Raw genomic sequence first — 55070 nt, 5'->3', positions numbered from 1 at the left:
CAGCAGGGGAGCCCCAGCTTCACCCAGGAGGAAACGTAGGCAAACCGGTCAGGTGATTTAACCGAGTCATATTGAGATGTGCTATTGGAATTCTTTGTTGTAAAGGAATTAAACAAAAATTATGTATTTTTACACCAAAATAGGGTATTAGATTATTTAATTTCCAACCTCCACAGTGTGATATAATGTATCTTTGTTTTAAGTTTTGGAATAATATAAAACTATATCACCAAGCATTTCCACTGCTGTTCTGTCTCAGAGCAGAGTTTGTCACCAGCTCTGTACATTTTGTGGTACCAGTAATTGCAATTAAATTTGTAGTACCTTAAAAAGGCCATTTTATATTGGCGTTAATAATATCTTGGGGCATACATTAATTTAAGTTAGATACCCAGTAAAGAAGAGCTTTAACCTCTAACATTAGTGACAAAACATATTTGACTATATCAGTTCTACTAGCTCTGTGATAAATCTTATTAAGGACTAGTTCATCTTAGTTAAACCTGAGGAAAATATTATAAAGTCTACTGAAGCACCTTGGCAAGTCTCAGACATTAAAACAGTGAATGGTGTTTAATGAATTGTTTTTAACATTTATACCATGTCTAATTTACGGTTGTGTGTAATTTATATAGAATAAAGCATACCTGTAGTGGTCATTGCTCCAATTAAGTTTATTAGTAGTTGCTCCTTTTGGCTCCTTTTTATAGATTCCTAGAACAGCCTTGCAGCTAACGTATCGTCTCCTGTGTGAACACAGTATATATTATAGAGTAAACAGAAAGAATGGTTGCCTTATTAATTTTTGGTATAGCAATGGTGTGTCTGTTGGCTCCTTAAAATTAATAAGGCAACCATTCAATGATGAAACCAGAGGAGGGAAGCAAATGCATTTTTTAAGAGAAAAAAAAAATCAAATCATGTAGCATGTAATTTATCTGTTACTTGCTGCAAGTTGTTGCTTGAAAAGTTCTACACAATGGTTTTATTTCTCTGAAAATGTGCATTTTGCACTTTCTTGCCATTACATGTTACAAGGTTTCAAATGGATTGATAAGTTATCTGTGTGCAATAATCATCATAATAATAATAAATCTGGCCAACACTGATTCTCTGTCGTTTTATATATTAATAAAACAAGGATGAGACAATGCTTTGAAATAAGTAATTTCATATAATCTAAATCACACCGGCTGTTCACCAATTCAGCCACCAGATGGGGTAAGTTCTAAATACTACAGTATTGTTGCCTTACATCTGAAATGAAAGCATTCTTTATATTTTCTGTAGTTATTAAAATGTTTATTACTATGCTTCCACTGTTCAAATACAAAATCCAATAATCAGGATATCATGTAAGACAATTGAGAGGATATAAAAAAAAAAGAGAGATTGGATCTTAAATGCAGAACAGTTCAAATGGTTTCTCACTTCTAAAACACTTCAGCTTCAATAATTCCATAGCTGTTTAAATACAGGTTTTACATCACATAACACATTCTTGACATCTCAAAACAGTGTTTTAAAGTACTGTATAAATTACCCCCCCTCCATTTTTTTTTTTAGAAAATCTAGTCAGACAATCAAATACTATTGTGGTGTCTAGCATTTCAGAAAGATAAAACTATGTCTATGTGCCTTTAAAGCAATGATTCTACAACTAACTAAAGCTTTGCATTCCAAACCCTTCCATGCAATCTTCCATGCCTGTACTTAGTATCTCCAAACATTTGTTTCCCTATGTAGTCTTTCACAATCTTAAATTCCCCTTTGGATTGTGGGGTATGCAATTATATTAATAATTGCATTGTTGGTTGGCTCAACAGTATAATATTCTTTAATGGCATACTGTACTACAACATTAGTCACAATGGAGATGCAGAAGCAGGCTACTGTATTCAAGAGCGCTCCTGGAAATCTTTCACATGGTACGCACAACTGAATAGCACCAACATCCCTTCTCATGCCGATAATGACTCTGCATCACCATGCTGTAAAGAGTTTCAGCCAATCAGAGTGCTGCATTTTCCGAGTTTCACAGCACCTACACTCTCACATTACAAAACTGCAATCGAATTGCATCACTGTTTTCCTTTCTAAAAATGAATAAACACAGAGTGCTCCCATCGAGATAAAACAGCAACTACGGTGACAGCCAAACAGTCCACGACAACAATAAAAGCTACAAATACACCTAGTTGAAATTCAGACTTAACACTAGGGTTAAAACTAGCTCACAAATCTTTTATGCTGGTTCCATTTCTAATCATTTTACTCACAATCAATGCAACTAATCATTACTCATCCCCTAAGCATGGGGTATAAACATGAACTTCTGTTTTTAATGTTACACATGACAAAACAGGCAGTTCAAAAAATAAAACATCAATAACAACAATAAGGAATTCACTCTCATTGAAAGATAAATGACGAGACTGAAGGTGGAGGATCCATGTCACCAGAAGCCCAAGATACAATTACCAGCTCCACCCCAGCAAGTATAGTTGTTATGGACAGTGTTACTTTTATCGATTTATCCAATCATACAGTAGTAACCCTCTCTTTGTCCATATGCACAGTGCATAACGTGTGTATGGGTGCTGCAGGAGCCAATGACTGTACCATGACTGTCTGCAAACTGGACAAAGAATGATGATATCCTTAATTGACTGGAGATTTGTATTGTTATTCACTTCTTTACAACTAAAAGTTATACAGGCACTGTAATGGAATGTATTAAATTCATTAATAATCTGCATGCCTTCTTTGTATGGTTTTAAACTAACTACATGTAGAGGCAAAGGATGTGCCAGATTATGAGTCTTATTTAAAATTATTTTATTCCAGGCAAACAATTAGTTTTTGTTACTAATATTCAGCAAGCATCTTTTAGCAATCTTGTCATAAGTGTCAATTATTTTTACAAACTTCTGGCAATTTTAAGAAAGCAATTTGGTAGAAAATAAGTTTGCAAGTGGATCAAATCCACTGATAGTGTTTTTGCCACTTCCATATGTTTTTTTATTAGAAAATGTAAATTTTGCAATAACAATAACTATACATCTGTTAACACCAGCTGACTCTTAAAGCAGTGAAGCACAAACTTGTGGTTTTAAATGAGTCAAAATTTGAAATATTTGGGTCCAACCGCTGAGTATTTGTAAGACGCAGAGAAGGTGAGCGCATGAGTTCTGCATGTGTGGTTCCCACTGTTATGTACTCACCTAGGTCGCAAATAGATTTTTGGAGATAAAATCTCAAGGCTTTGGCACAAGCAGCACCTCTTCCACAAGTAGACAGGGACCTGTGCTGAGTGAATGATGGCACTCTAGTTTGCTTCTGATTGGAGGAATTCAAGGTGTTACAACTGTCTCCGGTCTCCCCTACTATCAAATGATCCTCTGCAGTGTACTATGGCGCTCACTGCCGTGTCAAAATTCATTTTCAACTGAACACACTTTATAAAGTTAACAAAGTGATTTGCATTACAGATCAATTCGGACTAACAGAGTTAGTCTGCTGTAACTACTAGATAAAACAGAACCAAAAAGTAGCGCAGCACACAGTAAAAAAATCTAACAAAAATTGAACATAGAGATTGTAACTTTTGCACAGTATAACTAGAGCTCTTCATTTTTAACCATGTGATGTCCCTTTAAAGTTACACCGAGTCGTTTCTTAATTAAACTCTTGTAAAAACGTTGATTGTGAAACAAGATCACTTTAGTTTTTTCTCCGGTAACTTGAATAAAACTACTACCTTTCACACTGGCACTCCAACCCGGGTCCCAACCCGGTTTCTGGCTATCCGGGTCAAAATCCCGCAGGATGTAGGTCAATGGGCTTTGACCCGGGTCGAGTGAGACAAAGTACATGAAAGCCGTTCTTAAGTCATCGAAATAATAAACAGCAACACCTGTGTAAAGGTTTCACTTCCGTAAATAACTTTTCTGGGACATTATTAGCCAGATTGTCCAGCAGAGATGAAGAAACATTTGCTCTAATCAACATTTGGGTAGACAGTTCATTCCAAATAAGCTTGGTTGAAAGCGTCCGTAACAAGCTGCTTCCGGCATTGATACACATGTTGTGTATTTTCTTTGTCACCCAGGTTGACACCAAGTAGAGCATGCCACTGTGAAAGAGGCTTATGATTGAAGTAAAGTTAAATTCCTTTTCCTGGATTCAAAATATTAATGACTCGTTGCAAACATGTTATAACCTGTTTTGCAAATAATAGTTTCTTCTTAATTATGATTTTGTTACAATTTAACTTCACTCGCTGTTTGCATTCGGTTTGAATTAAAAATAAGGAGCTATCTATTACATTATCAATGAAACAGAAAGTCTCAATCAAGTCACAGGAGAAAAAACTAAAGTGAACTTGTATATTGTATTCTCAACTTGTTTTCTTTGGGTAAACTGTACTGTATACAAGTCCCTCTAACATTGGATGTTCTAACAAAGTAAAATGGAAGTGTTAAGGTATTCCAAATCCAATTAAATACTGTGTGTGTATTGTACATTACTCTTTATAGTGTCATTTAAAATGTACTAATACTACATCACAAAAATGAGTATTAAACTCCAATGGTAGCCTACTTGTTACTTTTTCATTATGAAGTCCCCATAATTAGAATCCTGATAGTATTACTGGGTTAAAAAAAAAAAAAAAAAGACTAAACGACTTAGCCATCTCCTTAAAAGTATCTGTAAAGATGTCTGACACCACTCTTGTCCAAACTGGTATTTTTTAACAGTAAAAATAACATAAAAACCAAGCCTCAGATAGCAATGTGCCATCATTGCATCAATAGCCTATAGACAGATGTACAATAGTGTTTCGTAACAGATTTAACCAAACAGCGAGCCATGGTGTCAGAACTGTGCGAGCTGTTGAATAATGGAAAGCTGTCCCCTCCAGTGTACATACATGTGCCTTTTGACCATTCCAAAGCAGCACTCAGCTGTCACAGTGCAATCCAACAAGCACATTGTTATGATGTAGCTTTTTATGACACATCTAGTAACACTTTAACACAATAGCCACAAATTAATACAAATTTTAAAAGCTTTATAGGACTGCATGAGAAACATCTGAAAAACAAAATACGTGTTATTTTGTACGATTCCTAGTTCTGACTAAAAAATGTTAAAAATGGCCAGAAATTCAAGAACACAAAGGAATAGCAGAGCATGTATTGGAATTCATAGGAATTTGTGTCCATTATAAGTGTACTCATCATATCAAAAGTAGATCTTCAATAATGAAAATAATTGATACACATATGAATCTGCAGCTGACTCCATCAATTAATATGATACTTCATATCAATTTCATTCAAATAGTCACATGCTTTTCTCAGTTTAAAATAAACATGGAACATTTATCATACAAACCCCCCCCCCCCCCCCCCAAAAGAAAGTAAATACAATTGTTTGATGTTATTTTATTTATAAAAGCTACAAAACAAATGTACAGCTTATAGATGGATGGGCTCTGTTGTGTGCGTTTTAACATCCTGCACAGTGGTTACATCTACAGCAATTATACATGTGTTAAGGGGACCTGATTTTGCAAACATATTCACAGCATGATCTGAATATGTTAAACTTGCAGTTCAGAGCCACTTCAGAAAAGCAGCGCTATGCATATAATTTCTACCAGTACAACAATCACTCCTCTCCCCCTCTCCAAAATATCTGCATCATTGAATGTTATCATACATGTAAAGATTTGGCAGTGAATGTTGGGAGTGACAGACATATATACACATACACACACACAGTGGCTCTCAAAGGTATTCACCCTCCCTTTGACTTTTCCACATTTTATTGTTACAACATGGAATCAAAATGGATTTAAATTAGGAGTTTTTGCTACTGATCAACACAAAAAAGTCCATAATGTCAAAGGGAAAAATAAAATCTAGAAATTGTTCTAAATTACAAATATTAAAAAGAAAATAATTGACCCCCTTCGCTATGACACACCTACAAATGCCCAATTGTCTTTAGAAGTCACATAATTCGTTGAAGGGAGTCCATCTGTGTGCAATTAAGGTGTTTCACATGATATCAGGTTAAATACACCTGTCTCTGGGAGGTCCCACAGTTGGTTAGTACATTTCCTAACAAAAACTACATCATGAAGACGAAGGAACATTCAAAGCAAATCTAGAATAAGGTTCTTCAAAAGCACCAATCAGGGGTAGGACAAGAACATTTCCAAGGCAACTGAATATCCCCCAGAGCACAGTAAAGTCCATTAAGAAATGGAGAGAATATGGCACAACTGTGAATCTGTCTAGAACAGGCCATCCTCAAACACTGAGTATCCGGTCAAGAAGGGCACTAGTCAGGGAGGCCACTAAGAGGCCTATGGCGACTATAAAGGAGTTAGTCTTCCACAGCTGTGCTGCGAGACACTGCATACGGCAACAATAACTCGGGTGCTTCACAAAACTGGCCTTTATGGTAGAGTGGCAAAAAGAAAGCCATTGTTGAACTCAGGTCTCAGCTAGAGTTTGCCAGAAGGCATGTGGGAAACTCCGAGACAAAGTGGAAGAAGATTCTATGGTTTGATGAAACCAAAATAGAGCTTTTTGGCCTCAACACTAAGCGTTACATTTGGCACAAGCCTAACACCACACATCATCCTGAGAACACCACCCCTACCATAAAGCATGGCAGTGGCAGCATCATGCTATGGGGATGCTTCTCTGTGTCAGGGCCTGGAAAGCTTGTGAAGACAGAGGGCAAAATAGATGCAGCAATGTATAGAGAAATCCTGGAGGAAAACCTGCTGAAGTCTGCAAGAGACCTGGGACTTGGGAGAAGATTCATTTTCCAGCAGGACAATGACCCCAAACAAACATACAGCCAAGGCAACACTCGAGTGGCTTAAAAAAAAAAAAAAAAGGAAGTCAAATGTCCTGGAGTGGCTTAGTCAAAGCCCAGACCTCAGTCCAATTGAGAATATGTGGAAAGAGTTGAAAATTGCTGTTCAAAAGGTCCCCGTCCAACAGAGGAGCAATTTTGCAAAGATGAATGAGCAAAAATTGCTGTGTCCACATGTGCAAAGCTGGTAAACTTATCCAAGTAGACGCATGGCTGTAATTGCTGCCCAAGGTGCCTCTACCAAATATTGGCACAAGGGGGTGAATACTTATGCAATCAATTATTTTCTGTCTTGCATTTGTAATTTAGAACAATTTGTAGATTTTATTTTTCATTTTGACATTATGGACTTTTGTGTTGATCAGTGGCAAAAACTCCTAATTAAATCCACTTTGATTCCATGTTGTAACACAATAAAAATGTGGAGAAGTCCAAGGGGGTGACTACTTTTGAGAGCCACTGTAATATACAGGAAAAGCAGGTCATAAAATATTCTGTTTTTCAATGGATACATCTAGACTTATGTACACAAGCATATCCCCTGGCTCAAGACATGACATTAGGAAGATTATAAATCTAAACGTTACATTAACCCCACCCCCCCAAAAAAGAGGGAAATAAATAAATCTTTGGGAAGTTTAAATAAAAATACTGTAGACATCAATATACCCTGCATGTATTTCTTCTGCATGTATTTCACAGTGTATTCCTAAATATATATATGGTGGCTGCCTTTCTTTTCACATGTGGTTTTAATACATTTTATTTGTCTTGTTTATGATATTTGCACCAGATGTACAGCTTAAAACAGACAATAAAACTTTGTTCTTTTTCTCCTTGTGATTCATTGTAGCCTCTAAATAATGCTAACTATTTTTGCATTAAAAATTTAACTGCATAAATTAAAAAAAAAAAAAAAATGTGTCACATTGGGAATCTGAATCTTGTTTTTCTTTCCCTTTATGTCAAGAATATACCATGTTTTCATATTGCATAAACATAAAAATCAAGATATTTGTACATCAAGTGTGTATAATATTACACACACACATTTATATAACACACACGATGTACATTAGGGCAGTCAAGCAATTTTAAAAAATGTATCTTGATTAATTTTGGTTTTAATTGGCTATTTCACTGATACAATTGCTGCATCCATTTCATTTAAGTTAGTTTTATTCCTAAAACTTATTATTCAGTTTTATATTTATTTCCAATCCAGGATTGTTGTTAAATTTTTTTGAAGCAACTGCTAATTCACAATGGAATCAGTTTATTACTCACCTTATCGTATTTACAATGATCAGTGTCCTTTACTGTACTTAAACTGATGTTTTTCATTGCCGTACAAACAATAATAATACTTTAATTCTCTTTTATTAATAACTTAAAATGGCCTAAATAAAAGAAAACATTCGCTGAACCAGTTATATCCTCCAGAATTGTAAATATAGTTTAAAATAAACGTGGTTATTGAAATTAAACAAAGCTACAATGTTAACGGGGCTGCAGTCGGTAGCTAACCAGCAGCACTGGTTATATTATCGGACTGAGCTTGATGCGTGAATTTCTAAAAGTACTCTGTCGAAACTGACGGGTTTCATGCGTTCTGGCTGTCTGTAGCCGAAAAACTGCTAGAGTGTATTTTGAGAAGTGAAAGCATGTTTGGCAGCATGCAGGTGGTACAGCAGACTAGATGCACTTCTGTGATACTGGAACTCACTTTGAGAGTAGATACAAGTAACCCTCTTTCTTTCCAATGAACCATCAGTAAGTTAAAAATAAAACTTCCTTCAGTTTGAGTGCTTTGCTATATAACGCGACTCGTTTTATATTCAAATGATAACTACTCTCAATTGAATCCTGGCAGGAACTAAAATAGTGCCACAGGAAATGAATTAAGGCATGCTAATGAGGAAAAAGACAGAGTATGATTAACGTGCATTAAAAAAAAAAAAAATCGACTAAAAAATGTATGCATTAAATCGCAGGAGTTACCTGTCATTGACAGTCTTAATTTACAGTCTTAAAAAAAAGAAACATGGGTGCAGCTTGCAGCACAAGTGATAGAATAGGACTATGGGCAGTTTAAAGCCCCACTTGACTAATGTAATTGAGAATGACTCCTATCCTTAAACACAGACAGACTGTACACACACAACTTTCAGCATCTTCATAGACATTCATTCTCAACAGGAAAAAACTGGGCACAATTTGCATTGTCGTACATTATACAGTAATCTGGATTTGGCATTACTGTTGGTTCATTTTTTATCTACTACCAGTTATTTGACCTCTGGCCTTTCAAATACATGGTTTTCAATCTACTGCTTGTCTGCTTGATTAAGTCGTGTCTTTTCTTCTATTTTGTACATCAGAACAGATGTTTTCAGAGTTGCAGCCATTGCCTTAGCGTGACTGAGACTTTATGACCCACTCTGCATTGGGATTCAACTGGTACAGATCCTTCATGTAGGTTTCATCATCCAGGCAGCGCTCTCCTGATAGCAGAGAGGGGGGAAAAAAAAAATTCTATTAGGACCACCAGACTGGCTTTGGCTGTAGCATCATTTTCTAGTCCAGCGATTTCCCCCGCCCCCCCCCCATTAATTGTGATGCTTACCAATCAATAAAGCCCTGTGTTTTTTTGCAAATACGAAAAAAACATAAAATGAAATACACATATAAAAAAGACATTTTTTAAAATTGGGAGGTTTATACAAAAAAATACTTTAAATAAATACTTCAATACAATCGTAGTTGTCAAGGCTCAGCCGTTACCATGGGCACGGTCTGAAGGGAAACGGAAACTCTGACTAGCACTTGCAGAGATGTATAAATTTGGAGCGAGTTGTTTGGGAATTAATTGTGATGGAAGAGAAGAGATGTTTGTTTCTAAAACCACACGACAATTAAACAAAGCTGCAAAGAATTTGAGCATGAGGGGATGTATGCAGCTGATTGTGACAAAATAATGATATGCAGATTTTGCAACTGCCAACTGGAAAGGGAGTGGAAAGATACCGTTGCTCAGTTGGTCACTTTGAAAAAGAAAAAAAAAAAAAAAAGTCAAGCAGCCCCTGGTACAAGCAAAAGAACCATCCAAGCTACAATCGGTGAAACACTCCATGCAACGAGCCATGAAAGCCAAAACAGACAAGCCTACATGCATTGAGGATACAGTTGAACATCCCATTGGAGAAGCTTGACATCCTTCAGTTAATGAGTATTTGAAACATTACATTCAGGGAGAGTTAATGTTACGGTATTTTTTTGTAATAAATTTGACTAATTAAAAATAATGTAAATTATTTTCAAACATTAGGGGACTCTCGAGTGGAGCACCCAGTAAAAAAATATGGAGTGCAGCATGCGCACTATAGTCTGGAAATCGCAGGTTCGAATCCAGGCTATGTCATTGCCAACTGTGACCGGGGGTTCCTAGGGGGCGGTGCACAATTGGCCGAGCGCTGCCTGGGTAGGGAGGGATTTGGTCAGCAGGGAAGTCCATGGTTCACCGTGCACTAGCAATCCCTGTAGCTGATAGGGCGCCTGCGGGTCTGGATCCGAAGTGCGAAAATGACGGATTGGTAGTTATACGTTTCAGAGGACGCTCATTTCAGCCTCCGTTTCCATTTCGCCGAGGGGCTGTGGCAAACTTGGATTTAAAAAAAAAAAAAAAAAAAACCCCAACACCACAATTGCGCATTCCAAATTGTGGAGAAAACCAGGGTAAAAACTATTGGCAACAACTACATTTATAACAAATATAAAAAAAGAAAAAAAATGCTTTCTTTTCATCATATTTTAGGAGCTGGTGATCTTCCAAGTGCTGACTGCTTCAGGTGGGAATATCTACCAAGAGTTGGACAGAAAGCAAAGGATGAGGTGCTGTCTGCTATCACAGGCAAGCACTTAGATGCGATTTGTGATGACAGACAGGGCTACAAGGTGCGTCTTTGCAGTTGTGTTTAAGACGCTGGATGCTACGGATGTAAACAAACATCTGACTCCAGGTCTTTCTTGAAACTGCTAATGCAAGGATATATTCACAGGCATTCATGGAGACATGGAAGAGCTACTGTACCACGTGCAGAATTTGGACGTGTTTACCATAGTGAGTGGTTGGCACCTTACATGATTAAGTGTTTCAGTGCTCTTCAAGTTTTTAAAAAGGAGGTAAATTCAGTGGTGGCAAATGTTAAGATAGTTTTTATTCTCAAGGAAGTCTGCTTATCTGCGCTTCATAAAGTTAAAACTACTCAGCCAGAGATAACCAGATGGAACTCCTAGTTCAGATCAGTGTTTTACCCACACAATTTGGACAGCCCTCCTAACGAGACACAAGCTTCTGCTGAATTGTGAAGTTTCAGTGTAGTTTCATTAAGGCAAATTGTACACAAATAGCATGATTCAGTACACCATTCGAAGAAACAAAAAATCAATTATTTTCTGTTTATATTTGTAATGAATTTAGAACAATTTGTAGATTTTATTTCACTTTGACTTTTTTTGTGTTGATCAGTGGCAAAAACTCAATTAAATCCATTTTGATTCCATGCTGTAACACAATAAAATGTGGAAAAGTTCAAGGTGGGGGGGGGAGGTGTGAATACTTTTGAGACCCACTGTATACTTTGTTTTTATTTATATACATCTATTAGGAGTTATTCTATTAATGTGTATCTGTAATAAAAATAAAACTTTTTGTCGATAAACAAAATTGTGAAAAATAAAACAAATTTCATGGGGCTTTACCAATTAATAATGTAACGGATGTACTATAACGAACCTTTATAATTAACATTTTAATAGAACAACATATTCAAAAGGGATGAAAGTTTCATAAGTGGAAACAAATGCTTCTGTGCAGTTTACAGTTGGAATGCTAGAGGAGTCGTCCTGGCTAAATCATTCCTAAATCCAGCGATAGAAAAAAAAAAAATAATAAAAAAAAGTATTTTGCACAACCCCCATTCTCTATTGTCTTTAACTGGGTTTCTCCTCTATTATTCTAATTAACCTGGAATGGCTCAAACTGCTATGCAATGGGAGTTTTGTTTCCATCCATAAAAACAATGTTGGAGTATTTGGCACAGCTCCTCATTATAAAATTACTGTATTTAAAAAGAGTCAACATTTTAATAAACAAAGTAACCAATTGCAACACTCAATATACCCACGTTAACTAAAATATAACCTACATATTTTTAAATATTGTACGTAGTCATTTGGTTCTTGAATCTCAGCACTTGACAATAGATTCCACTAGAAAATAAAATTACAAAATAGCAGACTTACCAATATTGCCTCCTATTTCATACAGGCACATGTCTTCTCTCTTGATGGCAACAGTACTGCATTAAATAAAATATATAAATGGAATATTAAATATATAAATTTTGGGTTTATTACACTTTGGTGCCGATTTTCAAAGTATTTTACTCCAAAGAGCAATTTTTTTTTTTTTTTTTTTTTTTTTTCCCCAAAAATGTAAAATAACCTTTGAGCCTTCCGTGTTCATTTTTATTTGTGACTAGCAGGTGCTTTTCTCCTTAGAATAAAATAAGTACATTTACTTTAATTGGACTAAAAGGTTTTGAAAACCAGACCATTTGTAATTTTAGTATTTTAAAGCATCCTGCTTTATTTTTAAAATTTCTCAAATTATGGTGGTATGGCTTTAGAGGACATAGTAAATGGTTTACTGTAAAATCTTACATAAAGTGATCTGACTTGTGCCACTGGTGAAATCATTCACTTTTAGCATCATGAAAAAAAATAGAATACCCCCATAATAATTAAAGCCATCAGTGTTATGAAAAAATAGATCACACAACCTACATCTACTGCATGTAAGTGTTATTTCTGCATAAACAGCAGACAGAAGAACAGCTTCTGACAGCTATCCACAGATTCCTGATACTCTCAATAATTTGTGGTAAAGATGGTTACTCATGGAATACCCTTCAGCCAAATTTACAAATAGTAATTTTCACAAACACTTGAAGCAAGGGGGATTGTAGAATAAACTGTACCTTTTATTAGAGACATTCAGATCATGTAGAACAGGAGAATATGTTCATGTGATGACACCATAACAGTGTTATAGACACTGTCAGAATACATACCATCATATTAAAAACCATCACAATTCCTCCAATAAAAAGATATAAGTAACACAACTAGTACATGTTTAAAAACATCTGGACTGGTCTTCCTTTTCATGTGGCAGAGAGCATATAATGGTTACTACTATGGCAATATAGACTCCAACAAAATAGTGTTGATAACAAATATAATTATGGTTTAAGGCATACTTTCTTTAAATAAAGAGTAAGGCCTCTTTAAAAGCAATTCCAACCTGATTTGGCCGAGAAGTCTGGCCAGTACATCACTAGCTTTTAAATCCTCAGTCAACTGTATCGCCATGGAAACCTTGAAGAACTGTGGTGCCTGCACCCATATGACTCCCTGAAGAGCATCAGTCTACAAAACACAGAAAGAAAACAAAACAGATCAATACACAGTACTGTACCAGCGATGCCTACGTTTAGAGTGAAGCTCATTTTTAAAAACACGTAACATTAAAGCTACTGAAGGTTCTGAGATTGTCAACTATAAGCATCAGATAATATGCTTATTTTGAATTTGAGAATGACAAGCAAGAAATGTTCTGCATAGTGCTAACCAGTGTTGGTGAACCCAACTGACTGACTGATTTATCCTCTTTTATATTTTGCTTATGGGAGCATTCCAAGTTTCTAAGTACAAGAAAGTATTTTTGTAATTTCTAGCAATACCAACATCTGATTGTCAAAAAATATTCATTTGAATACTCAGATATTTGTCCCAGCACTAACACATACATACAGGAAAACCCTTCAGCTGTGTAAAAAAAAAAAAAAGAGTATTAAAAGGAAAGTGTACCGATCTGCATTTCTTTCTACACCGCTGAAAAGATGCTTCTGGCCGAAAGGTAAGTAGCCAGCTAAGCATACTCGCTACCTTGACATTTTTATTAATTAGTTATTAGCCTGACAAATCAAGCCTCATTTAAATGTGTGGAGCAGGTAACACGGAGGTGGCTGCTGCAACAAAGCTTGTTATTGCTGTGGTGAACTGTAGCTCAGACAAACTGAGGAAAGTGCTTTTTGTTTCCGTGATCTGGGGATCTGGCGGGTTTCCTTTAGATTGTTTTTATCCAGCGAGAAGGAGGCACTATTTTTGTCACTTGAGTTTCGTCCATTTTATTTATATCACGTTTGTGTGTTCTTGAAATTAGTGCTGTGAAAAAGTATTTGCCCCCTGTCTGAATTTCTGCATTTTTGCACATTGAATTTGGTCAGATCTTTTTGTGGGTTGTAGTAGTAGAAAAAAAAATAAAAATATGACACCAAAGTTTGGTGCTTCTTTCATTTGTTTGGTGTGCAAGGTAATCAAACATGCAATCTTCAAGTGTGAAGTTATTGCCCCCCCCCCCTCCACCAAACCACAGTCAGAGCCATATTGTCCAAATGGAGAAAGTTTGGCACAGTAGTGAATCTTCCCAGGAGTGGCTGTCCTGCCAAAATCTCTCCAAAAGCAAGGCGTAAAATCGTTCAGGAAGTCACAAAGAACCTTAGAACAACATTCAGAGATCTGCAGGCCTCTCTCACCTTGGCTAAGGTCAGTGTTCATGACTCCACCATCAGAAAGACAGTGGGCAAAAATAGGATTCATGGCAGAGTGGCAAGGCAGAAACCACTGCTCACTAAGAACATGAACGAGATTATATTTTCACACGGGGGCATTGGGTGCTGCATAACTTTCTTTAATAGATAAATTAAATATCAATTGTGTTATTTGTTCACAGTGTCCCTTTTATCTAATATTAGATTTTGGTTGAAGATCAGATAACATTCAGTGTCAGAAATATGCACAAATGCAGAAAAATCAGACGGGGCAAATACTTTTTCACGGCACTATTTATTGTACACATTTAACTGTGTTTGTAATACTATTGTAATAATTTCTGCACAGCTTTGTCACCAGTTTAAAGCAAGGCAATCTGCCCAATAATGCAATTATCATACTGAATAATTGGTACTTCTAGTATATGATTGTATTTAAGCAAGTAGTGTCCTTCCTCAAATTTCACAAAAAAAAAATCAGATGCTTTTCCAAATGTTTTTGGAGTTGCTGTTGTAAACCTTTCTAATTTGGGCCAAACTTAGTTTGAGAATGCTTTTAAATCCTTTTGGAGATAGACATTTCCTTTTTGCATGACATGTTCTCTGTATTCCAATAACAAAATGTATACTTTACCTGAATAGCCATAAGAGACATGTACTATTTTTGTATTGGTATTACTACACACAGTACTGTACAGCACGTGTTAGATGTTACCAGGTATATGGAACTGCATTGACTCACTTTGGTTGTGCTCCTGTATGGTTTCTCATGCTTTTCCCGGTCATAAGCCATCTTCTTCAGCAACTTCTTCATAGCCTTATCTCTGGACATTTTCTTCTGGTTTTCAGTGTTTTGCTTTCTTACTTGATTCAATAGAAATTTGGGTATCTAAAATACAGAGATACATAAAGGCTTCATACATATTGCAGCTTGGTTACTAAACAATGTACTGCAATGTTAATGCTTTAGGTGGCAGAACCAAACAGAAGACTTGTAGCCATGAAATCATTATTTCAAATCCAAGTTCAGAATTAGAGGCATTACAGTATGAAGCCATAGAATTAAATTAAGTTTCTTCTACATTGTTGCTTCAGATTTCAGGGGACATTATTCTACAGTATGGAGAAATTATAGATATAATGTTGGATGGTCAGCACAGAGAAGACAATACATGGATGATATTTCCTGTCAAGCAGTTTATTGGTGTTTTTTATAGTGTCCACATAATTTACCAGCATTCCCCCCAATATAATAAAACTTCTATTCTTACATATGTAAATATAGGATTGTACTAGTAATATTTACCATTACCCTCACCATTTTTGTTTTGAATGTCTTATTTTTCACTTGAATTTTTTTCTGTTTTACTTGTCAGAGTTGGGGTCAATTACATTTAATTCCAATTCTACTTCTAATCCCAATTCCTTTTTAATCAATTCAAATGTAAACATGTAAATAAAACAAATGCAAATAGACAGAAGTTGAAATGTGATTACTGTTATAGTTTTTTTCTTATTATTTTTAAGAGAATTCCTAATTATATCCTTCTACAAATCACATATCGGTAACTGTAACAATATTTGCAAATTGCGTCTGCTGAACTGCAATGTTCAAAACTGCTTTATATAAAAAGGTTGGACTCACTTTATCCATTACTATTAAATTCAAGCCAATCAAGTGAGACAGCATTGCTGTGCAATGCATTAGGGTTGACCTCAAGCACAGCCTGGTACTAAAGAACTATTTCTACAAGTTTTCTCAATAGTGATACCACTTCCGATGTCTATGGTCTCAACACTAGAAAATGTCCTATTTGAACAGCGGGATTGTAGGAGATCTGAAATACCCACTCCCTGTCCTCCGAAGAGGGAGTTCACACCCGCAAAGGCGCAAATCTGAACACAACTAATGTTTATTTTAAATGCGATTACTAAATTAGACAGAATAATCTTCCTGCATGCCCCAGCTACATAAAATGTACCACTCACTTTTGAAAGCAGTTGGAATATCAAATAGGCCTGGCTCGAAGGGAAGCAGATTTGAAATACACTTTTACAGAATGCTCCTACTACTTACCAACCAGAGAAGGTTCTGATATTTTATCAGCCAACGCATGATGTTTGCTGTCCCAGTAGTCATTGCAAACTCCTGTTCTCCACTCTTGGAACGAAACCCTTTGAACCTAAACAGGTTGGGTGCCATTATAACAGCAATGTTGTTCAATGTCATTTTATTCTTCTCCTTACTGTCTATTACTCTCTGGAGAAATTCCAGCAGGGTCTAGAATGTAAAAGAGAAAAACATTTATGATTATTTCTAAACTGGACTTGCTCGCTAGCAAATGGCATTTCCTCTGCAGTTATTTCATGAATTTAAAATATTAAAACATTAGATTTTCAGTTTTGAATGACCAAATTTTAACTCTATTTTTGGTTTGGAAATCCTTTGAAACAAGCTTTAAAACTAGAAAATGGGAGTTTTGGGATTGGCATGTCAGATTGAATGGTTTGTAAACAAAGTAAAATATGTAGCACTGATCTGTATCAGAATCATAGAATACAGCTGTGTACTGGCTCTTCATAATCAAGACGTATGGTCTATATCACTGATACAGCAAAATACATAATTTTGAATAGACAACACTTAATCACACTGAAAAAAACAAAAAAGACTCTTACTGCCTCAATACCCCCAAAACATGACAGCAATGGGCTCTTTGCACGTCTTACATCTGCATTTCCATATACCGGCAAATCTAGTTCCGGTTCTTGTCTACATGACAGTTTGATCAGGATTTTACAATGGCTCGTTTATACACGCTGCCTTCATTAAAATGGCAGGATTTCCACAAGATGGCAAAAATCACATAGCAAGCAAGCTGGGAAAAAAAAAAGGTTTTAAAATGTATTTTGAGAGCTACCTCTGTGACTACGAAGGCGATTCATTTTCATAGTAATGTCTCATGAAGTCTAACGCAGACTTTACAAGCATGTTTAAAACTGTGAGGTTAGGCAGTACAACTTAGAAGCAGTGTTATAACGCTCTCCTGGTTTTATATTATTCGTGTGAAATCAGAACATAAATGTGGTTGTTGTAATTAAAATACTGTATCATAACTGTAGTTTAAGTTAAGGCAGCTTTAACTTAGTCGCAATGACTACAAACGAAAGCAACATCTGTACTAAGGCTAGATTTATAAAACGATTTATGAACATGTCGTCATTGAGACTGGTATAAACCTTTGCAATGAAGCCTGCAATCAGCTTGTACTGGTCTGTACTTTTTCCTTTAATAGAATGTTTCTGTGTTCAGACTGAGGATTTCAGCTCATATTCTCTTTCTACAATTGGAGTCCATCAGCAAGAGTTCATGGCATCACCGAATATGGCAGATAAGGACTGACTTAATTGCAGAATAGCATGCTAAATGTTTTAGTTTATACAAACGTGTCTGTTGGACTGAGCCAATTTATTCAAGCTATATTGTGTGATTACTGAATTCCGGTTAGCAATTCAAGAAGAAATCACAAAAGAAAATGCTTCGTTTTGTATTTATTATGAAACATGCCTGTATGCAAATATTAAATCCAGGCCTGGAAATAGATTTAAATTGATTCCTGCACATATGTGAATTACACAGTCTGCACTGAAATAACTGCATTGCATAAAGCAATTGATAACACTGCTCTGATGCATTCTGTGATGTTTTAATCTATAACTTTATTGAAACAAAGAACATTAAAATTACACTGAAGCCCTGAACTGACTTTTTTTAGTTTACAAGTACTGGTTTATGATAACTCAGGCTACATAGTGGGTCATTGCAGTGATCTGATCAAATTGGAGTTGAACCTGAAGTAAAAAAAACACACCCCACACTCACTGTACCATTCACAATGAATCATGTAAATACTATTCCATTGGGAAAAGAAACACAGACTGAACAATCCAGAAAACGAACGACAGTAAAAGCCCCTGTAAAAGTATAACTGGATATGCACCGACGTCACTATGTGCAAACAGCCCATATGGCAACCAGGTGCATCTTGAATCCTAAGGGGAGTTAGGATTCAGCCCTGACCTCTGTAGTACCTTTAGGGTGTCCTGGTTTGGCTCTGGGAGAAAAAGCACCAGAAGATTCAGGGCCTGGAGTTGATGCTTTCTTGTAGGCAGTTCTGTTGAGAAAATGCATATTTTACAAGCAAGTCAATCAATTTGAGGTAGTTCATTATTTGATTATGTTTGTTTTGTACAGCAAAGGTAAATAAAAAACTTTTTTTTTTTTAACATTGTACAGAGCACTGCATAGTTAAATATATAAATGCTAGTAAAATACATAAGTTGCCCTACTTTGCACTGTAATGAAAGCGTTGAGGTATTCCACGGTTAGCAATGGGTGTGGCAGTTCCCTGATGAAGAATTTCAATAAACTTGCAGCATCGTGCTGCTTTACACTGTCCCAGGCAAACGTCCTCTCGTAGAAATTAGCTTCCAATTCTTGGCAAAGACTCTAGGAACCATGATTGATACAAAAGCACAGTATTGTTTGTATGCACCATGATATTCATTCCTTATATTGCTGTATAAAAAATAATCCTGAATGCCAGTAAAATGTTTTCCTTTTTTTGTTTACAAATAATGCTACTGGTTTAATCCACACTTAAAGTGCAACTTGGTATGGATATGAAACATCATATCAATATTAACTAATGCATTCTTCTCATATACATTTGCTTTGTACAAAACTTTTAGGCCATCCCAGCGAATTATTAAGTTGAAAGCAACGCTGTGGGCTCTTGTTTTCTCAGACATACGTTATCTTCCGCAAAGGAAATAGCTTTTGAACAATCAATGGGTCCTATTTCGTGAAGCAAAAACTGCTAAAAATACCTTGACTCTTGTTGCAGATCCTGGTATTCGCAGAAGGCCTTCTGTATCCAGCCCCTCCTCTTCTATATGAGAAATCAGCTGAAGGTCAAACCACAGTAAGATTTAAAAAAAAAAAAAAAAAAAAAAAATCACTAAATAAGTCAGATACACTGAACATTACAGAATATCTAATTAACATCCCAGTTAAGAGGAGACTGGGACTAACAAAAATAAAACCTCACCCAGACATAATATAGCAGTTATTAATTGGGGTGTGCTGATTAACAAGTATATATAAAAAAAATAAAAAAAAATTAAAATATGCAATGTGTACACTACAGTAATAGTACAAGTACAAAGCTTATTAATCATTCATTTTATTTTTTTCAGGGCACCAAGGTTTACTCTCACCATTTGCAGTTGAACAAAAATACACTTCAGGACTTCAAAATGGTAAAAAAAAAAAAATACATCTGTATGTAAATCTCTGATCACTTCCCGAGGGCCAGAAATGCGTACAAGTACGAATAATGGCTCCTCTCCTGGTATGTATATCCATGATTATGTTTCTAATTGATAGGGTGAAGAAATCCAGCTACACTACCCCATTTGAGTTTGTACAGTTTAAGTGTACATCCCCACCTAAATGTAATACACTCCAAATTCTAAAACCATTACCAGAGTTGCATTTCATTGACCCATTAAGTGTAATAATGTGTGCATATTCATGCTTTACTGTATAGCGGTGAAACTTTTTATACTGTTAACTGAGCACATGCATCGTGAACCTACATAAAACCGGCAGGAGCCTGGCGTCAGGAACATGAACGTTCTAAAAATGGCTGACAGAAGGAAACAAAGACGTTTCATTAAGAGACTGTAAAGCACTATGATGAACACACTTAATTGTACAGTCCATTTAAAGTCTATAAACATTAGTGACGTTATGCTGTACATATGTCTATATACAACACACACTCTATGCAGTGGGTGTCGGGGTCCAACATAAATCTACTATATAATCGAGGGCTGCGATATAGTGAGAGACCCATAGAAAAACAAATAGGCTAACAAGTAAATACTGTACAACCACTCCCTCGTCTTATAGGGGGCGTCAGGGTCCAATATAAATCTATGTTATAACGAGGGCAGAGATACACTGAGAAACGCATAGAAAAAAATGAAAAAATGCACTTTGTTTACAGATACAGTATAAGAAACTGCAATCACTGGATGCTACATGGCAAAACAGTAAAAAATAATCTGTACATTACATAATGCACCAGTATTACTAAACAGAATTACACAAGCAAAAAGGTTATTTAAAATCATGACTTACTTTTCTTACAGTAGTCAGGCAGTGAAACTGGGGAAAGTAAATTGGTTACTTTTTTCTGCTTGTTTTTCTTGTTCACATGGTTGTTCTGAGGACGTTTGAGCCCTGTACAGCAAATTCAACCACCAAATGATCGATGATCTAATGTGGTGAATAATATTCAGAGACATGCGCAGTTAGGCTGTAAAAATGCAGCGCCAACTCCAGGACCGCGATATATCCGAACCTGCAGTGTAATGAGGGGCAATAAACGAGGGGTGGGTGAAATAAATATATAACATATGACCCCTTTCAAACACAAGCCACACTTACTTTTTGCAATATAAGTGGCACCCTGGTACCTGGCACTTTCTTCTGATCCTGCTCAAGTAAAACTGTAAGTGGAACACCGAACAGGCCAGATTCTACAGAAAGCAAAGTCAATGCATTGTAAGATGCAATATACTGTACTGAAATAGCAATATTTGATCACATTCACGAAGCTTTATGCAGACAGTTTGTTTTGATAAAATGACAGACTAACTGGAAAAAAAATGCCTTAAAAACGGGAAGGGCCACATACTGTGGCTCTTGGTGCTTTGAGTGGACACAGCTGTGTCTTTCCCAGAAGTGAAGGTTTCTGTTGCTTGTTTGTCATAGAAACAATGGTGTATGATCATCAAGATTTCACATGACACATTAACTAATCCCATAAAGTAATTGTGCATACACTGCAGACTACGAGGGTCACATTTTACACAGATTATCTCTTATCATTTTTCAAGGCCAGTGTACAAAGCTTAATATTCAAAAGTTGTAAATGAAGTAATTATTTTAATTTTATTTTTTAAAAGGCAAATGTGCAATTGTTGTTAAATTGAACTGTCCTTAACATGACAAAAATATAACTTATATAGCAGCATTGTATTTAAAATAAATAAATAAAGTTTGCATGCTTTAACTGCTTTTTGAATTTCAAGAACAGTCTTGGAATCCTTGCTTTTATTATAAAAATATATACATGGTTCACCTTTGATTTTAATTTTCACAGCTTTGTGAGATTTGAAGTCAATTCCAAACATGTCATAGAGTGCAGTCAATTCAATCAGTGCTAGAGAGCGGACCTTCTTCATGTCCTGTGAGGCCAGGTCTCCAATCTTTGTTGTACCAGTCTTGTCTTGTGGTATTTTGAAATTCTGTAATAAACACCAGTTAAACCAACCAACATGGGGGAACAATGAATGTGCAGTGAAAGCACAGCTGCATCAACCTCACTTTACCAGCAGATGTCAATACTGACCCTATTATACAGGTCTACTGTTTGTGGCAACTATGAGAACTGCTTAAAATAAAGCAGAGTATTTACTTATTTCAAAATGGACAGATGTTACTACTGTTTACAAACTGCTTACGTTTTTATTGAAAGTGTGAAGTGATAGAGTACTGGTAAAAATGTTTATACTGTATTTTGTATACTGAACAACTCAGACTGCTCATTTTTTGGTAATAAAACATTTGATGCAAGGGCTGTGACTCACTCATTGTACTGTTGAGACTCGTTTTAATATAAAGCAATGGAATACTCTATCAATCTTAGTCTGCTGGGATGTTGTGCCACTTACAGTTAACAGTGAATCATCCTCGTCACCTTGAGGCTCGTTGCTCTTTGACTGCTCTTTGAGGCTGGCTGCCTGCTCCGAGAAAGAAATATCTAAATTGATATCAGTTTCTGATAATGCCATATCCAAGCTGCTTTTGTCATTCCCACACGTGCTTATTGCTTGTCCTGCGAAGAAAGTAATTAAAAAAAAAAAAGTGTATGTTTTATTTGTTTAAGCCATTGTTTACCCAAAGATACAATACTGGCCAATAACAGTGCTTGATACTACTCCCTGCAGATATTAATAATGTTGTAAAATTATCTTTATAGATGAAGTAAGAATAAATACAGTTCATCCCAGTACTAACATAAATCAGAAGCAGTGAGCAACAAATAATCAGCAGAATAGAAAACTGAAACGTCAAAACTTAGAAATGTCTCCGCTTCACACTGCACTACTCTGCCCTGGTCCCTGCCTACGCACAATGCAAACTCAGGAAGTGGCTTTCCTGAAAATGAGTGGTGCTTGGATGTATTATTTTAAACACAATCCTACATAATGTATACCTGCTTTGTCTGTCATGTTTGTGACATTTCAGGAGGGGAATTTTACTTTATTTAAAAAACACACAACCAGGTAGCGATGGACAACTTGTGGTTTGATTTTCCATTCACATTTGAATAAACAGCTTTTTAAAGAACTAGTGGGATTGTTTCTGCATGTACATATGGCAATGTACGTGCTTATGAACCAAGTATTAAAAGTGTATAGGGAAGAGGCTTGTAGAAGAAAATATTAACTTTTTGAAAACACAATTGGTATAATAAACTTCACAGCCATTATTCTGAGCTTCCTCGTCTGCCTTCCCATCATATAAAAACAGTGCGACTTCCAAGTGTTATTTACAGCACTGCACTATTCTTAAATGTAACACTGCCACTCTGTAATAAAACACATTTTAAAACCAAACATGTGATACCTACACTCCTAGAAACAGATGAGTACTTTATGTAAAAGAAAAACTCATACATATGTTTACAATCATTAAAAGGCTATGATTTTGGCACAGTAATTTTTAGTATATTTCATGGGTGAGGTGTGGCAAAAAAAACACAAGACACCAAATAATGTAGTTTTAGCTACACCAACATACATGAGCTTTTAAACAGTACACCAAAACCAATAATATGAAGACTACTGACAAGTTTAAATATATACAAAGCTTACAGTATATACTTCAGACTCCGACAATTTCTGGTCGTAGTCGATAGTCTCCGATCCTGTGCGAAAAGTCAGAATTACGTTATCTACAATCTTGCGACGTGTCTTTTTTTGGAAAGGCATACAGCCTTAACAAATCAAACCCTTTCGGGTTCTCTGCTGGTTGAGAGGACGGATGTACTAATCACATCACTTCTGATTAGTTTTAACCCTCTTGTATAAGAGGTACAACTCGGCACATCTACTTAAATGAAAACACTCAATTTCGCAAATGCAGTCTGTATTTAAAATATGAACAGTTGCAACCACTTTGCACAGTCAAAAGGGCTGTGACACAATGCGTCCTTTGTACAGCAAATAGTGAAGCTGCACAGCTTTTATAGCTGTACGCACCTGGCGTATGAACCAAGATTTAGTTTTCCAATGACTCAAACAGCATGTTGTAAAGAAAGCTTCTGTAAGTCAGTAAACTTCCGTTCTCCAATGCATTTGTTCTTCTGTCTTTACAGAAAGCACCTCTTACACAATTTTTTGGTATTTTAGCCGTCAACCATTTACATGCTTGCTAAGCTATCTTTCACTGACCTACATAGCTACATAACTTAGATTCTTGCATATTTGTATTTTCAGTGCCTGACATATTGCATTTATTAAAGGAAATAAAAGGAAGCCGCTAATCAAATGTGTTTTTACTTAACTGTCACTTAACCTCTTTGTGCTCCATCCTGCGGATGAGACATTAAATCAACACTTTATTGCAAGTGACTCTGCATATAATGCAGTTCACAGCCTACCTCTGTAAAGCGCTGTGATATTATTTCACAGAATTTATTCAATTTCACAATTTCCAGGACCTCTGTTACAAAACTGCACCCTTAGTAATCATTCATAATGGAAACTAAATGGTTACATATGCAGCTATACCATTCCTTTTACACAACATTTGGAGTGATTATAACTTGAAGCAATACAATTGGAATAGCAATTTCTCCTGGTGAGAAATAGCAAAACGACTGTAAAGTTCAAAGCTCCAGAGGAGTTATAAAAAAAAAAAGGATTAAATTAATAAAGTTTAGCTCAGTGCTTTGCATGAGAAAGAAACCTTTTCCCGCACACACTGTTCCAGTTTGTAACAGCTAAAGACATACATGCAGATTACACAAGTAATGCCCTGAAAACAATTCAAGTAAAATCCTTTGCCAAGATTAACCACCAGATTGTCACCTTTGTAAATTCAAAAACTATTTATATTTACAAAAGAAAGCAAGCAAATACAGTGAAGCATTTAGTGCAGTTTCCAATGATGTACAGTTGTCAAACTGTACTACTTGTCAAAGGTTTATTCTAAGTCACTGTATCAGTTATAAATCAACCACTAATTCAGCCATCCTACATACCATCGGATTGAGCATCTTGTTTTCCATTCTCACTTGTCCCAGCAGGCTGTGTTCTGTTAGCACTAGCGATCTTAAATAAAACAAAAAAAAATCAAGCAACCAAACAATGTTAATGTATCATCTTGGCAAGGAGGATGTTATTTAGTAAATGATTACAATTAGCTTGTATCTTAAACATGGACTGTCCTAAATTTTTCATAACCTTATTTAATAAGCTAAAAGCTCAATACTGGCCCCTCTTGGAATTGGACTGTAAAAGCATATACAAAGTTTGTACACGCCTGGGCTTAATATGCTACTTAACTTGGTTTGTTCCGATTTGAATGGAAACAGGTTTTTGCATCACTTACTGTAGGAACGTGCAAATCATATCTGAATTATTGAATACATTATTCAAAACTTTGAGAGTAATCTTTTTGCAGCCAGACCTGGATACAAAAAGTGGGTAGTTTCGATTGTTCTGGTTACTACAGTAAATGAGCACCTCGCTGCTACTGTACCTTTCCACTTTGTGCACTTGGCAAACCAAAGATGTCCCTGACGTCTGGTATTTGGTGCTGCTTGTTCTTTTTCCTCAGAGTCTGAGTAACTGTCTCAACCCTCTTTTGCACAGCTGCCGCTTGTGTGCGGGTTAGTGTGGACAGCAAGACAATACTTTCCTGAAGATCTCCTGCTTGATCACCAATGAGGTCCGATAGACCTGCTTCCTTCAACCACTCCTCTTCCAACTCCCCTTCTGTGCCACATGCAAGACAGAAGCAGTACATCAGTGTCAGTAAAGTATATTACAGAAAATAGGGAACGCCGCTTCACACAAGAATATAATAATTAACATTAACAGGTTAGGTTATGTATGAAGGTAGAATATAGAAAAGCATTTAAGGCATGTTTAAACAATATTCTTACTTATTATGTAATGTCATTTATCCATTTTTCTGTAGGTCATTTACTATTCTATACATTAGAATTATCTTACTCAGGTGAAGGCACCACATTTGCACATTACCTTGAACTTTAACCGAATATGAAAGTAAACTGCACCACTATATTATTATATACACTGCCTGGACACTATTAGGGGGATGTACCTACTCATGGTTGAACCACCATGGTATACACTGGACAAGGTGCTGGAAGCAGTCTCTGGGAACATTAGTCCATGTACTCATTGTTTTACACATCTGATGCACAGATGTCTGAAGAGGACTGTGATGTTGAATGCATTGTTCAAGTTCATGCCAAACATGCTCGACTGGATTGAGATCTGGGAATTACAGTTGTCATGGAAGACACCTGAAGCCTCTGCCATTCTGGCACAATAGATGGGTCCATAATCTTCTTTAAAATTGCCATCGCCAACAGAGTACAAGAGCAGTATGGTTAGGTGGACTCGATCCGCAACAAGGCTTAAGCAAACTATGGTATTCGTCCGGCCTTGCAGAGGAATTAAGCGACCAGGAGAAAAAGGGTAATGCAAAATACAAAAATATATATATCAGGTGGACAAGCCAACAAAATACAGTACCAGTCAAAAGTTTGAGTACACTTTCTGGAAACTAGGTTTTTTTTATAATTGACAATGTTTTACGTCGTATACGTTTCTGTAAATACTTGAAAATGAAAACACATGTTACAATATACGAAACACAAGGAGTATCAAAGCAATGTTCAAGAAAATTGTCTCTAAATCTTGGATTCCTCAAAATAGCCACCCTTTGCCTTAATAACAGCCTCACAAACACGAGGCATTCGGTTAACAAGTTTCAGCAGGAAATCACCCGCCATGTTTTCCCAGTTCTTCTGCAGCAATTCCCAGAGATGTAGGGCACTTGTGGGTAGCTTTGCTTTGACTTTTGTCCAGTTCATCCCATAGAAGTTCAATGGGATTGAGGTGTAGAGACTGGGCAGGCCAGGTCATTAGATTGAGTTGTCCTTCATTTCCCTTCTTCGCCAGATAGTTCTTGCACAACTTTGAGGTGTGTTTCAGGTCATTATCTTGCTGAAGAATGAAGGACTGCCCAACTAAATGTAATCCGGGTGGAATGGCATGTCTCTGAAGTATGCTATGACAGCGATGCTGGTTGAGCTTACCATGGACTTGGTAAAGATCACCAACTCTGTCACTAGCAAAGCAACCCCAGGCCATGACACTGCCTCCTCCACGCTTGACAGTGGGAACCACACATGCAGAACTCATGCGCTCACCCCCTCTGCGTCTTACAAATACTCAGCGGTTGGACCCAAATATTTCAAATTTTGACTCATTGGTCCATAAGACCGACTTCCACTCCTCAAACATCCAGTTTCTGTGTTTTTTGGCCCAGGCAAGTATCTTCCTCTTATTCTGTACTCTTAACAATTTCTTTGCAGCAATTCTTCCAGTTAGGCCAGCTTCACGCAATCTCCTCTAAACAGTTGATGTTGAAACATCTGTACTTCTAGTAGCATTTAGCTGAGCTTTTATTTCAGGGGCAGTTAATCGCCGGTTGTGACTCGAATTAACTTGTTCTCAGATTCTGAGGTCACCCTTGGCCTGCCTGACCTTGTTCGGTCCTCATGAGTGCCAGTTTATTCAAATCGTTTGATGGTCTTGGCCACAGCAGTTACAGACACTTGCAAAGTTCTTGCGATTTGTCATAAAGATTGACCTTCATTTCTTAAATGAATTACAGACTTTCTTTGCTTAACCGAGCGTATTTTGCCATTTTCTGCTCCCTTACATTCAGGAATGACAAACTTGTGCCTATGCTACCTATATTTATAGTAATCATGGACCCTCACCTGTTAATAATTGGTAACAAAAGGTTAATTAATTAGGTAACATGCTAGTTAACTCAGAACATCTAACAAAGACACTTTTATACTTAGGCCAGTGTTCTAACACCATGTTATACACATTTCAGACTTTTAACTGACTTGGGCTTCAGACAAATCCCCTTGCTTTGGGTGACCATTTCATTGAAATTGACAAGATTTACATTTTCATTTAAAAATTTAATTTTTGAATGCAATTCACCTATGATTATCAGCTTATATAAGTATAATGAAATATTTAGTGTTTACAGACAAGTTTATACAGTTAAAAGCATAGATAATGAAAACTGGTTTCAAGCAGGTGTACTCAAACTTTTGATTGGCACTGTATATATAATATATACAGTCTATAAAAAAATTGGGCACTGTTTAAGCGAAGCATTTCAGAATGATGTTCTTGCCTTTTCTGTCCCATGAGATTGTGGCTCGCTCTAAAGCAGCACAACGCTTTCCATAGAGATCACTATGCTTGCGTGCGCATAATCCGTTTTGTTTACTTTTTGCTGTGTAAAACTTTTAAAACATCGGCTTGAGCTGTTGTGTTGAACCTGCATTTATTTTTTTTGTCTCTTGAAATCTCACATATCACACAGAGCTCTTGTTCATTAGCCATTTTTTGAAACTGTTGCGCAAATTCTGGCGAGACTGTAAATCACTCTGTCATTTGTAGTGAATAAAAAACATCTGTTTTTTGTATCTGAAAACATGTCAAGAAATATTAATTCAAACATTCGGATATTTGTCCCAGCAATATGCAATACTAGCCTAAGAACAGTCATCTGAACATACCATCAGGCACTTTCATGAGCACTTCTTCAGGCAGTTCCTGGTCACTGCCTCTGCTCATCTGGATGTGCTGTAGCTCAGTCCAGTAATCATCCATTGACAGCTCATCAGGGGAATCCTGGGAGCTCGAGCTGTTAGGTGGCTTCCCCACAGCATTTCTAGCATGACTGTGAATGTTGTATTGGCCAGTTCTCCGGCTGTAAGTATTTAAAAAAAAAAAACAAAACAAAAAAAACAACCATGAAACATTTAACTAAATTGCAATGCAAATATCATGCAGAAATATGATAGGTGGATTTGCACACCCTCTAAAATACTGCAAATAGGGCAAAAGAAAAACCAATACAAGGCACATACATTAAGGTAAATGTTTAAATTGCAATAAGATTTTATGAATGGCATATTCCAGCTGAACTCCTAAAGTGAATGCACATTTATGAACCAATTTATATAGAGCTTTGCAAATTTGCCTTAAACTTAATGCATCACCTCCAACAGATGATACTTTAAACTATGTTGGGGCACTCGGTAATCCACAGAGGTTGACTCAATTTAAATGCGAACACCAAATTAAAATCCATGTACTGTACAGTTCAAGTGAGCATGCTCAAAAGTACTTTGCTAAGAGTAGCTCAAAGTTCCTTCTGCAGCAGTGCTATTGTTACTTCAAGTCTTGACATTCTATCATACAGCAATTCACTCAACCACCAGAAGGTCACTACCACAAAGCTATAAGTGTTCAGCAGTGAACAAAAAAAACAAACCACAAAACACACATCGTGAAACATTGTTAGTCTGTGGGACAAAATACAGATGCTTGTCAGTAATTTTGCTCCCAACCTTCCAAAACTAAAAATACAAATGAGATTTGTCCGGTAGACTATAACACTTGACTAGAAGCAGGCAAGAAAAGTGATGCATTATCCTTATGAGACATGACCCTGCACGCCTGTAGAATTCAACACCAGCAAGCCCACAATCCGAAAGAGTATAGTAGTTCAACCCAATTACTGCTGGTTGACACAAATACTGTATTTCTCTACAGCATCTGACATTATTACACAACAAACAACCACAGTTGAAACCAGTCTTCTTTATTACAGAGAACTAAGTTCTCAATGTTTAAATATTGAAATCTCTCCTGATAGAAGTGTGCTCCATTACAGAAAAGCTATGCCATCTCTTTAGCTTAACCTGTCACAGTAGTCAATGGTCAGTAAGGCTAGTCTTAAAAAATGTGTTTCTCAAACGGCGTGTGGGGTAGAAAAAAAAATGCATGAAAATCTTGAGCCAAAATTTTGCGCATGCATCGTTGAGGCTGAATGTGAAGAAATGGTGGCTGTTTTCGATGTGTCGGTTGTAGAAATATTAAAACTTACCACTATTGTGTACTGTATCATGTCTAAACCGTGAGGGATGATGTCACATTGTGGGTATTTCCAAAAGCCTACATAAGAACTTAATCTTATAACTTTTCCCCCCAGTTTGGACCTCATATCTGATCCGTTTGTTTTTACCTACCAATTAAAAAAAAAAAAAAAAAAAAAAATTTAACACATGTAAGAATATATATATATTTTTACATTTTAGGTAGGATTACAGTACAGGTTTGTGTATTTAAGCAACCGTTTAGTATTGGCGAAAGAAAAAAAAGTTTTAGTATTAAAAAATTCAAGTAGCCTACACATGTTAATGCTGATCATGTTGTTACTCAATGCATTCATAAAGTTTGAGAAGAGTGCAATGCCTATTATGTGCTGGAATAAAGTTGCTGAAAATAAATGAGTTGGCATATAGTTGTTTGATTTCTATAACTTGACATCCAAACAGTGCACTGGTTGCTAATGTTGTTGTGGTTAGTATATTGCTACTGATTCAAACAATTTTATTTTTTTACTTTATTTGCTAAACTCAATTCAACAGATGGAACACATGACATTAAGGAAGCAGCCAGCTTTAATCCACAGGATTTGAAAGACAGAGGTTGTGTACTAGAGCAGAGATTTTATTTCATCAAACAGAAAGAGGTACATTTATAAATATGGTTTGAAGGATTGATTTCCATTACATGAGAGTAGATGTTAAAACTTCATGCAATGATTTGAATTTGGCTCTCGCCAAGATAAGCACCAACTAAGACGTAGCTTTACAGTAAACTAATGTGATCCATCTGCATCTCCATCCATTTGCGTTTCCTTCCATCTGATGATGTAGATATCCTTCTGCCTGGTGCCGATGGCTTAAGTGTAATGCTCCCCCTCCGTCCCCCACTCAACTCAACCCAGTCTATCCTCTCCTACCCAGAGGTTCAGGTTCTGTGGTGATGGGAGAACATCATATTTTAACCTGATGAGGAAACCAATCCTGCTCTGTTCCATTGTCCATAGGTCTTGCCAGCCAACCTTGCATTCTTCCACACTCTCTCAACTCATCCATTCTCCCTGCTTGACCAGGGAAACAGCCTTTACGCACTTCATCCTCTCCTCCTGCTTTTGCACCTCTGACTATCAGCTTACTCTGTTGAGCTGGGGTTGTCTTGTGCCATGTAGGAGGAGCTGAACCGAGACCAATACCCCCTCATCCATGCTGAACTTGCCCCATGATATCACCAATTAGAAGGGCAGCCTTTGCATCTTCCACTGCTTTTTTTGCTGCCCACTTTCTTCCAGTTTTCAACACAGGTGCTGTCTCCCTTAAACATTTGTCGTGTGACTCTACTAATGCCATTCCCAGTCGCACTTAAACTCCTCGATTAGCATGGAGACTGGTAGCTGCAGTATTCCTTTACCATACAGTCCCTCTCTGCTGAGGCAGCATGGAACTCCCAACCATTTTCTGACGTATGGACTGATTAAAGCTTTTTGGGGTCCTTCACTTACCTTTTAGGGTCCACCCAATGTTAAATATCCCACCGGCAACCTGGCCCTTTAACTCATTTTACTCAGGCACTGTGAGACAGGCCTGCGTGTCATTGGAAAGATGAGATTCAGAACTTTAAAACAAGGTCCTACTTGTGTATTTCTTGTAAAATGACCATATTAGAAGACAGCCTTGAATGTGAGCAGTTGCCAAGTCCGCTTATTATAAGCGGGTTTGAGCTTGTTTTTTGAGTCGCGGGTTGCAATTTGCATAAATGCCCATACTCTAACATGGGTTGCACTTGTTTTGCAGAACAAGGTCACTATTTTCTGTCAGAAATCTGGAAACCCCAAATGTTTTAGAATGTTGCGCTGCACTGAAGACAGACCTACCTTGGTGCAATAAACAAACATTTTCACATACAATCTTGTTTAGGGTTATGTTGACCTGGTAGCCACCTTGCTGGCTATTCAAGCCAACATTCCCATCTTGTGCCACATGAACAGGGTGCCTGGGACGAACAATTTGAATGTTTTTGTTTTTCTTTGTCTTCTTTTGCAAATGTTCAATTATTACTATTTAGTTTTTGGTTGCTTTTGGTCCCTTTTGTACATATGGCCATAATTCCTTTATTTTTTATCCAATTTGTTAAAAAAAAAATGCCATGTTCCGTACATGTTGAAGTTTCATTATGCACTGTCAGATTTGAGCTCGCCATGCTAAAATATCTTTTACAAACAATAAATTGTGTGTGTGTTTTTTTTTCTAAAAAAAGTATTTTATGTGGTTTTATACCACATTCTATATTTTGTATTGAACAGGGCGAGTTCAGACTATTTCACTTTTGTTTATGAAATCCTAGTGCATGCACATTTCATGTATTGCATGTACCTGTAGCCTTTATAGTTAAGAGTTATTGCTACAAATCTAACAGTAAAAAACAAGCGAAAAATAAGTCGGACCTAAATTAAGCAACAAAACCTGAAGAGGACTTTACTGTCTGGTACAGCCCAGTTTATACTCCATCACTCTACCGTTGTTAAAGGCCTCCAGCAATCATCACGGTTTATAGTGTCGCCCAACAATAGCCCTGCTTGAAAAAAGAAAGTCGCTGTAAATAAAGCATTTCATTATAGTTTGCTAAGGGTAGTCTTTCTATAATTATTTAGTGTTAAAACAGTGAAGTATATTGAGAGCTGCATACCCAGAGTATTATAATAGTATATATACAGTGTCATTTAGATCAGTCTAAACACAAAGCAGAACTGATTTCAAAATGTATGCATATGTAACCTTGTATTGGAGGAAAAAAAAAAAAAAACCCTACCTCTTTTTTAAATTCCATTACCAGAAACAAACTTTTTGAAGACTAGCCTAATCCATTTTATGACGTGCTATGCAAATTAGTAGGATTTGATTTCTTAAACTCAAATGATCCATAATAATCTGTAGCATAGCCTTAGAGAATGGTACAAACAGAATGCACATTGATAGTATTGTTACATGCTTAAACTATATAAAATGTGATCCTAATTTAAATCGGAATATAGAAATCAGTTACAATGCTGACATACAAACTGATTCCCCCCCCCCCCCCCCCCCCCATTTAAATTTTTTTTTAAAAAAAACAGTAGTTCTAGTTTGTTACTTCAAATTTCTTACAGCATTGAAAAATAGAATAAGGCAAAGGGAAATGCTTTCCGAGACCAGAACAAAGCATATTACCGTCAGCTGGAAACTCAACAATGCAGAAACACAGACATACTTCTAGGATCAGACCAGAGTTTACCCTGTATCTATGGAAACAGTCATACAGTAAGATTTCAGACACCATTATAAAATCAAACATCTGGATGTAAAATTTAGCATGCACAGTATTTACTCTTCAATTACTGCAAGCTGCTGCGTCCCGACAAGAGCTAACCCTGACTGGCAGCATCTCTAAAGATAGACACATCTGCTAAAATCACACAGGTGTTCCAATTACTGAACATGACGTTTCAATACTAAGATTCATCATGTAAATGTGTCAGGTTCTACTGCATACATTTAACCTGGATAATGGCATTAGATGTAAAATATATTCTTGTTTGCTATGTGTACCAAATGGCTAGCCAGATAAAACTATCACACAGGATAAGCAAAAAAAAAAAAAAAAAAAAAAGGATCTCAATGTACTTAAACGCTGTGTCAGACTAGAAGCACTGAAACATAAAGGTCACATCTCCAGTGACTTTCAGTGAGTATTTAATCCCCAGTGAAGTCTGCCTAAGAAGTGAAATTTAATTCTTTGCTGGCACAGCCACCCAATGCCGTGAAAAAAGCAGTTACTTCTTCCATTAGATTACCATTAATTAATTAAACCAGTACCATTACCAATTCATGCAAGCAACAAATACAGATTTAAAAAAAAAAAAAAGGAGGCATAAACCCATTTCACCCATTGCAGGTTTTAATATGGGCTTGATTGGCCTCAGTGTACAGGTAACAAGCTCAGGTGTGTCCGATTAAGCTCGTAGTAAAACTACAAATTGATCAAACTGAAGTGCATACAAAATACATCTTAATATTGTAACATCCGTTACACAATTCTGAGTTTAACAGGCAAGAACCACTGAATTACTATTATAAAGTCTCAAGGATTGCAAACAAGAAATCCAAATTTGTTGAACATGCTTTAAACCTGTAGGCCCAGCCTAAAAACATTTTTAAATACAAAACTTTATTGAATCCTTTAATTTTACTAGCCATTAACTGACTTTTCTAAGAAATATTCAGCAATAATGGCAGCATATCAAATAATTGTTTTCATTTAACCTCTAAATCATATTTAATTGACTAGATATAATGAAGTTACAAACCCATTTGCATTTGTGTATTTAAGGTACATGTATTATGTGAACAGACTGTGGTCCTACTACAGTAAATTACAGTAAAGTTTGATTGAAATCTTCATTAAAGGTTCATTTTATTAATAGATTGGAAATTGTTTCACATCCCAAGTATAGCTTGTGCAAACATTATCCAGAAATAGTTTGTTAGACGACGCTATATATAAACATACTTGGTTCTAAAGTTGAGTATAACTGCTGTAACCACTGAACTTGTTTTATATTGACAAGCAGTAAATGCTTTTATATGCAAAACTGAAAATGTGCAACACAACAACAGTGAATATATGGCAAACTGTCTAAGCATCTTTATTAAAATGGAAATCCAAAATATTAAAATAAATGGACTACAGTTCACAATCCCATGGCAAATTCAAAGAAATTTTGAATGACAACTCATGTCAGTTTAGACTTAACCTAGGCTATGACAAAACAATCAATACAGATTATTAGCAAACATCTGCAGAAGAGACTATACTCTATACTATATATAGAGGCAGTGTTGGAAAAGTTATTTTCAAAAAGGAATCCACTGCAGGTTACTTGAACACAATTGCAATAGCTTGCTGTGCTTAGTTACACCAAAGACAAATGTTAGTACTTTTTACAGAGTACCATACTGTAATTTAACAACTAGAGAAGGGTACCATCAACTACCTTAATTTGGCATTACTGGATTGATTTATTTTTAAAGAGGAGAAGAAATAGGTTTCTTAAATCTATTTCTGCATAACTATGACCTAATCTTTTACATTTTCCACTTGCCATGACTTCCTTCTTCCCCATTTTCATTTCTCCATTCAGTTTGTAAATCCAAAGTTCCTTCAGATTGAAATCATTTGCATCTAGCAAATAGCTACAACAAAGCATACAGGGAGAAATACAGATAGATTAAAAAAAAAAAAAAAAAAAAAAAACAAGGTTATATGGTGTTCCAATGAATCCAATCAAAGTGTCAGAGCGTGCCAATGCAATACCTCAGTGAGGTTCTGCACTTCTACTTCCTTTAACTATGATTCAGGCAGAAATCTGTCATTTTAGGCTTGCTAAACAGTTTACAGAACGGGTCACACATCTTATAATGAAATACACTTAAACTGAACCATATATTTCAGATAAAATTTAACTACCAATGTGCAGGATGTTTGAGAAACACCAAGGACCGACGATATGAGGTTTAACAAATACCCCTTGAAAGGGTGGGGAAGTTACCAAGGTTCTTCCAATTAGTTTGCCAATACAAAACTAGAATGGCAAAACCATCACCAGCTCACATTACCATTAGCAATATCTGCTTGTATTTTTTACTAAAGCAGAAATTTTAGTGTCAAAATGAACCTGGATAAACAATTACTCTATACCATATCCTCAATTAAAAAAAGAAAGAAAAGAAATACAAAATAAGACTAGTTTATTTTAAAGCATTAGTTAGAAGTCTTTAAAAATATGGCAGTTCAATTTACTTGGTCATCTGTAGTATCATACAATACTATATTAAACTAAAACTATTTCAATGTCTTGCTCAGGAGTTGCAGGCCTACACTTTGTTGCTTGCTCACTCCAGCTTGTGAAGGCTTACAGTTTACACTGGGCAGATTACAACAGCTGAGGCCATCATCTAAATTCCAGGATCGTCTCTGATGACCATCTCCCATTTGATCCCCCATTTGCACCAGCAGTGCCTATAGTATCAAGAAATCTTATGCACAGCCAAGTTGGTGTGAAGAGTGTTAGACAGCTAAAACATGCAGAGAAAACACAAATGTGTTGGTACCCGTAATTAGAAATGGCCACAGCTATATTTCCATTTTCTGGGTATGTAAAAGAGCTGCCAAGAGTCTCTGAAGTCCAGCTAGTGATGCAATCTTTGTGTAAGCCGAGCTGATCACGAGTGAGCACATGCAGCATTTTGTAAAAATCCACTTTTAGATGCAACCAGTCTATTACAACTCACTCAGAATATTGGTCTGCTGTACCTAATCTCCACTGAATATTATGACAAGTTGCTGCCCCTTCTCCCCAGCAGCTACTGACAAATGAAGGATTTCCCAGGTTTTTTATTTTTATTTTTTTTTGTGTGTGTGTGTGTGTGAACTGACAAAAAAAAAATCACTCTTAATTTATCTAGTCATTTTTAGGGAGTTCTGTAAAAAAAAAAAAAAAAAAAAAAACACAACTTCTCATTTCCACATTTCCAGTTCCATTTTAAATGCATTTTTAAATATTTTTCAGAATCAGTCAAGGAGATACAGTACCTCATTTCCTACCCAAGGAGTCATCTTTCAGACAGCAGTACGGAACAGGTTGGTGTTACAAGTGGCTTGCGTCAACTGTATCTTTAAATGTTGAATTAAAAGAATGGATCTAAGCAACCACTTCATGCAAGATAAACGTCTAAAAGGATAAACATGAAGCAGTGAGCTACTTTATAGTGATCGTTCTTTAAAAAAAGTTAACCAAGAATACCTCATTTTCCTAATATATTTTTACAAGTCAATGATTTTGCTGTAGATAAATGCACTTCCTGTCCTGGCTGTTACCAACTGTATCCTACCAATTTCATTCATGAATACTTGTTTCAAATACTGCAGTATTAGTTAAACAATAAAGCTGGTTATTGTGTACAGACAGATAACAAATTCCAATGTTAATTTATTTCCTAGTAATTCAAAGTACTCAACTACTGAGGTTCAAAGATCTTAAGCAAGGCAAGTTAAACAAAGACGGACCGATGTATTACACTACTGACTCGGGACAACTAAATCAATTACAAGGTGAACTTCTGTTTTCCCAATAATACAAAAAGGTTTACCCATAAAGTTAACTTGTGATTACCACATTTAAAAAGCAATAATATATTAAAAGGAAAGTACAAGTTTGATAAAGCACTGTCAAACACAGCAAATCAGAGAAGTATGAGAAAACACGGGAAAAAAAAAAAAAAAACTATGGTTAACTAAAGATTAATGATCTATTTTGTGGTTCCAATGTGGTTTAATTTATGTACAGCTATGGCCAAAAGTTTTTTTTTTTTTTTTTTTTTTTTTTTTTTTGCAGCAGGGATGTCCTACAGAAAATTTAAACAAATTTGCATCAAAGTTTTGCAAAACGTGCTGAATAACGTCATGTTAACATATTACATACTGCTGAATAGTTGTAGTTTTCCCACATACTTATCAAAAAAGCAACACATTGTAAATGTGACATTTGATCTAATTTGTAAAATCTAATATATTTATATATATATATATATATATATATATATATATATATATATATATATATATATATATATATATATATATATATATATATATATATATATATATATATATATTAAAATAAAATGTGTCAATTCTAAAATTAAAGGCGATGCAAAAACTTTTGGCCACAGCGGTACATTTGCGGTGCTGGTATTTTCAGATTCCCTAGTTATTTAATCACACTCCGAAAAACTGGACAGCCTGTCATTGGCATTGCTCCTCCCACTCTGACTGACTGACAAACAAGCTCTATGTTCTCAGACATTATAATGCATTATATAACTTGGGCTAGAGAAAGTCGCAAACAAGTTTCGTGACAATTGGACTTACGCTCAAACAGACAGCCTGCATATATCCAGCGATATAAACACACTAACTAATGCGAAAGCTTGGCAAAGCACTATCAAACTGGGTAAATCATAAATAAGTATGATAACACTTAAAGTGGATTATTTATTTATTTTTAAGTGCTGCCCGCAAGTTGTATTACAACTCACTATAACATGTACTGTATGTACTTTCTCCATCAAATAATATATGGATGAAGGCTATATTTGAATCCTGAGCCATTCGAAAAAAAAAAAAGCATAACGCACAGTAGTGACATCAAAATGTAATTCCTCTAGAGGAAAATATACTTGAACTCTGACCCATTCGACACCTCGCGACCAGTTTCAATTCAAACACAAAATGTCTTGTTTTCAATCACTCGACAACAACCACAGAAGAGAAATGTTCATTATTGATCAAGCAAAATGAAAAAAAAAGAAGATGTAAAGCTGGCTGATATAAAATCTAATTAGAATTCAACTGTATACATGGATTGAAGTTTTCTGAAAACGCAGGATATTTTCGCATGCAAAGTACTGAAGACCGTACATTTCTGCGACAGAACGGAGACCAATCCAGCAAGTGCTTTATCTTAGTGTCAGGTTTTACACCTCTGCAACAGCTCATCATGTTCTGTTACCAATTTCTTTTGCAGATATGTTTTTAAATTATCACGTCATTTAAAACTGGAAAAAAATTGATGCTTCAATATGGGCTATTAAATACATACAGACTTTAACAAATCTTTACCCTTAACTAGACAAATGGATGCATGCAGACTGTCTATAGATTACTATTATTTTCTGTTTTCTAAAACCACGTGCAGGAATGAAGGTTAAACTTTGCACATGTGCAGTATGCTATCGGAATAAGTTTTAATTCACGGTTCCTAAATTATCAAAAAAATAATTATATTTAAAAGATTCTTCAATATTGACTTCATTAAATTCACTTGCATTTTTTTTTAAATTTCATTTACGAATACCCACGTATTATTTATAAACAACAGATATGCTTCAGCGAGTTAAAGGAAAATCATTCCATCTAGGGTTTCTGTGACAGTTTAGAAACATTATGACGTCACAAACCCTTGATGTAATTATTTTCCTGCAACTCACTGCAGCCATCGATCTATTCTCTCTCATTATATATATCACACATAAATATAGATAGGTTACCTTTTTATGATGCTTGCAATCATTCTGAGTAATTTGCTAATCCGAAATTAAGATACAGTATATTATTTTTTCTCTGATACTGTATTTGTCTTAAACTGCTCTGAGTTCCTAACCATTTGTTTTAGCTGGATCCTCCTTTGTAAATAATATACCACAGAACACACGCCATTGGAAGATCCATCGCCTCCCTGTATTTTAAGTTTATAGAACACTGTTCATAGACACAAAGCACCGCCAAGAGAGTGAGGATGAGTGCGAGTTTCAAACACGATTATGTTTTCATTACAAAACGTATGTGTACGCGTTTGACTAAATGTAGTGTCTGGTAAAATGAACACTAGCGAAAGTAAATCCCTCATCACGTAAGTACTTTTAGGTTTCCATTAATTTATGAGGTTATATTGAAATTCCCCACAGCTTATTTATTATCGACATTTGTTGTGCAACTACCGGCTCTGGCCAGTAGCTGAACAACGACCGTATCAGCACAGCACTAGTATTTATGGTTTACCATCAACAGCTAGGACCTTTGCACTTGGGTACAGATTGACAGATTATAACTTATTGCAATACTTAACTTAATTTAACTTAATCACCTGTTTTGCAAGCTAGGTATGTATACGAATAAACACGTTAGATGTACTCAGTCTCACTCACCTTGATAACGAGGTGTGTTCAGCTTCATCCTTACAATCTATCAATACAGGCAAAGCGTCGTTGTTCTGATAAAACCCGGTCAAAACAACTCCTTTCGAATCTTGTTGACTACTCATGGTGTGTGCTGCATACTTTCTGAAGCAGTACTAGGACTAGGCTAGCTCTTCCAACTTCTGTTACTTCAGGGTTATAAAGGAGGACAGGGTATTAAAAAGCCATTCCCTTTCTCAGCAACGTGAGTAATTGTCACATGTCAGCTCCTCCCCAGCTGTTCTGTGTTTAATTTGGTGAATCGGGCGGAGCTAATGTTTGGAAACGTTTGTTTGGTCCTAATAAAATATGAGGTTTTGCAGTTCGGATCTAAGTCATGCAATTCACAAAGGGATGATTAGGCTCTGTCGTTTCTGATTAGTTATTGAAACGGTGGGAGAACAGTTTGGTTATTTGTGAAAGTGGAATTGAAACACCCTTTTTAAAACCATATTATATGCAATTCCTTGATGCATTTCGTATGTTCTCAAACTAAATTAATATTCTTCTTGTTGCTGTATTAACATGCATTCAGTATCTTAACAGTATTCGTGCTATTTGCATTTTTCTGTCGTGCGCCTTTTCCTCGGCCTAAACTGTGCCTCCCCTTGAGCAGTTAAGTGAAGTTGTTCACGTCGAACTTTTTTTTTTCACTTGTCTTTAGTTTAATGATCTTGTTTGTGGTTTCAATGGTTTAATTATGTGCATATTTTTAGCTCCCCTCAACCTGCCTAATAGCAGGAGTTCCCTTTCAATTCGAAGACGACCACCAACCAATGCTTTTGGGATATGCCTGCCTTAGGTAGGTATTCGCTGAGCATTATGTCACAGCTGCTGATTTTTTTAACTAACTGATATCTTGCCCCCCACAGCTTCGGCCTGTGTGTCTACCCTGGTGCATGCTGAAAACAGACCAGGTGGCTGACTATACGTGGTTAGGGTAGACACCACTGCATTAGTTGTTGGTAAACGTGGGACGGTACTCGGTGCCCTCGATGCCCTCTGCCTATAGATGGTGCTCTACTCTGCTGTAGGCTGCACGCAGTCCAGGCTAGACAGCCTTGTCCAGTTGCTGTGATTCAGCCTGTGTGAAACAGCTCTCTCTCTCTCTCTCTCTCTCTCTCTCTCTCTCTCTCTCTCTCTCTCTCTCTGCCCTGCAATTTATTGCTGGAAGCTGGCGTGCCACTTCCCTGGAATCACAAACTCAGCTGCATAACGTCCCCTGCTAGCATGGCTGTGCCGTGTGCTGCATTGGGAGCCCCTGGCCAGGCAGCAGACTCAAGCCCTTGCTCTGGCCCCGGCTCAGCCGATAATGCCGGCCACAGAGCTGACCCTGCCTGCACCGGTGGTCAGCCTGGATGTTACAGAATCGAATGTCAGCATTGCTGAGGAGGACCATGATGTGATTTCTATCAGCAGCTCCGACATAAAGTGCTCAGCGAATACTTACCTAAGGCAGGCATATCCCAAAATATTGGTTGGTGGTCATCTTCTCTTTCAGGGAACCAGGGTTACAGTAAGTAACCTAACATCATTTAGCACACTTATAAGAAAGTCTCACCCGAAAGAAGAAGCACAAGGGGGTTAAGTGACTTGCTCAGTGTCACACAATGAGTCAGTGGCTGAGCTGGGATTTGAACTGTGTACATCCTGGTTACAAGCCTGAAGTCAAGCTTTATCATGTTTTTTTTTGTTTTTTTTTTTTTTTTTTTTTGGGGGGGGGGGGCATTTATTACTTTACGTGGTAAATGTCAACATTTAGCAGTAAGTCTTAAGGTTTGCCAATAGTTTCCTTTATTTTATCTAGATGCTTTTGTATAATATATGTGAAAAGAATTGGCTGGATCACATTTACACAAGGTGGAGAATATGTATTGTTATTGATCTTTCTACTCAAGATTACCAACTTAAAACTGTAGAGATGCAATAACTAATGGAACCAGAATACTTCCTTTACATTCTGTCAGACTTATTTTATTGTAAAAGCAAATCAGGAAAAAAAAAAAAGAAATTTGAAAGAAAGGTCAGTCCATTGTTATGCTATATGTGTTTACTCTTTTGCTGTAATGTTTGAATAAAGGCAGGGAAGCTGTTGACTTTTCCAAACCCAAGGTCAATAACTTCAGTAGTGAGATGTTTATGTGGACTAGAACTGGGATACTGGGAAGTTATGTTATCCCTTAAAGATAAAGTGGCTATTTTAGACAACCTGCTGTCAGACTATATCAAAAATTTTAATTGTTTTTACAAGCTTATTTGCAAGAGCAAGAATTGATATCTGTAACAACAAAAATATATATATTGTTACACTTACTATTTTTGCAAGATATTGTTTTCTTATTAATTTACAAAACACAGAAAATCTGAGAAGTGCACTTAGTGCTTGCTTTTTCTATGTTCAGATACATTCAGTCACCAGTGTTTGTGATGACATTACAAGAGATGTCAAATACAGAATGTATGTAGACATATCCGCCTACAGTAAAAAGGCCACATCACAATTAAGGCACTTATTTTACAGTTCCGGTTCGCTCCTATTGCCACCAATTAAAATTCATCCTCGATATTAATGCCACACCTGTATTTAGTATCAAGGCAATCAAATGTGATTCTAGATGTATCAAGCCTCCATTTTAACTGCACATTTGGTTAAGATAAAAACAAAAAGAAAACTAACACAGCAAATTTGAGCAGTTTGCATAGACAAAAAAAAAAAAAAAACTTAAATAAATAAGTATTTGGTAAATGGGACATCCCGTCAGTAGTTTTAAGTACTCTAAACAGCGCTAAGAAAATGTTTAAAAGAAAAAAAAAACACATAGTGCAATTCTTAAATGATTAAGAAACAAAGTGAGACAGTTTACAAGCCCCTAAATTAAATATCAGAGCTTTGAGAAGCCAGACCCCTGTGCAATTTTAGTTATAATAGCTAGAAAACTTTTTTTTTTTTTAATTAACTATGGGTTAAATTTCTATGTATGTGTGGAGTTTTTAATGAAATACCTGTTCTGCAATAAATCAATCCACTCGGGGTATACTGTAATCCACACTGCCACCTGCTGTATATTACTAAGAAGTTCATTTTTACAGTGTCCAAACTTTAAAATTTTCTTTGCAGTAAATATTACTGTTAAAAAGTTGTGGTAGTGAAACTACCTTGTTTTGTTGATGGTTGTTCCGTTATTACCTTGTAACTTGTCAAAGCAATGCCGTCACGTGATACTTGGAAGCAAATATGAGGAAAGCTATTTCAGACGTTTCAATGATTTTGTATAATCTACAACTGATCAGTGTTCAAGAGCATACTAATGTATCCTACTAATGTAGAAAATTGTGTTTTCTTAAGTATACAGCATTTGGTTGGAAGGAAAGTAACTAATAATCATGTTAGTGAGCCCAACACTATACATAACTTAACTGGAAGTATATCTCCCCAGTCATTTCCAGTGTCACAGGTAATATGACCTTACATACGGTAATATCATATGGAAAGCATGGAAAGTGAGTAAAGAAGTCTAGATGAGGTCCTTTTATCTCTTACACCAGAAGTAGGCTTATACTCTAGCCTAAAAATGACTTCAACTGAGGCAAAGGGACTTCAGAAAATATTATTCTAATGAGAGGTAAGCAAATGTTTTTAGTATTCTATATTGGTTTTAGCTCATTTTAAAAATAGAAAACATATACTGTAATTACTCAGATATAGGGATTTAAAACACAAATTGTCTGGCTGTTACTGTTGATTGTATTAGTCCTTTCAATTTTAAAATAAACAGAGACAATACTGTGTTTGAGGGGAAGAAGAGCTGATAATAATTTGAGTTTTGTTTTTTTAACCCAGCCAGGGGTACTTTTGTTGCCTGCATTGCACATTTGCATCTTTAGAATACGTTACTTTGTACTGATTGTGTTGCTGGGTGAGGTCAATCTATTTATAAACCAGACCTGTTATGTTGGAATCCACAGGGATTTAGTGATCTTCTAGAACACTTACAAATTAGCCTAATTAAGTTCCAAGATTGTAATATGTAGGAATGGATATGTATTGTGCAGTAACCCATAAGTAATATTTTTGTTTACATATGTTTTTATTAAAATAGATTTTAAATTGAAAACTACCAGTTAATGCATTTAACATGAAAGAACCAATTTGTGTGACAAACAGGGAACAAAAACACATTTACAGTAAATAACTAACCTCCCCAATAGTATCAGTAAATGTATTTTATTGTAGTTTATTATTCCCCCAAAGTAGAACATTTGAAATGTTTGTTGAAATTTACTATTGTACTGATGGTTTAAATATAATTTTTTGGCAATAACCTGTATTTTATCATGAAAAGCTATTTACTCCAAAACATCATTAGTGCAGTTTTCTTCTAAAGCGAATTAGAAAGAACTTAAACCCTTAAATTAAACTAGTTATTTATTTCTATTTTGATTACTTTACTGGGTTCATTTTTTCCTGGCTAAATAAACTGGGGCTAATCATGATTTTTCATTAACAGCTGTGAGAATCTAGCCCTTAGTTTGCCTTCCACACATTAAACTACCCAAAAGTGTTAGAAGCCAAAGATCATTAACAACCAAATTGAAAAATAACATAGACAACATTGATATCAATTTGAAAATGAGCAATACAGATTCATAATATCTAAATTCTGTCTGTCCCCCAACATCTTCTGTAGGAAACATATGCTGCATATTTACATCTCTCACCTTAAACCCATATAAGTTATTTCCATATTTCTGTTCCTCATTAATATATTGCCAGCCCATTTTGAAAATGTATTTAGGGTGGTTATTATAGCTGAAATGGATGACAGTAATTGTCTTTCAGTGTCCACATGTTCTCTATACAGTCCATCCGATCTTAGGTTTGACATCATCAACAACAGGAAAATCTATCTATTCGTAAAAATAACTCTCAGATACTTCCTCTTGGTCCTCTTCCTCTTGGTCAATTAGTAATCCATATAACAGAACATCTATTCTGGTTTCAGCATCTCTAAATTATTATAACTATTGGGTGATTGCTTCCAAAGAGATTTCAATGCTGCCCACCACCATTCTCCATTGTGATGTCATATTGCTGCACATTATATTTCTTTCACTGGGACCAGCTAAGGAAAGTGAATGATAGGTTACCTGGGAAAACGATCAAAGCTTCTCAATAACATAAATCTCTCAGTATTATCAATGCTGTTCTCAAAAGCATACAATACTTCAAATAGCATTCAGATACTCACAAATATTATGTAAGATGCAATGCGTGCTAGAACAAAGCTACACCCTGCTAAACCACTAAAGAAACACAGTTAGTTTTTTCTTGTCTGTTTGCTGCTGGGAAAACAGGCAGTTTATCTGTTAGTGAAATCTTAAAATAACCTTTAGAATTGACATTTAAAAAGATGGCCTACTCATTTTTTAAAGGTCCAGTGTTTTGTTTATAGTATAAATTAACATTAAACACACAACGTGACAGGTCCCCCCCCCCCCCCCCCTCCCCCCTTGTAAAATGTTTATCATATTTAACAAAAATACCATGTCGAAAAGAAAAAAAAAAAGACAATTCTCTCATTCCTGGATTGAGAGAGCCTGAATAATTCATTAAGTGTCCGCTGTGAGGAGGTGTTCTTATGGGTTGCTCCTGTTTCTTTGTGCTCAGTTACTACACAATGCATTTTTTGGTTCAATGGGACTCTTTGTTTCACAAACTCTTAACATTGCAAGTAAAATGCAAGTAAAAGGAAAATATAAAAGAGGTGTAATTACAGATAGTGTGACAATATAATAGCATAAATTTTCAAGATGCTAAGGTGTGACACAATGGATGCAAGTTCACAATTGTACTTAAAATGTCCTAAAACTAAATGTAGTAGCAGGTGCATGTTCATTTGATTCAGGGTAGCAACAAGGTTACTGGAAAGTGGAAATGGCATATAATTCAACCTAGGGTTTCATAATAATTAATATGCATGTATACTTGAGGACCATGAATGCGGCATTTCCAAAAATGAAAAAAAACTGTACTGTATCAAATTATTTTAAAACGGATTGTAATACAGTGACAGAAAAAAAGTTTGATATACAAATTCAATTGTGGGAAACTGATGATGCCATCCCATTAAACATGCTATCAATAATTAATTACAATAGTAATGTTTTTTTTTGTTTTGTTTTGTTTTTTGTTTTTTTTTGTACATGGACAACTGCGATAATACATGTATTAAAGATTTACCGCTGACTATACATTTATGTCAAAAAAATATATATATATATATATATATATATATATATATATATATATATATATATATATATATATATATATATATATATATATTTGATATTTTAACGTAATTACTGAATATCAATCTTTTAAATACAAAAGGAATTGATCCAATCATATTTTCTTACCTTAGGAGCAGATAATGAACTACTTTGGCTACCATGGTAACCATCCTGTGTGGTCCACCTTTTCAGCCTCAATAAACAAGAAGTGAGGTCTCTCTTTGAATGTAGTTTCTTTCTGGTTTAGTAATAACAGTTAAAGAGACTGTCTTTTGCATTGTGCATTGCTGCTCTTATCTGCTGGTTTCTGTTTCTGCATGGCACCAAATTTTAAATGGTGTTTTGTTTCTGCTCCTTCTTCCAGATTCTTGTAATCTTATTAAATGATTTATAACACACTCTGACATACAGCCATTAACACAGTCAATGTGATTCTCCAGGATCTCCCCTCAGAGACTCTGTTAAAGCAACAGTAGCTTGTTTATTATGGTATATAAAGGGCTTGAGAGTAGGAGACATGAAATATATAAAGGAATCAAAACAGCTGTATGCAGCTGTACTGTAAAAATTGTATAGCTGTGAGTGTAAAGGAAATCTTATAACAGTGATTTCACAGCAAAAGGGAGCTACATTCTATTTTTTTTTCTTCTAAAGAGCCTCACTGTATACATTGTATTCTGAAAAGTGTAATCAATAACACTGATAAGAACATAAGAACATAAGAAAGTTTACAAACGAGAGGCCCATCTAGCTTGTTTGGTTGTTAGTAGCTTATTGATCCCAGAATCTCATCAAGCAGCTTCTTGAAGGATCCCAGGGTGTCAGCTTCAACAACATTACTGGGGAGTTGATTCCAGACTCTCACGATTCTCTGTGCAAAAAAGTGCCTCCTATTTTCTGTTCTGAATGCCCCTTTGTCTAATCTCCATTTGTGACCGCTGGTCCTTGTTTCTTTTTTCAAGTCAAAAAAGTCCCTTGGGTCGGCATTGTCAATACCTTTTAGAATTTTGAATGCTTGAATTAGGTCGCCGCGTGGTCTTCTTTGTTCAAGACTGAATAATTTCAATTCTTTAAGCTTGTCTGCATATGATATGCATTTTAAACCCGGAATAATTCTGGTTGCTCTTCTTTGCATTCTTTCTAGAGCAGCAATATCCTTTTTGTAGCGAGGTGACGAGACTGAACACAGTATTCAAGATGAGGTCTTACTAATGCATTGTACAGTTTTAACATTACTTCCCTTGATTTAAATTCAACACTTTTCACAATGTATCCGAGTATCTCGTTGGCCTTTTTTTATAGCTTCCCCACAGTTTCTAGATGAAGACATTTCTGAGTCAACAAAAACTCCTAGGTCTTTTTCATAGATTCCTTCTTCAATTTCAGTATCTCCCATATGATATTTATAATGCATATTTTTATTGCCTGCATGCAGTATCTTACACTTTTCTCTATTAAATGTCATTGCCATGTGTCTGCCCAGTTCTGAATCTTGTCTAGATCATTTTGAATGACCTTTGTTGCTGCAAAACTGTTTGCCACTCCTCATGTTTTTGTGTCGTCTGCGAATTTAACAAGTTTACTTCTATACCAGAATCTAATGCTGATCCCTGTGGTACTCCACTGGTTACCACACTCCATTCTGAGGTTTCTCCTTTAATTAGTACTTTCTGTTTTCTACATGTTAACTACTCCCTAATCTATGTACATGTGTTTCCTTGAATCCCTACTGCGTTCAGTTTGAGAATTAATCTTTTATGCGGGACTTTGTCAAAAGCTTTCTGGAAATCTCAATAAACGATGTCATCTGCTTTGTAATTATCCATTATCAATATTGCATCCTCAAAAAAACGCATGCCCCTGGTGTGTTGTGAGAAACAGGAAGTCAGACGGTGTGTCATCAACCATTTGAAAAGTGGTTTGTATCAGTACCTCCTACATTAGCCCATTAGCATTGTGAGGCTCAACAATTGCCTACACATGATATACAGTGGTAAGGCCTGGGCTAGAATAGCTATGAACTGACTGAGCAAGGTGTGTCAGAATTACCCTATTTCAGTACAGAGAAATGGTTACAGCACTTGAGCAGAATGGATCAGCATCAGAGATTTCAAAACATTTCCTTCATTGACCCATAACTGAACCAAGCTGTCCTTCTGCAGGCCACTGATTTAGGTGCTGGATCATTACTGGCAATTTAACCATTTACTGTAACAACTGCTGCAAAGCCATTTGAAATAAGTTACCCTTCATCCTTTCAGTACTAGATCACAATTAAACTGATTTCAATTAGCAATCTCTCAGCCCCAGTTAGGATTGTGGGCTGGTTGAAAGCATCCAGCGCAAAGGATGCAAGACACATGAGGGAGAGTTGTGAATTAATTATATTAGCAGGGTAATTAGTACTTATGAATATTCAAATACTTTTGTTACTACTTGTATTGGGGGAAAAAATATATGTAAAAAAAGGCATCGATTCAGCTCTAGGTTTCAACAGGGCAATGGTGACTGACAATCTCAAGTTGAAAGCCAATCCAGGGGGAGAAGGAGACGGGACCATCAGCGCAGCAGTTCAAGCAAAACACCAACCCTGCATTCAACAGCAGAGCACTATCTCCTGGCGTTCCAGAACATGTTAGCAGTTATTGAACAGTGCGTCAGGAGCAAGCACTTTCACAACAGCAGGCAACAAAGTGCTGTGTATTAAAAACAGTTGCTTTAAGCAAGTTTTGCAATTTTTGTATATATTTTTAAATGTAATTACTACTACTGTACTGTATTTTTTAATGTAAAGTTACTTTTTTTTTTTTTTTTTTTTTGGTTTAGGCGCGAGTCATATTCATCAAGTTATAAATAGTCCCTCCTTGTTGTCTCACTGTGTTTAATTTCTTCTATCTTTCACATGCTGCGACAAACATATTGGACATTTCCCTTTGACTCATCATGATATCAGGAATATCATATTATAAAAATAATAGAATGCAATGTAATTCTATGTTATCGATATAATCACTAGACAGCAACGACTTCAACCATCTTATATGTGTCTGGGGCGGGGTCAAAAAGTGGAAGACATAGACTATAATATATTATAGGTATATCTAGCAGGGGCCCCCCCCCGTTCAGCGGGGGGGGGGGGGGGAAAGGGTTATGGTTTACTGCGGGGGTGGGGTATCGTTCAGGCTGTTTGGTAGATTTGTTCATCTTTCTTATCCTTCATCCAGATAATTGGGTTATTTTGTGTTTTTGTAGAATCATGTTTAGATTGTATGCTTATGTTAAATGTATATATGGGATTGTATGTTTGCATAACAAGATTAAATGTAAATATTTTGAAAAACTTAACAATAAAACTTAACAGGTCCTATTCTAATGATTTCAATGAAAGCAGTCTTTAGATCAAAGACCCTTGTATCTGTATTTTTTAATCTGGTTTTATATCAGGTGTGTGCAACTATTAAGTAAAAATCAGCAGAAGGATTTCTGTGACACAATGTGTCCATTAGACAGTGTCATGGATGTTCCTGGAATGTGTCTAACATATTATGACCAGTAATAGACATGTTGTAGTGGTCCAAATCAAATAAACTTTCTATAGTGGACAAGACACATCTGTTTCCACAATGAGTGGTCCACCGCTATTAAGGTACTTATGTAATTTTGTGGCCAGTTGGTGTACAATGCTTTAATGAATTAATTTTAAGACAAGATTGATACTGATCAGATCATTCTATATTCGGATATGTTGTCAGCATATATTTTGTAATCAATTGGCCTCTCAGTCCATTAAATTGAATGGAAAGGTAAGGGATGGAAGTGAACTGTAAACCTCACAGTTCAAAGACGTATGCCTTACCATTCCACTAAAGAGCAAGCTCTGTAGCTGAGCGGTTAGTACAGGTCTTATGCGGATGTCAGTATTATTAACACATCAGCCATTAGGAAGAGATCCATTTCATCTTATAAAGACAAATTATTGTTGGGATTACTGAATCCACAAGGGAGAGAGAGAGAGTATAAAGGGAATGAGACCAGATGGTCTACTTACCCTTTCTGCCTGAGCCAATTTCCTACCATAAAGGTTTTTATTTTCAGGCTCTTGTACCTAAACTAATAGCTGACTTGAGCTGACCTTCTGTTACCTATGTGGACCAGTACTCGGTCTGCTGTTAAATCTGTGATGATATTTTTTTTTTATTTTTATTACTAATGATATTTGTTATTCTTGTATGATTTGTATGATTAAGTAGGATTACAACGCTAGTATTAGGTTTGTATGTGTCCCCACACATTGGTTCACATCCTGGTAAACCAGTATGGGTCTCGTATGGCAATGGTGGTTGCCTGGGAAACTACCTCCATGTAGCTGGGTTAGCTGTTCCTCAACATCCCCCAAGGACTGAGCTTGTGAGTACATATTGTAGTTAATACATACAAAAATAACAACTGAAACTATTAAACTGGCATTTATTATCGCTCAGAAAACAAATGAATCTGAATTTTGATAAAGAGGGCAAAGGCTTATGAAAGCTTGTGAGGATGACTTGTGAGGGTGACTTATAAATTAAACTTTTGGTTTTTATTATAATATGGTTGTACCAACAGACTGGAGAATTGTTAGACTTAATACCGATCCACAAAAAGGGAGACAAAACCGAACCAGGTAACTACAGACCAATAAGCCTATAATAAGATTCAAAATGGAAAATTACCTATATATATATATTGTCTTATACAGTAGTTCAATTTGCTGCTTTTTGGGGGGCAAAATGTAAATCCATGACTTGTACAATAAGTGCTGTGTATTGTAAATATTGTTGAAGATTTCAGCTAGCTTTTCTCAACAGGAAGTTTAGTCACATGATGAACCTCAATAAAATCATAAGGGTGTCCATAAGATTAAAAAGAAAGGGAAACTTTCCTTGCCTGAATCCGCCAATGCACAAGCTGACAGCAATAAAATACACAGCATAGGAAATCACCACACACATCAGCAAGTTCAGGAAAACGGTCTGAAGAAATAATTATACACAGACATGTAAAGCATAGACACAGTAACTAGGTACTCTACCCCGTTAGGCTACAACATATCAAAGCTACATAATATTAGCCAAAATGTTTTGTGATTTACAGCAACACAGCTTTTTTGAGACTTTCTCAAAGTGAAGATAGTTCTTTTTTCCCTAAGTAAAGCTGTTTCTTTTCCTGTAACGGTAAAAGATGTCAAGGCTAATAAGATGGCAAAGAGGGGAATGTCTCAGAACTTCCTGGTCTGTGAAGTCTGAGGCACTTTTAATAAAGCTGCTTAAACTCTGGTACAAGCAGCTAAAGTACTGTGTACACATTCCCATTCCTAAATCAAGTAGATCTACTCAGCCCATTTGCATCCAGACCTGGAGTAAAATCCACTTTAAGCACATGAAGTGGTAATGTACAGTAAGTACTTGCAACTATATCTGTTCGATATACCAGTATGTGAAATCAATATCTCTGTCTATGGTATCTGAAATTAAACCAGAATCCAATTTTCTCAATTACTCAATGTTAATAACAAGTTTCATGGCAAATGGATAAAGGGTACCCACCCTTATATTTGCAAAATAATGTGTGACTTAAAGATGCACAGATGTACAGAGCAGAAAGACACCCCTATACTGATATTCTCAATAACTTATGCTAAATAATGTTAATACCAAGGTTTAAGACAACTGGATTAGCGGTTTTCCAGGTATATGGAAAAATCTGAAGTGTGGCATATCTGTATGTATGTACGGATGACTGCTTCAGATATTACCCCTTCACTGGGTATTTTGTTGCTTTTATTGATAATAAGAGAATATTTTCCAAGGCCTATCTAGCAGCTTTATTTCTGATATATGTGTGTGTGTGTGTGTGTGTGTGTATGTGTATATGTGTATATATATATATATATATATATATATATTATATATATATATATATATATATATATATATATATATATATATATAAAGCTTTTTTTTTTAATTCCAGTATTATAACATGTTTGTTTCACACTCTTAATTGTCTGAAATCATTTTATCTTATTTTTTTCTAATTGTACAATTAGAACCACATTTGTCTGTCTTTTAATTTCTTATAAAATTCTGTATTAGATTGTTTTTAATGTAATGGTTTAATTGTTCTTTGTTTTGTACAAGTGTTTTGGGATCCTTGTGATGGAAGGTGCTCTAGAAATGTGAATTGTATTGTATTGCAATTGTTTTGAGGTCCTTCTTAGATTGTTTGGTAATAGATAGATTTGTGGAAGTCAAAATAGCCACAATCAATCGTTTTTTTTTTTTAAATGCCTCATATTTTCTGTTCTGACTGCCCCTTTATCTAATCTCCATTTGTGACCCCTGGTCCTTGTTTCTTTTTTCAGGTCAAAAAAAGTCCCTTGGGTCGACATTGTCAATACCTTTTAGAATTTTGAATGCTTAAATCAGATAATGACATAGTCTTCTTTGTTCAAGACTGAATAGATTCAATTATTTTAGCCTGTCTGCATATGACATGCCTTTTAATCCAGGAATAATTCTGGTCACTCATCTTTACACTTTTTCTAGAGCAGCAATATCCTTTTTGTAGCGAGGTGACCGAACTGTACACAATATTCTAGATGAGGTCTTACTAATGCATTGTAAAGTTTTAACATTACCTGCCTTGACTTAAATTCAACACTTTTCACGATATATGCAAGCATTTTGTTGGCCTTTTTTATAGCCCCACATTGTCGATGATGAAGTGTAGATGAAGACGTTTAACATAAACAGTCAACATAACCTCCTAGATCTTTTTCATAGATTCCTTCATCAATTTCAGTATCTCCCATTTGGTATTTATAATGGACTGGTAATTATATTGCCTGTGTGCAGTACTTTACACTGTATTAAATGCCCAGTTCTGAATGCTGTCTAGATCATTTTGAATGGCCTTTGCTGCTGCAATGGTGTTTGCCATGCCTCCTATTTTGTGTTGTCTGCAAATTTAACAAGTTTGCTTACCATACCATAATCTAAGTCATTAATGTAGATTACAATGAGCAGAGGACCTAATACTGATCCCAGTGGTACACCACCTAATCCATGTGCATGCATTTCCTTGAATCCCTCCTACATTCAGTTTGAGAATTCATCTTTTATGCTGGACTTTGTCAAAAGCTTTCTGGAACTCTAAATAAACCATGTCATATGCTTTGCAATTATCCACTGTTAATGTTGCATCCTCAACAAAATCAAACAGTTTAATTAGACATGATCTCCCTTTCTTAAAACCATGCTGGCTATCTCCCAGGAAACTGTTAGCATATAAGTAATTTTCCATTTTGTATCTTATTATAGTTTCCATAAGTTTACATATAATAGAAGTCAGGCTTTTTGGTCTGTAGTAACCTGGTTCGGTTTTGTCTCCCTTTTTTGTGGATCAGTACTTTTGCAATTATCCAGTCTGTCGATACAACCCCTGTTTCAAGAGACTGTTGCATGATCTTGGTTAGCGGTTTGTAAATAACATATTTCATTTCTTTGTGTACTATTGGGAGAATATTGTTATGATTGTTGCTTGCGTGAATGTGTTAGAAACAAAGGCACATGGAATATAAAGATACCATTGTACAAAATGTACAGTGGCATTGTTTGTCCAATTGGCATTAAAATTTCTGGGGTTTGCATGTCACTATCATTTCTTTATGTAGATCTGCTTATTTAATTTTGATGAAACATTCTGTGAGTTCAAAGTATCAGAATCTTAGGTATTTGGATGTGCCCTGTGTGTCAGTAAATCCAGTGGTTAAATACAGGGGCTTGTTTCCTGGAGGTTCCTGGTTCAATCCCAGCTCAGCCATTGACTCATTGTGTGTGACCCTAAGCAAGTCAGTTGTGATGCATAATTTGCCTCTAGTTTCTGTAAGTTGCTTTGGATAAAAGTGTATGCTAAATAACTTTAATAATAATTTCACACTTATATTTGTACCTATATTTATAGAAGCTCAAACAAGTGTGACAATACTTGGTCTGGACATTCTTTAGTTTCAGAATATGAGGGTATGTGCAGGCATCTCTGTATGTCAAACTTGCATAAAGTGGACAGAGGCCATGCTGATTTATTTTTTCATGTTACTGATAGCTCTAATTTTGTATTTACAATAGTGGTGGTGGGTTCTCTTGTGGTTCTTTGATGGTATTTTATACTTCAATTTGGAATATGCAGATACTGTCTGGTCTTGATGCAATCCTACCATGTGACCAGCAGCTAAGGTAAAGGGATGCAGCAGTGGCCATGTGTTGCATTAGCAATGTGAGACGTAATTAAAAAAAATTAAAAACAAAACATTACAAACTGATATTTAATTGGTACTACTGGTTGCTTTAGTGGGTTTTGTTGATTTCTTGGCCATGATCACTGTCAGGCCCTGTCCTAGAATGAAATACTTTCCCTGGATCCTGCTGTCCTACAATGGCTTACATTATGTAAAACATTGACTGAACTGCAGCTCCCCTTATAAACGTTTGCCCTGGTAAATGATCGCAGTATTGTTGCAGTTTTCCTATTCATTACCCATGGCTATACTATGCATTTACCATTGTTTACTTTTTTTTTTTTTTTTAAATACGCATTACAATGCTTACCTACAGTTTACTTTACTATACGTTCACTATGCTTTATTAAACTTTGGTATGCTTTTACCATGGGGAGCTTTTATAAGGGTTCCAATACATAATCCGAAGACTGATCCACCGCTATGCAGAGCACTGAACACTGTGGGCTCTGCGCTTTTTATGCCCTCAGTGGATTTTCAGAAAGCTCTGTAACATGAATTGACATGTCCTAAAGATTACATCATTAATGTACTAGCTTCTGTACCCTTCCAATATCAATAACCAGACACAATACTGGCTCCATGACATAAAAATGATGGAATCTTCAAACACTTCTAACAATTCAATGTACGTAATGCATGACATTAATG

The 55070-nt window shown here is 36.0% G+C and overlaps 1 protein-coding gene and 1 long non-coding RNA gene across 2 annotated transcripts; one reads left to right on the top strand and one right to left on the bottom strand.

Annotated features, from left to right (window-relative positions):
• Positions 1-8688: 8688 nt before the first annotated feature.
• LOC121316921 (rho GTPase-activating protein 18-like) lies at positions 8689-39990 on the bottom strand. The gene is made up of 15 exons (XM_041252295.1): positions 39758-39990; positions 28583-28776; positions 25480-25715; positions 24980-25049; positions 22383-22546; positions 21791-21956; positions 21094-21185; positions 19467-19544; positions 18927-19086; positions 18669-18751; positions 16654-16857; positions 15319-15465; positions 13268-13392; positions 12205-12260; positions 8689-9404 (listed from the first exon to the last, which is right to left on the bottom strand). Exons 1-15 carry the CDS (start codon positions 39871-39873, stop codon positions 9313-9315), a joined length of 1983 nt encoding a protein of 660 aa, XP_041108229.1. The 5' UTR covers positions 39874-39990; the 3' UTR covers positions 8689-9312.
• Positions 36290-49143, top strand: LOC121316922. The gene is made up of 3 exons (XR_005950465.1): positions 36290-36381; positions 36562-36632; positions 48579-49143. It is a non-coding gene; the product is annotated as an uncharacterized LOC121316922 (long non-coding RNA).
• Positions 49144-55070: the final 5927 nt, after the last annotated feature.

The sequence above is a fragment of the Polyodon spathula genome, chromosome 6 (genome assembly GCF_017654505.1).
Source record: "Polyodon spathula isolate WHYD16114869_AA chromosome 6, ASM1765450v1, whole genome shotgun sequence".
NCBI lineage: Eukaryota > Metazoa > Chordata > Actinopteri > Acipenseriformes > Polyodontidae > Polyodon > Polyodon spathula.
The sequence above is the reverse complement of the archived record's forward strand: the minus strand, read 5'-3'. Positions and strand labels throughout refer to the sequence as shown.

Excerpts from the sequence above, each read along its gene's own strand:
- LOC121316921 (XM_041252295.1), bottom strand. The coding sequence starts at position 39,873 with ATGAGTAGTCAACAAGATTCGAAAGGAGTTGTTTTGACCGGGTTTTAT. Across the intron at positions 18,752-18,926 it reads CGCTTTCATTACAGTGCAAA|AACTGCCTACAAGAAAGCAT; the intron begins GTAGGGCAACTT and ends TTTTCTCAACAG. Across the intron at positions 16,858-18,668 it reads CAAACCAGGACACCCTAAAG|ACCCTGCTGGAATTTCTCCA; the intron begins GTACTACAGAGG and ends TTTACATTCTAG.